We start from the raw sequence: 72089 nt of genomic DNA, 5'->3' as shown, positions 1-72089 counted from the left end.
TTTTACCTCTTATGTAGAAGCTAGGAGTATATAGACAACATGACCTATATCTCTAGTTCATCATGTTTATAAAACACATAGCACTATTCCTAATGTGTACACTCAAATAATGCTCCCTTTACTTCTATCTTTCTCTACTATGTGCAAAAACAGTATCTGCTGGGTATCAGATAGACTTTAACTTAGCAGTACAATGCACTTTAGACTGTCAGACAAAAATCTTAGCAAACATCAAAATTTGGCAAGTGATTTCATTCTTAACCACAGTAGAGTAAATGATAGAATGATCATTTACATTTGCCCAGAATGTCCAAGTTTGCAACTGTTACTTATTAAGATTATCAATAGCACTAAATTCCTGCTCAAAAGGGCATTCTAATTCGGAGGATAAATTTTATGGCAACCCTACATATAAACTAGATACCTGGTGCTGTTGACTGATTTGTTTTTTCCATAACCCCCTTTGTGATGGTATTTGGAGATGGTGCCTTGGGAGGTTATAGCTTTAGATGAGTTCATAACAGTGCGGTCCTTATAAGAGGAGACAGCAGAGAACTTGCTCTCTTCACCCTGTGTAAACACAGACAGAAGCTGTGAAAGCCAGGAGGGGGCTTCCACCAGAACCTAACTATCTTGGTGCCATGATCTCAGGCTTCCAGCCTCTAGAACTGTGAAAAAATAAGTTTCTGTTATTTAAGCTCAGTCTATGCTATTTTGTTATGGCAGCTTGCACTGACATACACATGGCATGAAAATATTGTTAAATACATTGTATTACAACGTAATAACTTACAAACTAAAGTATATGCATATAATGTCTAACTTGCTTTATAACAACTAGGAAAAAATATGTCTGGCCCTAAACTATACTTCCGAAACACTGATTTTAGTTTAAGTATAAATTTAAAATTTCAATCTAAAAACAACAGAAGATAAATTTATATTATATAATTTTTTAAATGTTGTGCTTCTATTATGGCAAAAATATTTAACTTGATTTTAATTGTCATTAGTATCAACCATCAAAATTTATTCCAAAACATTTCATAGTTAACTCCTAAGTAACTTATCAGTTATTATCTAATGGACAAAATAAGCAGATTAAATCACAGAGTTTTGTTCTAGACATATTGTATTTTTTATTATATTTCAATTGAATTCTTCAAATCTTTAAAAATGCTTATTTCCACAGTTTAATCGAGAACAAAGGATCCGTGTGATATGAATTGAAAGATTAGTTGACATCAATATACCAAATGCCCTAAATTCTACGGTAAATGTTAACCTGTACTCAAAATTCTTTGACATCCGGATTGGTGAGATACTTGTTTGCTTATATCGTGACCATTTGGGTCTGTTGAAGATTCAGCAAGTTCATTGCCATTGCCAAGTGTGTAAATCTGACTTTAGCTTGTTCAAGTCTCTGTGTCATCACTATTCATATATTGTTGACTTCACTGTTAAGTATCTTTCTTATTATACCATAATGTAGTGAATAGAGAATAATATACACATAAACATAACTCCTTTCATCTACAATGTAATAATTAGGAAAATGCGTAGGTGTGCTTGAAAGCCAACAGAAGTCTAAAGGCTATTAAGTTTTAACAAGAATCTTATTTCTTTAGGAAATAATAGAAGGGTTCATAAATATAATTTATATTGTCTATGGGTGTGCAAATGTGGCTGAATCTATGTATTTAAATGTATGGCTCCGTTGCTTCCTGGAAATTTCAAAAATAATTGTGAAGTTACCTTATACTTTGGTTAAGAATGTCATTCACATTTACAAAATATAAAGGATTCTTTTTCTTCTCTCATAAATATGTTAGTAATATTGTCCCATCAATGTCTTAGACAATATAATCAATGAGAATGTACTTGGATATAATTTCACTTTGTTAGTTCTGCCACATATGATATAATTCAATTAAGATATTGAAGGAATATATATACTCAATGTTATATCAAATTCATCGTTAATCCTAAGAATGAGGCATTAAGTTATCATCAGAGCCAAAAATGTCCAAACTTCTAAAATGCCTTATAAAATATTTCTGTTAATATTTATATACCCAATACATTGACTTTATATCACAAAATTTGATGTTCTACTCATCTGATAGGGATGTATGTGTCTTGTTGGGTTACAAAGAAGCATAAGAGGAAAAATAACAAAATGCATAGTTATCATGGCAATCAGATTTCACATTAAGAATTCTGTTGCTAGTATGAAAAGATAGACTGCCTGGTTAAAAACCAGGTAAAGTCAATAATAACTTTATCATAGAAACATATGGCATTGGACATATGATATTTATTTCATAGCTCTTTTTTATCATTTGTATCTTATTGCCATTTTTGGATAAAAGCAATTTTATTTGGATATATTTTTCTTTGTGTTAATCTGGTTTTTCTTTTTGTTGTTCTTAAATTTAGGAAGTAGCAGATAATAAAAATGAAAATGATTATATGTAACATTTAATAAGTGTTTTCTATGGACTAGTCACAGTACTAAGTATTTTATCCCTGATCTTATGTTTGCACATCACTGCCTCACTATAATTTCATCTTAATTCACATTAAAAAAAAATGCCACTAAAGTTTTGGTAATGGCAGTTTGTTATAGGAAGAAAAAAAGCCAAGCCACTACTAAACAAACTAACAGTTTATAATTATTAGACTGGCAGTCCTTCTATGGTCATTTGCATTACTACATACTGCATATTGTAATAGATATTTACATAATAACATTTTGAGGAATTTTTTTAAAAACTGACATTTAACCTAAACATATACATAACTTGGAAGATTTAGCCATCAGAATATGTTAAATTTTATTTAGGTGATTTATATACCTAGCATCAGTTAAATGCTGAGGTTTATTCATGAGTAGATTTATATAGGCCTGATAGTATTTTCAGTTTTAGAGAAGATTAATTTTCACACAGATTTTGAGTGAAATGAAACACACACAACAGTCATTAGTCTGTTCCTCCCTTTCTCCCCTCCCTCTCTGCTAGGGATCTGGTGTTATGGGTATAATTGTATAGATTCTAAAGATAGACACTTCAAAATGTTTTCGATTTTTTTCCTTTTGGTTTTTCCAATAAAGTGTTTTAAAATACCATGACTTCTCTTCCCTCCCCCATGCCTCTGAGAAGAATATAGTTTTCCTGATACTTAACCTTTAAGTAATTTGGGATCATTAAAATATATCTTGAATTTTTGATGGGAAGTGTCAGCTTTGTATATTAAAAGTCATGAAACAATAACAGATAAGACCAAGTCCTAAACATTATATAATCTTATGATGTCTCTCTCCCTGCTTCTTTGTTATGTATAAGGCAACCTGGGACAGTCCAGGGTTAAATCTGCCACAATAATACAGTAATGTTCCCTTTCATTCTTAAATGTGTCCCAGTTCAGAAGGTAAATTATATGGTCACTCTATTTATGTGGAACATAATATGGATGGGAATGGAAGCAACTGAGAAGAATCTGGAAAAAGTATTTAATATCAGACCATAGTAGCTCTTCCAAAATATACCTCTTAGAGTCAGGCTTCCAGAGGGCATTCTTTGATTTCCCATGCACAGTGAAGCACATATAGTCAATATTAACTGCCAGGCTATTATGAACAAAAAAGAAGCACAGTTTTTTATTATCTTAAGACTCTAGAGGGTCAACTAGTAACTTGACCTTGAAATAGAAAAGAATTTAAAATTTTTCTTTTGCACAATCAGGACACATTTATATTTGTATATTTAAATTAAAATGAATAATATTATTAGTGCACAGTTACTTTAAGACACCTGATGGAGAGCAATAATTCAGTAATACAAACAGTTAAATTGGTGTAACTAGAAAACATTAGAATCTATGGATGAAGATGTGTTCCTTCCAAAGCAGAGGGGACTAAGATTCTGATTTAGTAGGTATGGAAAGGAGCTTCAGGATCTGTGCTGAACAGGTCAAAAATAAAAAATAAATTCCTATAGATAATGATAATTTTCCCCAGGTTAAGAAACACCACTGTAGCTATAATTCACTTTGTAATACTGTTGATTAGAACCTTTCAGACATGAGATACTCGTATGGCACCAGGTAGATCAGTGGACACAAATACAAGTGCTGTCATTTTTAAGACTTCAAGATAGTTGGGAACGCAGGCAATATGAGGAAGCAAGTAGTTAAATAGTTATATACCCAGAAACTGGTAAATGTCATCAATAAAAAGAGCAGTAGGCTATTTGTAAAAGATAACAGAGAAGGAGTACTTTTGATTGGTAGTGGACAGCTCCAACTTGATGGGTGTGTCATTATTATAATGCAACCTTACCTTCCACATGAGTATACCTGTGACTTAGATTCCCCATTAAATTTCTATATTTTAACATGATTTTTTTTTTCCCAGCAATGGCACATGACCTAAGGATGAGAAATCATTACTTTGTCTGGGAAATTTACTGCTTATTGGGAAAGAGGAGCCACCTTTACTTTGACATCACTACTACAAGGATGACTAAGCCTAGACCAACCAGTGGGCATATTTTCTACCACAAAGGAAAAGTTTCCTGTGAAAGTTGCCAGCACGTAAGAGGGTAAAGGTCAGAGATGAAGAGACAGAGCTCTAATGGCAGAGTTGATGGTATGCTTGTTTTTCTCTACATGTAGCTTGGCTTCCTGAACTCAGCTTCATTCCTTGGATTGTCCAAGTATGTGACTCAGTGATTCTTTGTTTAGCTTACATTAGTTGGACAGTTGAGCTTCTGTCACTTTCAACTGAAAAATACTGACATTTGTCTGAGATATAAAAGAGCAGACTCAAGCTTCTTGCTTAATCTCAGTTCAACTTTTTTTAATTTTAAATAATCAGATGCTTTTATTTTAATATTCTTAGAAGTATAGGGAGAGATAGGTGCTTTCTTTTTTTAATTTTGGGGTCACTTCAAAACCTGAATTCCTTCTAAGAAAAACAACATGAATTGAATGTATTTTTTTTTAAGATTTTATTTATTCATTTGACACAGAGACGCACAGCAAGAGAGGGAACACAAGCAGGGGAGTGGGAGAGGGAGAAGCAGGCTTCCCGCTGAGTAGGGAGCCCAATGCCGGGCTAGATCCCAGGACCCTGTGATCATGACCTGAGCCAAAGGCAGCCACTTAACCGACTGAGCCACCCAGGCACCCCATGAATTGAATTTTAAAAATCTGTAGGTTTCCTTATCTGAGGAACTTGTAATGATTTCTGAAATTTCACCCAGCACCGAAATAAGTACTAAGCCAGAAATGAAAAAGTCTCATAATTCTCAAGGAGGCAGAATATGTCTTTGTATGCAGTACCTGAAACTTCCAGCGGATATGAAAGGACACTTGAATTGGTGGAAAGCTGGATCCCTAAATGGCCAGGTGGTGAAAATAGGTTAACTTCCAGTAAAACAAAATTCACAGAAGAGAAAGTTTCCAGAGGGCTGAGGAGGAGCCTCTTTGGAGTAAAAGGTATTAGTGGCTTAAGTGCTTATCAATTTAAAAGGAGATCCTTCTTCCTAAGTAAAACAGGAACTTCAAATAAATAATAATAATAATCAATCAATCAATCAAGAGGTCAGCCCACAAAAAAAAAAAAAAAAAAAAGCCAGCCCCCAATTTATCACTGGAGTTTTGGTGAGGGCATACCACTGGAGACTTATGGGGGTGGCCTATCCACATAGAATATTTCATCACTGACCTTGCTTAGCATTGTTGGGCATCATGGTAAACAAAGTTGGCCAATTTTCAGTATTTTTTATTGCTACTTTTAAAAATTCTCCTGAGACTATGCACTCCCTTTTTACCTGCCTTGGGGACAGCCTGCCCCAAGTGCCCCACGCCCTTGGTATGCCATCAGCTTAGGTAATGCTGGCATAACTGTAATCACTAAAATAACTTCAGTCTTCCTCACTAGCCCTAGGAGAGTGGTAACTTGGATGACTAGGAGAAGAGACAATTACCAAGCAAAAAACTGACCATCAGAGAGAAGGTATAACTACAAAATATCACTATAGACCCATGTGCAATTCCTCTCTGTTCATTAACATAACTACACAGGAGAAAAAACACAGTCTTTCCTACCACAGAAAAGTAATAGACTGAGGAGTATTTCCTGAGATACAAGAACTGGGGAGCATGATGGTATTTTTGCTGTTCGAGTCTGTGTATATAAACCCACAAATCTGCCTTCTTCATACTGCCCTCTCAAATTAGGTGATTACACATTACACATGGCAGGTGTTTCCTGAAGTTGTTTTCTCCAATACGTCTGGATGGGGAGCTTAGCTAAGATGAACAAGACAGTCTGCCAAAATAACCCGAGACCTTGATGCTGTAAGCAGTCCCCCCAAAGTCACCTCATGCGATAAAAATTACAGCCATCACTTTTTGAGGGCTTAGACTGTGCTAGATCCTATTCTTGAAGCTTAGAGTATTTTCTAATACTTATAAAATGTGATGACAAGATTACAATTAACCCCATCTAAAAATGATGACAATGAATCAGAGAGAGAATAAGAAATTTATTAGGTCACAAGTAGTATATTGTTTTCCTAAGGCTTTCATAACAAATTATCACAAATTGGCTAAAGAGCAAAAGAAATGTATTGTCTCATGGCTGTGGAAGTCCAAAGTCTGAAATCAATGTGTCACAGGGTTGGTTCCTTTGGGAAGCTCTATGGGAGAATCTATTTCATGTGTCTCTCCCAGCCTCTGATGCCTGTTGGCAATCTTTGGCATTCCTGGGCTAGCAGCTGCCCTCCAATATCTGCTTCATCTTCACATGGCCTTCCCCTTTGTGTCTCTGTATTTCTCTAGCTCCCCTCTTCCTCTCATAAGAACACCAGTCACTGGACTAAGTCCTATATGTGCCCATCTTGAGATCCTTACCTTAACTACATCTGCAAAGACCCTTATGCTCATTTTGGTCCTATGGCGAGGTTCCAGGTGGAAATGAGTATAGACAATCTAGCTCCTTTCAACTACAATGTTAATCTGTTGTTAAAAATCTTCTGGGGGGCTCTTGGGTGGCTCAGTGGGTTAAGCCTCTGCCTTCGGCTCAGGTCATGGTCTCAGGGTCCTGGCATCGAGCCCCACATTGGGCTCTCTGCTCAGGGGGGAGCCTGCTTCCCCCTCTCTCTCTGCCTACTTGTGATCTCTCTCTCTGTGTCAAATAAATAAATAAAATCTTTAAAAAAATCTTCTGTTGAAGCTTTTTGATAGTCTCTAATGGAATCCTACATTGGATTTCATGAATTTATCTTTTGCAGAGTACCTCAACAAACTAAAGATATGAAAGCAAAACCCTGGGAAGCAGTTTTGTGGGAGCAAGACAACAGGGCACAGGTACGCAGCTATAGGATCTCGACGTAATTAGAGGGAAAGTGATGGTAAATCTCAAGGAGTGGGTTGTTTATACGTTCTTCAATCTTTTATAATTATTACTTTTGTCACACAGAATAAAGTTGAAGAATATTTTTACTTCTCAGCTGTTTAGATTTTGTCTTTAGTGAAATGCTAATTGTGTGCTTTGTTTATTTTCTTTTCATGTTATACCACTTATTTCTCCTTCTTTTGTATGGCTTATTTAAATATTGTAGAAGTTAACTCTTTACAAAGTATGTCGAATCCTTTGCCTTTTCAATGTATTGTGATGATTTTCAACTGTCTTTTTCATTTGGATCTAGCTTCTTTTAAAATCTTTTTTATCAGGGTTGTAAATAAATAGATCTATATTTTCTTTCAGAATGTCTGTATTTTCTGGTGTTACATTTAAATATTTGTACAAAGTGTGTGAAAATCTAAATTTGTCTTTTCTATGTTGCCACAAATCATTAAGTGATTAATTGTTCTTTTCCAATGAATTTAATTTCTATAAAACATTAAACAGTAATTGAGCATACTAAAGATTTTATATAATACTATTAAATTGGGTTTAATTTATAAATCTGATTTTAGGCTCTTTGAGAGTAGGAAGTGTGTTTACACTCCTCAGGTTTATCAGTCCATTAAAAAAAGTGCTAAGGAAGGGCGCCTGGATGGCTCAGTGGGTTAAAGCCTCTGCCTTCAGCTCAGGTCATGGTCCCAGAGTCCTGGGATCTAGCCCCGCATCAGGCTCTCTGCTCTGCAGGGAGCCTCCTTCCTCTATCTCTGCCTCTCTGCCTTACTTGTGATCTCTGTCTGTCAAATAAATAAATAAAATCTTTAAAAAATAAAGTGCTAAGGATAGGGGTTCTTTGGTGGCTCATTTGGTTAAGTGTCTAACTCTTGATTTCGGATCAAGTCACAATCTCGGGGTTGTGAGACCAAGCTCCAAGTTGGGCTCCCTGCTGAACTGTTGGCCTGTTTCAGATTCTTTCTCTCCCTCTCCCTATGCCCTTTCCTCTAGGCCCATCCTCTAGGCCCCCTCTTTCTGCCACCCCCCATGAATGAGTGAATGCATGTGCTCTCTTTCTTTCCAAGAAAAAAAATTTTTTTTTCAAAAAAAAAGTACTAAGGATGTATTAAATTGAATGGAAAACACTTATCTGGACATTGCCACATGTTTATTTTTCTGGATGAAACTTAGAATATTTGTATTTAGATTCCAAGAACCCCAACCCAAAAGATGTAGGTTGGAATTAAAGTTTTGTCACATTTTTATTAGAACTGTGTTGAAATTATAACTTACAAGAGAGAAATGTGTATCCTCATATAGCAGATGCTATGTCATCTCATTTGCTTAGGTTTGTTTTGTTGTATTTCAGTACATATATAAAATTCAGTATGCAAATAAGTTATAATAATATAAATTCTATATGTTCCGGTGTTAATACTAGATAATTCATACTTTCTTTGTAATTGTGAATAGAACTTTCCATTCTACTGCACAATGCTTGTGGCTAAGAATACCACTAATATTTCTACAGTTAATTGGTAAGCAGAAAATTTTGCAATAAGTGTACCACTTACTCACATAGTGATAATTGTCTAATTGAATTGACCAGTGTTACAACAAATAATATTTAATAGTGATGACATTTAAGCATCCTTGTTTTTCTTCTGATTTTAAAGGAATCCCTTTTAATATTTACTCTTGAATATGATACTGGCCCTTGGTGAAATGTTTTACTGTGGCTTTAAATTTAGTTAATAAGGGGTGCCTGGGTGGCTCCGCGGGTTAAAGCCTCTGCCTTCAGCTCAGGTCATGATCCCAGTGTCATGGGATTGAGTCCCGCATCCGGCTCTCTGCTCAGCGGGGAGCCTGTTTCCTCCTCTCTCTCTGCCTTCCTCTCTGCCTACTTGTGATCTCTGTCTGTCAAATAAATAAAATCTTTAAAAAATAAATAAATAAATTTAGTTAATAAAACAACTAAATTATGTTAATAGGCAATTTTAAAATTCTGAAATACATTATTAATATTCACATTCATTTTCTCTTTCACTTACTAGTATGAAGGTTTATTTATGAGATCGCGTTGTTGAAATTCTATTTTTCCCTAAAATAAACCTTGTACAATTTGAAAAATAAACCCCGATTGCTATACTATGTCATTCTTATAAGGTACTTCAGATGTTAATTTACTAATTTCTGTTTTAAATGTTTGCATATTCATTCTGCAATAATATTAGAACACAAAGTGTTTTAGGTGCTTTGATAGTTGGGTTTTGGTGTAAAGTTTATATTAGTATTCTGAAATTAATGGGATATTTTTCTTCCTTATGCTTTGGAACCATTAGACTAATACAGATACTATTAATTTTTGAACGTTGAAAAACACTTCTTTGTGTAGATGACTAGAGCTAGTGTGCTTTAAAGGGGTTTCAAGTTTGACAAACTTCATACTATCACATGATTTCTCTTATTTAGATTTCCTACAACTTCTCATAAAGTATGTTTCCCTTCATAAATTTATACTGATTTCCAAATTGTTACCATATATTTTTATTTATTTTTTAATTTATTTATTTATTTTTTTTTAAGATTTTTATTTATTTATTTGACAGAGAGAGATCACAAGTAGACAGAGAGGCAGGCGGAAAGAGAGGGGAAAGCAGGCTCCCTGCTGAGCAGAGAGCCCGATGCGGGGCTCAATCCCAGGACCCTGAGATCATGACCTGAGCCGAAGGCAGAGGCTTTAATCCACTGAGCCACCCAGGCGCCCCAAGTTACCATATATTTTTAAAAGCTAATTATCTTTTAATTTCTTCAATTTTCTTCCTGTGATGATATATACTTTTCATGCATAATTTGTAATTTGATCTCCTTTTTTATTACTTTTTAGTAATTTCATTTTCCAAAAGATTAGTTTTTTTAAAAATACATTATATATATTTAAAATTAATAGCAAGACATTATATCAGTGCAATTATTCCATCTCTCTCTCTCTCTCTCTTTTTTTTTTTTTTTTTTTTTTTTTTTTTTTTGAGAGAGAGAGAGAATGTACGCATCCTGGGCAGGGGCAAGGATGGGCACAGAGAGAGGGAAGGACAGAATCCTAAGCAGTCTCCACACTGGGCTGGAAGTCCCGATGCAGGGCTCAATCTCACCACCCTACGGTCATGACCTGAGCTGAAATCAAGAGTCTTCCCTCAACAGACTGAGCCACCCAGATGTCCCTCCATATCTCTTTTTAAAGCTGGTCTGAATAGATTCTACTTTTAGCAAGTAAATTATTTCCAATACAAACTACTTAATGTATTAGTTTAGTAGATATTTGACCATCTTTCGTTTAAATTTACATTTATATTTTTTAGAAAACTTTATCATATATTTGAATTCAGTAATAATTTTTTAACTCAATATGGCATTTTTAAATAAGCATGCTTGTCTCATTTACAAGTATTTCTTAATTGCTTTATTCTCACATTTATAATCTTATTTAATATTTTTTTATTTAATGTTTTCTTTATCTTTATTTTTACTTTTGTAGCTATAGAAATTTTTGTTTCCCTCTATCATTTCAGTTGAAACAGAAGTTATTTTCAAGCAGTTATATAACATGAATGAACTTTAATTAAAAATCAAGGTGTAACTATGTATGGAAAATAGTTTGGGAAGCCATGTTAGAATTATATGACCTTTTAAGGAACGCTAGGACAGAGCCACCAAGATGCTCTTAGAAATTTGAAATGTTGGTAGTGATAAGCCACATTAATATGAGGTAGGGCTCTAAAAGCAATTTCTGTGAATCTCTACACATAAGATATGCATTGCCTTTGTTTCTGTTAAGATGCACAGCTCCCGATTGTATTTTAGGCCAGGCTCTCTATTTGTGCAATGTACCCATGACCTTCAAGTCACAGAAGGATGTCATTGCTGTTAATCCCTGCTCTGCATCATGCTTTTCACCCTGGTAACTGGCTTGTTGTCATCAGCATAACAACGTACTTTAATATCACTCATATTGAAAATTTTCCCAGACAAACCATCTTGTCACTATGGTCTTCTACAAGAACTGCATTTTTTTCTGTCCAGTTTCCAGGAAAAATAATCACCATTATACCCCAAGAATTTATACATTTATTTATTTTTTGATGTTATTTATTTATTTGAGATAGAGAGAGAGAATGAAAGAGAGTGAGCATGAGCTGGGAGTGGGGGATGTACAGAGGGAGAGAGAAAAGCAGACTCCCTGCTGAGCAGGGATTTTTTTTTTTCTTTTCCCTGATGCTGGGCTCAATCCCAGGACCCCAGAATCATGACCTGAGCCAAAGGCAGATGCTTAATTTACAGAGACACCCAGGCACCCCCATACCCCCAGAATTTAGAGCCGTTCCTGGCACACAATAGGAGTTTAACCTATTTTTAATGATTAAATAAATAAACTGAAGATGCTTGATTTCCTGGCAAGTGCTGAAATACTCAGAAATTATTCCAAAAATTGTGTTTTCCCTTCCTAGTCAGAATCACTTTCTGCATGTCAGCTTTGTTAATGAAGAAAGCAGCCAACTAACACTTTTTCCACCTCTCACCTATCTAGTTTTCTAATTGGGGCCAGTAGTTTGCTATTCATAATCACTGTTAAAGATAATAATGTAGGGACGCCTGGGTGGCTCAGTTGGTTGGACGACTGCCTTCGGCTCAGGTCATGATCCCGGAATCCCGGGATCGAGTCCCACATCAGGCTCCCAGCTCCATGGGGAGTCTGCTTCTCCCTCTGACCTTCTCCTAGCTCATGCTCTCTCTCACTGTCTCTCTCTCAAATAAATAAATAAAATCTTTAAAAAAAAAAAAAGATAATAATGTATATGTGTTTTCATGTTCTTAACATATGTATGTAACTTCATATTACTTTGAACTATCATATATTTTATATCAAAGCAAATTTAATACTAATTCACATACACATATTTAGGAATATATGCTTGTAATGACAACTTTTGTGGTTTTTGTTTTTTCATAAAGAGATTTGTGCAGAAATTTTCTTTTTCCTAATATCATTTAAAATTTTTCTGTTCTCTTTGTTTTATTTGTCTGTTAAGATACATAAATATCTCTGTAATACCCCCATTGTCCTAACTATAGGGATATCAACTTTGCTTTATTTCTAATATTTTTTCAATAGATCGTAAGATTTTCTTGAGATTACACTTACAGACCTCACTTGTTTTTTATTAAATATAATTTTATTATAACTTTATTATGATTCATTTGTATCCCAACAGTCTTTTCTCTGACAGTTTTCACCTAATTTTGTAGTGGCCTATGCACGAAATTAGTTGAACTTTTCATTTCTCACCTTCTTAGCCATACCCAAGGTAAATCACTTAACATTTTCCAAAATAATAGATTCTTTCTTTTTTTTTTCCTAGAGAAATTTTTTTGTACTAGTTACTTAAAAACTGTGGACTTCTCAGGTCATCTTCTGTTTTCCAACTCTTAATAGTAGACATGAATATAGTGTCCTTTAAAAGATATACATCAGTGAAAGAGTTGTCATAAATGATCAAAGATAATCCCTCATAGCACCAGGAGAGTAGTATGTAAACCAGAAATCTCAATAAGAGATACCTGATCTTCTCAAGAAAAGAACATAATTTATGTGTTTCTGTTAATTTTATAATTGTTTAGTATTAGTGCAATTTCTTTAATAAAAAGTCACAATGTAGAATTTGTCCATTGGGGCATCAATTTCTGAACATTCCATTAATACACAGGTAGAGAATTTCTTCATATACTTAAAGTCTCCTGAAAGGAGGAGCAGGGATTGAGATTTTATAACTCAAGATCTTTATTTTTCTTATGTAAAAAAGTGAGTACATCCACTTTAAGCACACCTACCACTTTTTTAAAAATTTGAGTATAGCTGAGCCATGATGTTACAATAGTTTCAGGTGTACAACACAGTGAGTCAATGAGTCTATATGTTACGCTACACTCACCACAAGTGTAGTTCCCATCTGTCACATTATAATGCCATTGACTATAGTCTCTATGCTACCTTCTTTATTAAGACCTATATGTCATCAATTGTGTCCAAGACATTAGCACTTAAAATCCCATTAAAATAATTACTTGGATTTAACTTAGTAACAGTCTTTGTTCTATAGACGAAAATGCTGGAGCACTTAATCACATGAAAACACCCAAGGACAAGAGTACTCTCTAAACATTCTATGTGTTTCTACTGTATGAATCATAGAATTTTTTATAAAAATTATTGAATGTAACTTTTAATAAGCAAATTTGAAATATACGTTTGACTATTTCCATAATATCTTACAAAATATAAGCAAAACATTTCACTAATTTATACCTCAATAATTTTGTCATGGCAAATATATGGGTAGATCTGCCTACAGCTCAGATATCATGATGACTAATAGGGTTGTAATTTTTAAAAGTTGGCATTCCTTAGAAAACATACTTAATAAATATATAATATCATTTTAACTAAGAGGAAATCAGTTTCCATGGTAGCTTTTCAGGAAATTTAATCTTTGTCTTCAAAGCATACTACTTACTGAGATGTTTCTAAATGTAGGTAATGTGAAATTGGTGATATTAGACCCATTATATCTACTTGTTTTTATAGAAGATTTATTTGAGGTATGGAATTCGCTCAGGTATGGGGACTATCTTGTGCATGGAATTTCTCAAAGCCTCCAGAAATGCCTTTGATTGTTAAAACCTACACGGTGAAATGTACACATCAGACTAAGACTTATAGTAGGTAGATTTATAATGAAGATGATAAATGTCCATTCTAAATAGCTTTTGAAATGACAAAGGCAATAAACTAACCATTAGATATGAGTTAGATAAGCTATGTTTTTCTTAACCTTTGGACCCAGTTTGAGTGGGTATGTGCATTCAGTTTTCATTTCCATACAACAGTCAGAGAAATGACACAGCAATAACCATAGTTTTCTCTGATTAAAAAGGAAAATCACGTCTTCTGTTTTGGCAACATAGCTGGTAACCACTACATACTGAAAATATATTAAAGGCCTCTACTTTTTCAAATTGGCAGTTATTTTACAACTATTAATGTAATGTTCTTACTTTCTTTTCTGTAATTAAAGGCAGAAAGCAATTGTGCAAGAAAATCTTTAAAGACACAAAATTGTTACTATTTAGCATAACATATTTACTCATTAAAAAAAAAAAAAGTTATTCAATACCAGTACCTATGTGACAGGTACCATGTTGGAGGATATGATGTAATCGCCCCCTAGATTAGGAGCACACAGTTGATGGATAAGAAGAACATTTTAAGAGAGACCAAAAGTGTCATTTTTGTAAAAATACTGAGTCTTTTAAAAACAATACAGGAAAATCGTATAGTTGAAACTTAAATAGATATTATCTGGGAATGCTTCCCTGATACAATTTGTGACTGACATAATTTAGCTACTAGAGGTATTACTAACTTGAATTAGGGGTGGAAAAAATTGGGAGAGACATATAGTTGTAGGTGGAAGAAAGGAGAAGTCATTCCAGGAAGAAGAAATAGCATCTGCACAGGCTAAATGGTAAGAGAAGTGAGATAAGAATGGCACATATAAGGGAGTGTTCGTGGTTCAGTTTAGCTAGTACAAGAATGTTCTCATTGGGAAAGGAAGTCAGAGGTCAGACTCTGAGGCAGGTATTGAACTTTTTTTTTTTCCTGGACAGCATCTTGATTTGAAATGTCTTTATTGATTCTGTGAATATTTTATTGTGGGTTTCTAAAAGATATGTTTTGATGACAGACATGATTCCATTGTTTCTGTTTATTCAACTCAATCTGACCAAAGTCCCCCAGGTGGTGATGGTGTTCCCAGATCTGACACTACACATTTTTATCATTCCATGTATTTTCTCACCCAGAAAGAGCTATTCTAGTTTCTTCCAGAAATCTGAAGAAGGCTTTTCTCCTATAGTAGGATGCTGTGGATAGCTTTCTTTAGTGTGTGTGTGTGTGTGTGTGTGTGTGTGTGTGTGTGTATGTGAGAGAGAGAGAGAGAGAGAGAGAGAGAGAGAAATACCTATTTGGATCATTGCAGTAAATAACAGATTGAAAGCAATATTGCCAGAAAGCAATGCCAAAGCAATTAGAAACAGGAATATTCAGCTCCTCTTTCCAAACCAAGGATTAGGAAAGGTAGAGAGAGAGAGAGAGACAGACAGAGAAATGGGGAATTAGTGGCTACCTATAAGAACGTCGAATATCAATAGGTCCCTAATGAAATCCCAAAACTGAAAATGCAACTATAACTTGCCTTTAGCCAGACATCTTGCATTTAACAGATCTTTAATAATTAGGCTCTGAAACTGAGACATCCAGATCAGCTTTATATTTATGATATTCAGAAGAAGGACCTGTTTTGCTGAGTGAAGTTATTATTTACAGAATGTTAGTATTAATTTTAAACATGTAAACAATTATCCCATTCTTTCCTTTCATACATTATCATGCTTACTGTACCTATAATTCAATGCTATGTTACCTTTTGTTTATTTTATTAACTTGATTGAAAAGGAAATGTGACAAGAATAAGCTTATACTTTGTCACTGAAGATGGTGTTGATTATATGACTTACTTTTTTTCCAAACTTGAGCAATTTTGAAAATTTGGTTGCCATTTCATGTAATCCTACTAATACTTTTGAATGTCTATAATTTCTGAATCAAGGGGATTTATGAATCTGATAAACAATTTTTAAACTATATTTTTCAGTGTTTTTTAAAATATCAAAACAACAATGTGCAAGTTGTATGAGTGATTATATGAAATAATATTTTATATATTTTATGGAATAGATGAAATAAAATTTCCACCATAAATAAATATTTTTCTAACCATAAAATATTGCCAGATAACCAACAGGGATTGAGCACCATGTTGGAACAAAAATAGTCCAGAACTACACTTTCAAAGTTGAGCACCTGCTGTAAAATAACCATCTGTGATTAACTGTAATTTAATTATGGATTCATTCCTTTTGTGTACACTGGAAAGATCTCATAGGTCTTCCCCAGTTGGTCGACAATCAACTTCTGGCATTTTGTTAAGGAAACTTGCATATTCTCTTAGTAGCACCTGCTAACTCTATCTCATTGCAAATTTTGTAAAGAGCTTCAGGGATTTTATGGTGGCATTGATAGGCGAATAAATTATTAAACTTGGAATCAAAAGCTGCATTAATTAATCATCTGCCTGAGAAAGCTGATGCCCTCAGCCTTAGGATAAGTTGGTGTTCACCTATAAGTCATAGGGTAACTTCAGATATTTAGTGGAATAATTTAGGTAGCTAAATATTTGTAACCCATTTTAATATCTTACAGAGAGGCTTTTCATTGTTTTATCCAGAACTATTGATCTAATTGTTGTCTCCCTTTATAAGAATTAGATTGTGATCAAATGAATGGTGTTACATATTTTATCTTTGCATTGATTATCTGATTGCTCTTTTTAATTAGATATTTTTAAAATATCATATTCTTTTTTATTGTGTTCAGTTAGCCATGCAATACCATATTCTTATAAAGATTCTTCATTAAAATATTACTGGTTCAAATTTTTCTACCTTCACAATAACCATGAAGTAGAACCAACTTTCCTCTGACCCAGATCACCTTCTGTAATGGCAGGGTGAAGAACTGTGTGAACTCCCTCTAAAACAAAAACAAAATATGGTAAAAGAACTACACTTACAATTTTGGAAATCTTTTATTTTTTCAAAAAGATTTTATTTATTTGACAGAGAGAGACACAGTGAGAAAGGAACACAAGCAGAGGTAGTGGGAGAGAGAGAAGCAGGCTTTCAGCTGAGCAGGGAGCCCAATGCGGGGCTCCATCCCAGGACCCTGGGATCATGACCTGAGCTGAAGGCAGCCACTTAACAGCTGAGCCACCCAGGTGCCCCAGAAATCTTGTATTTAGCTAAAGCCACAAAACAAAAGAAAAATCAGTTATCAAAGAGAAACTATTAATCTTCATTAAGATAGCAGTCTATAATGCTTTAATTTGGAGCAATTCAAACCCCCCCTTCTTTCTCTAAATAATCTGAATAGATCTATAAAAACCAAAGAGTTTCAACTAGAAAAAGAGAGAGAGAAAGAACCAAAGAGGAGAAGTAGAGAGAGAAAAAGAAGTCCAGGCCCAAATGACTTCACCAATAAATTCCTCCAAACATTTTTTGAAAGACTTAATAAGCATCCTTCACATACTCTTCCAAAAAATAGATTACACTTCTCAACTTATTCTATGTGGTCACTATTATTATGATATGAAAATCAGAAAAACATATTACAAGAAAAGTACAAGCATCATTTTGTGGCAGTGAGAGCACAAATATAGGAGAGTGCAGGGCTGTAGTAGTAGGAAGAAGAGGAGTGTTGGGAGGTGGTGGCTGCTCTGGAGGCCAGGTCAGTGATCCAGCTGCGTGGCCTTCGCCTATGGGAGTGGGTGGCTGCCTCCCTCTGAAAAGGTTTCAAAATGACCAAAGAGAAGTTTCTTCCCAAAAAGTTTCCATCAAGTAAGACAGACTTCAAAGTTATAGCACGTGATGAGTTTTTCAAAGATGGAAACAACGTGAAGCATATATCCAATTCAAATGAGGTGACTGGCTTAAAGGAGTCTGAAGAAAAACTAAAGCAACAAGATTCTGCTCAAAGGGAAAACATCCTTGTAATGCCACTAACAACCCAGGAGCAAGAGATGAAAGAATGTGTCACTCAAATTAAGTACCTCAAGTAAGTCCAGCAGCCTAGTGTTGCCCAACTGAGATCAACAATGGTAGACCCAGTGATCAACTTGGTTTTTTCCTAAAAATGAAAAATGAACTACAATAGGCTAAAGACAAACTGGAACAAGCTCCAAATGAATTGAGTGCCTGGATGTTTCCACCTGACAGGTAAACAAATCATACTCCCCATTTAAGACTTCCCTGATAGTTCCAGAAGGAGAAAGCTTGGAACAGCCACAGACTGGTTTCCACACCAAAACTCAGACTTTTTTTTTTTATTTTAATTTTTTTTTAAGATTTTTTATTTACTTCACAGAGAGAGAGAGATCACAAGCAAGCAGAGAAGCAGGCAGAGAGAGGAGGGAGCAGGCTCCCCGCTGAGCAGAGAGCCCGATGTGGGGCTGGATTCCAGGACCCTGAGACCATGACCTGAGCTGAAGGCAGAGGCTTAACCCACTGAGCCACACAGGCACCCCAGACTTTTTTTTTTTCTAAGATTTGTTTATTTATTTATTTGGCAGAGAGAGGGAGAGAGAGAGGAAACACACAAGCAGGAGGAGCAGTAGGCGGGGGTGGGGGGGGGGGAGTAGGCTCCCTGCAGAGCAGAGAGCCAGATGTGGGTGGGGCTCAGTCCCAAGAACCTAGGATCATGACCTTATCTGAAGGCAGAGACTTAACCTAGTGATCACCCAGGCACCCCAAACTCAGACTTTTTGAGCGAAAAAAAGCCACATTTTTATACTATCCAGCTTATAATGGTTAATGTAAAACTTACCAAATGAAACTTGTGTTTTAGCTTTTTTCTCTTCCCCCTGCCACCTTACTTCTGAGACCTGATGGCATGGGACTATTCCAAAGAAGTGGCCAACTCTGAAAAATTTCCGTTCTAAAACGTGTAGACTCTTGAGAAATGTTTCTGTTTGAGGAAAAGAGAGGGAGAAAGGGAAATGTCAAGTCTGTGGCACACTCTCTTCAGTTTGGAGGAATGAAAACCTAGAGATTTAACATCATGAACTGAACAGGTAAAATTCCAGTAAAATGTAAAAATGGGATCCGCATCACTCTTAACCTTGAGTGTAGTGACTTAGAGACACTGTATATCAGTGTTTCCCATGTGATTGTTGTTGAACTTCTCGGTCAAAACTCAAATGAGATGAATTTTGCCTTAGAAATGTTTATTTGCCAAGAACCAATTTAATAGTCATGAGTCAAATAATAGATGTTAGTGCAAGTACGTCAAATATTTAGCCATTTAGTTTGAGGCTTTATATAACTTTACTGAGCCTTAAATCCGTGTGGTTTTAATCAATGGTTTGTTCTTTGAATGATCTTATCAAGGCTGTAGATGGTCTTATCAAGGACATAAAGGTATGGTATCAAACCTTCAGGCTGAAACTTTTGGAAGCATTATAAACACTCATTTCACTACTAGACTATATAAGGATATTGGTTGTGATGAAACTTGCTGCATTTTTTTCAGTAGTGAAATTAAGTTCCCATTCCATTCAGTAGGCACATTTTGAAAGAGCATTGTTGTTGGTATTAACGGGAGAATGTGTTTCCTTCATTGTATTTGGGCCTTCTGTATTGCACTCTTCTTTTTTTTTTTTTTTTTAAGATTTTATTTATTTGAGAGAGAGAGAGAGAGTGAGAGAGAGCATGAGAGGGGAGAAGATCAGAGGGAGAAGCAGACACCCCGCGGAGCTGGGGGCCCATGCGGGACTCAATCCCAGAACTCAGGAATCATGATCTGAGCTGAAGGCAGTCACTTAACCAACTGAGCCACCCAGGCATCCTTGTATTGCACTCTTAAAATATATTTATTTATTTATTTATTTATTTATTTATTTATTTATTTGAGAGAGAGAGAGAGCATGAGCAGGGGGAGGGAGAGTGGGAGAAGCAGACTCCCCATTGAGCAGGGAGCCAAACCTCACAGGGATTAATCCCAGAACCTGAGCCAAAGGCAGATGCTTACCCAACCTGGCCACCCAGGCACTCCTGTATTGCACTCTTGATATTCAATTAAATATGCCTTGAAAAAATATTACAAGAAAACTACAGAGCAATAGTCCTTATGATTATAAATGCAGAATATCATCAGTAAAATGCTGACAGACTGAATCCAGCAAAGTATGAAAAGGATTGTACACCATCATTAAGTAGAGTGTATCCTAGAAATATAAGGTAGATTTAAGATTAAAAAAAAATCAATCAACATAATCCTGTATATGAATAGAATACCTGATAAAAGCTATATGTTCATCTCAACAGATAGGGGGAAAGCATTTGAAAAGTTACATCTTATCATGATAAAACTATTTAACAACTAGAAATACATGGGAATCCTCTAAGTTTGAGAGAATAACATCCACAACTAACAGGATATTTAATGAAGAAAAATGAATGTTCCTCTTAAAATCAGGAACAAAAAAATGGTATTCATTTTTACCACTTCAACTTAATATTTTACTGAAGATTCTAGCCATGATAATTAGGTAAGAAAGAAGTAAAATGCACCCAGATTATAAAGAAAGAAGTAAAGCTATTTTTATTGGTAAGTGACCCAATCCTGGATATAGAAAATCCAAAGGAATACACACACACACACACACACACACACACACACACACACACACACATTATCTGAACTATTAATGGTGTTCATCACTGTGGTAATATCCAAGATCAATTTACAAAAACCAACTGTGTTTTTATACACCAGCAATAAATGATCTGAACATCAAATAAGGAAACAATTTAATTCATAATGGCAACAAAAAATAAGTAGAATAATTTTAACAGAAGAAACACTAGATTTAAACACTGAAAATTTCAAAGCATACTGAGAGAAATTAAAGAAGATCAAAAACATCCCATGTTTCAAGACTTAACATTGTTAAAATGGCAATATTCCCCAAATGTATACATTCAATGCAATTTCCATGTAATTCCTGCTAGTGTTTTGCAGAAATTGGAAAGTTGATCTTAAAGTTTATGTGTAAATTCAAAGGATCCAGAATTACCAAAACTGTCTTAAGAAAAAAAAAACAAAGTTGGAGAACTCACATTTCAACTGACACTCTAAGGCTACTGTAAAGGTAGTGTTACACTGGCAAAGAACAGACACATGGATCATGAAGTAGAACCAAAAGTCAAGAAATATATACTATATTTATGGCCAATTGATTTTTGACAGAGATGCCAAGACAATTCAATGGGGAAAATAGTTTTTTCAACAAATGGTGCTAGATGATTAGATATCTACATGCAAAATAATGAATGTGGACTCATACTTCACACAATACACAAAAATGAACTCACAGTAGATCATAGACTACAGTGTAACAGTTAAATATGAAAAATTCTACAAGGAAGCATAAAGTAAACATCTGTGATCTTGTATTAGGCTATAGTTCCTAATGTATGCTACCAACTACAAAAGTGATACAAGAAAAATAGAGGTAAAGAATTCTTACCACTCAACAATAAAAAGACAAATGACCCAATTATAAAATGGACAAAGGATTTGAATCAACAGTTCTTCAAATAAAATATGTAAATGACTTATTTATTCAGCAAAATGTCTCCAAGGTCCAACCATGTAGCACATATAGGAATGTCTTTCATTATTGAGGCTGAATAATATTCCATTGTGTGTATATACCACATGTTGTTTATTCATTCATTTCTTGAATGGATAAGCCACATGGATTGTTTACATCTTTTGTATATTTTAAATAACACTGCTATGAATAAGAGTGTATTAATATCTGTCAAGATCCTGCTTTCAGTATCTGCCTTTGGCTCTGGTCATGACCCTGGGGTCTTGGGATCTAGGCCTGCATTGGGATCTCTGCTCAGTGGAGAGTCTGCTTCTCCCTTTCCCTCTGCCTGCTACTCTACTTGTGTTCTCTCTCTCTCTCTGTCAAATAAAAAAAATATATGTTACATATTTGTGGAACATAAGGAATAGCATGGGGGATATTAGGAGAAGGAAGGGAAAATGAAAGGGGAGAAATCGGAGTGGGAGAAGAACCATGAGAGACTGTGGACTCCAGGAAACAAACTGAGGGTTTTAGAAGGAAGGAGGGTGGAGGGATGGGAGAGCTGGGTGATGGGTATTAAGGAGGAATGTATTACATGTAGCACTGGTTGTTATAAAACTAATGAATCGTTGAACTCTACATCAAGAACTAATGATATACTGTATGGTGACTAACATGACATAATAAATAAAGAGTAAGAAAAACAAACAAAAAATAATTCTATGTTTAATTTTTGAGGAACTATCATACTGTTTTCCATAGTCTTTTCAGGAAGCTATAGCAAAACACCATAAACTGGGTGGACTTAAATAACAGACATGTATATTTCATGATTCTCAAGGCCAGGATCAAGGTGCTGGCCAATTTGGTGTGTAATGAGGGTCAGCTTTCTAGCTTGTTGATGGAATGTGTCATCATATGCCAGAAGGGAAGACACCTCCCTGAGACCTCTATCATATGGGCATTAGTCACATTAATGAGGGCTCAACAAACACTTATCATCAAGAAATCTTTGTTGCAAATAATCCTATACTGTAATAGTAGTAAAAACTGTTTCTCAAAAATATGTCTCCAAAAAACCATAAGAGTTGAATTATATGGAAGGGAAACTATTTAGAAAGTTCTTTCCATCTTGTAAGGGGACAAAAATCTTTCCATTTTAAGAGATAAAGTTGCCCACGTTAACTAAAAGCATGTTACTATCTTGAAATTTAAGGACAGATATTAAGATGGATTATCTTGGGTAGGATGAACTGGCAATAAGCATCTTTCTAGTAGTCTAGTAGACCTTTTTATAAAGAATAGAATGGAAAGTTGGAAACTAGTTTCCAGCTCCCTTTTCATTTGGGTTCATAATGTGGATTGTCCTCTGCCAATTAAATTGGCAGCCAGGATTTTGAAACTAGATTTTCATTGACTTCTCCATATTTCTGGTTTATGGGAGCCAAAGTCAGAATATTCAGTGGCATAAGGAAGGGAGAGCTAGTGCATTTCTCTTCTCTCTAGCAACTAACACAACTTCTCCACGGCTCCCACTCCAAAATGGAATGGGAGCCAAGGTTACTGGATAACTATGGTCTCTAAACTCTGGTGACATTTCCTCTTTATCTTTCCTTAATAAGAATAAGAGTGTTTCTTTGTCTTTAATCTTGGGAGTTGGGGAAGAGATCACTATTCACCTTTGGCTTCTGAGAAAACAAATTGTCTTCATTAAATTTCCTCTGTTTAAATTCTTAGCTTGGTTTTTGTGATCCTGGTAACTGATTGAAATACTGTGAACATTTCTTCTCTCAAACAAAGCCTTATAGTGAGAATTATTGCTAAAAGTTGCTACAGTAGACTCAGTGTGCATTGTCCAATCAAAGCTCCATTTATATCAAGAATCTGTGGAGAAAGCTGGCCTCAGCATTCTGGGTATCCAGTCACCATTTTGTTGATGTTGGCCTACAGTTGTGGCAGTGGCTTCTTGATTGCAATTTTCAGAGATACAGAGGTACAGCTAAGATAATATGTTCTCAAACTCCCTATTTCTAGAGGTGATCTCTGATTTCATAAACATTTCCATTTTCTGCTAACAAAACAAACAAACCTAAAGCTGTCTTCCTGTATAAAACCTTTACTGATAAACCTGAGAGTTTAAAAATATAAAATTCAGCTTCAGTTAAGATATTACATTTTTTACTACATTTTAAAACATTTTACATTTTTATCTGATCCATTTTGAACCATAATTTATCTAAAGAATTAGTGTTCACATTTTATTAAATTTATGAAAAGCATTTTTCTTACAATATGAAATAGTCTTTTCTTTTTTAAAAAGAGTTTTCTAGCTACTTATAGGACTTCTAGAGTTTCATAAACCTTGGATTGATTAAACAAATAAAAACTAAACCCTAACGTGAAAACCAATTTCAAGTGGTTATGCTGTCATGCATTTAAAATTATAGTGTTAAAACAACTTTTCTCAAGGGTATCCAATAACCTGAAATATATGACAACATGAGAGGTTTAAAGTTAAAAGAAATCCAATTTCTCTGGTAAGTTGGGGTTTTTTCCGTGTTGTGTGGGATCCCAGAATTAAAATGTTAATACATATTATTATATTTTAATTTCTATTTTAATCCAGCAAACATTTCTTTTAATCACAGTGGTGTTACCAGTAGTACAATGTGATCTGAAAAACTGAGCTGTCTTGTTGCTCTGAATTAATAAATTTTCTTAATGCTAATTATTACCCTTTACCAACAGATTGCCAACACCACACAGTATATATTACTAATCAGAAAATACTACAGAACAGGTTACAATGTGTAGAAAATAAAAATGAGACATGGCAACTTTGTAAGAGAAGGATTTAAACTCTTAAGATTTCTTTAAATCTCACACACACGCACACACACACAAACACACACATACACACAGAGTCAGGCACTACCTATTTATCTATATAAGGATTTATATCTATATATATGGAAATAGGTGGATATATAATATAAATACAAATATAGATCTATGGAGAAAGACATTTAAGTATCCTTGGAATGTGCATTTTTACATAAGCTTAATAATGCAAAGTATGTATTCACTCCATTGTAATAAGTCAGTTGGCATTTTCATAAAAATTGATAAATTTTAATTACTACAGCAATTAAGAGGATCTTAGAAAATTCTTATAATGAGCTGAAGTTGTATGTTTTTTTGTCACCCTGGAGCTTTTAGGCACCTGCCATATGTTGCCTTTAATAATTGCTACAGTGGCCTTCTCTATGCAACATAAGTACCTATTATGTTACAGTGGCTTACACAATACATTCAGTTGTAACCAATATATATTTGAAAATGTCTCTATCTTTCCTTTTACATTTTATTTGAAGATGCTTCTCCTCCTTGGGGGGGGGGGGGAGATCAAAGAGATAGTTAAAGAAAATCATTTGGGAAACAATGTAAACAAACAAAACAACCAAACTGAAGTAGTGATCAGAAAGCCTGCATGTTAAGAAGCCTTTATCTCTGTGGTTTGTGATTTGGGAAATAACATTTAACCTGTTTCAAACTGTTTCTCCTTTAGCTCTAGCAGATTAACAGAGGTGATTTCTTCTCATGTACATCGTAAGCCATGAATTATAGTGGAAAAATGACAGACGAAGAGAAGACTGCATGTAAAAAGTACATAAAGTACAAAATGAAATATAAATATAAAGCATTTTGTTACTCTTCTTTCCAAGATAGTTTTGAAAGCAAAGAGACATTAGCAATTTTCACTACACTTCTCATGGTCAAGGAAAATACCAAGAACTTCTTTTGCAATGGGAATTTCAGCAGCTGTGGAGAAAAAGGATGACACATCTTATTGTTTTTGCTCTCAAATTCTTCTGCCTAGGACATGAAGAGAAAACATCCATCCTCTGCCCTTGCTTCTGCACTTGCCTGAGACCCCCAAGCTTTTAGGAGATAGAAACCTGTGTTTATGCAGACATATAATAAAATTAGCTAGAGGAATATTATATTATATAACCCATCCCCGCACATGCGCGCAAAGACACACACACACACACACACACACTAAATTATAAGGCTTCTCTCATTTATCTTTGAATATACGAAATTTTAAAATATGGCTTAGTTTATAAAACATGCCAAATGGATGTTTTTCAAAGAGCCCAGCAACTGTGAGGTAAAACTTACATCTCAGAAATTCCAGTAGTTAGAATAATACTATTGATTTTATGTTCTCCACTTGTTTAATACTGTCCTAGTATATTTTCCTACAAGGGAAAGTGGTAGGTATAAGCATAAGAAAATTTCTAAGGATATGAACGTAGTTTTTCTCCATAAAACTTGTGTTTTATGTACTCTACAAAAGTGTCTATTTCCACAAACATTCTACATTCATTAACATGGGTTATCAGTATTGCTTTTTTTTAAAGATTTTTTTTATTTATTTGACAGCAAAAGACACAGCGAGAGAGTGAACACAAGCAGGGGGAGTGTGGGAGGGAGAAGCAGGTTTCCTGCCAAGCTAGGAGCCCTGTCTCGAGGCTCAACCCCAGATCCCTGGGATCATGACCTGAGTGGAAGGCAGATGCTTAATGACTGAGCCACCCATGTGCCCCTCAGTATTGATTTTTATTATAAAAATCTGCAGAGAACAAAACTGTTTGCTCGTTTGATTTGCAATTATTTTGTTATTGGAAAAGTTAAATATTTTGCTAGTACAAATAATGACTTTTTCTGTTTCTTATTTCATAAATTGCCTAATGACATTATATCATTATATTAAATCAATAATATTTTATATTGTAATTCATGTTGTCATCTTTACATATCTAAGATATAAAAACTTTTTGTCACCATTTTGATTGCAACCTGATGAGAGACTCCAAACCAGAACTCTAAGCCCTTCCTAAATTCTTGAAACCAAGAAAAGTGTGAGACAATAAATACAAGCAGTCCTCATTTCGTATGGTTCTTTTTTTTTAAATTTTTTAAAGATTTCATTTATTTATTTGAGAGAGAGTAAAAGCGAGAGAGATCACAGAAGGTGAGGGACAAGCAAACTCGTTGCTGAGCAGAAAGCCCCATGTGGGGCTTGATCCAGGAGCCTGGGATCATGACCTGAGCCGAAGGCAGTCACTTAACCGACAGAGCTACCCAGATGTCTCATTTTGCATAGTTCTAATATGCACAAATATAACTCACTGTTGTTTCGTTAAATAAAACTAGTCCCCCAACAACACCATTCAAATTACAGTTACCATATGCCATTAAATATGAGTAAATGCAAAATGTATACACTTTGCTGTTAGTTCTTTGGTCCATAAGTCTCCACGTAAACACAAAGGATGTTATCACTTTTAGTGATTAATCAACATTTTTTTTCTGTCCATTACTGACTGGTCACTGCATATCTATTACTCAGTTCTTTCACAGACAGCAAAGCAGATAGTTGTGTGGTTTCCTTGTGTCCTAGTGATAAACCCACATGTCATTTTACAAAAGTGGATACTCAAAAGAGGGACTTACCCAACAAAGATAAAACTAAAGCAAATTAAAAAAATTAAATATTTTACTGTGTTGTGCAAATAACTACAGGATTCAAACTAAATGTAAATAAAACTATGGAAAAGAAAAAAAGAAAGAAAGAAATCACAGAACAAGCAGAACATTTGCTTTAATGATCTTTGGTCACTGTTTTGAAATTCTGAATAAATTTTTTGAACTTTTGCTTTGTTTTTTTTTATTTTTTATTTTCTTAGAGAATTTATTTATTTGAGAGAGAGAATAAGAGAGAAGACAAGAGGGGGGAGTGTCAGAGGGGGGAGGGTCAGAGGGAGAAGAAGACTCCCCACTGAGCAGGGAACCCTACGCAGGACTGGATCCTGGAACTCCAGGATCATGACCTGAGCTGAAAGCAGTCGCTTAACCAACTGAGCCATCCAGGCAGCCCCAAACTTTAGCTTTTTTAATGAAGTCTCATGGGACAATCAAGTGTGCAGGTGACTATAGGACATTCACACAATATCTTTGCCTGCCATTTCTTGCTGTATCATTTGCACAGGGCCTGCACGACACCCCGTAAATAGAATATTATGGTGGATCCTCCCTGAGTGGGAGTCAGCAAGACTCAGGCAAATAAAAGTTGAGCATATATTTCTGGGATTGAGCAAGTGGGGGTGCTATTAGCCCAGAAAGGCCAAATATTTTTGTTTGAAATAGAACTTCTTTTGAATGCAGAGAGAAGACAATGGTGTTTTAAGATATTGAAACAACCAAGAAATTCTATGGTATCCTTTCTTACCATCATTAATTCCGTCTTCATTTATGCCAAAATGATGACATAGAAGGAAAGAGAAAGATAAAGCAACTCACATTTTTCTCCATTCAGTCCATTACTTACTCATCAATACACTAAGGACAATGCGTATTGGTACAATGAATGCATATCATCAAGAAGTGAAATAAAGAGCAGTTGAATTAGATTTTAGAAGTGTTTTCCCTCTTTTGGTTAGAGGAGATAAAATTTTAGTTTAAAAATGACATTCACTTTTACATTGGGTCATGAAAAAGAGTTAGGTCAATTCATCCTAAAAACTCATAGGCTCTCCACAAGAGTTTTCTTTTAATTTTCCCTGGAAATATAGAACATTAAAATGTAATAATTGAACAGATTGAGTAGTTCTAGTTCTAGAACATTTATCGCACTGCTATGCTAATAGAATTCACTTCCCCTTCCACAGGAAATGGAGGAGGAATCAGGCTATTGTAAACCTGTGTTTATAATACCAGAGGAAATGCAAGTGGTATGCAGAGGGTAGAATCCAGAGTTTCAGACATTTTATCCCGGTCCTGGAATTTTGTGCATTGGCCTTATAATGCAGAATTTCAGCAGCTGAGTCATTCATTCAGACAAAGTGTGCTAAAGACTGTTTTCTAATCCACATTCATGTACTCCATCCAAGCAAGTGCTAAAGTCAACCTAAATCAAGTGCCATGTTTTCTTTTCTCTTTTATTTCCTTAAAAAAAATCAGTGTTCACATATACAAAAATTCATAGCAACTTACTGAGTTTTTACTACCAGATGCTATTTTCTAGGTGTCTCTGTTTTTAAACAAAGTTGGTCTCAACTTAAAAAAAAAAAAGAAAGGAAAATAAATAAGAGGTCCAAAGAAATGAGTGTCTTCTATAAGTAATCACTTATACATGTGTGTACTAGGTACAGAAACTTCACGTTTATTGAAGAATGCAGAATTTTTGTCTTTTTTATACTGTGGTGTGATCTAAATTATTCTTTTAGCCTGATATTATAAGAGACATTCCAATTCCCAAAGCTTTGACATCTGTGCTCTTTGCAAACCTTTGCCCAATGTTTTTATTAACTCAATTTAATGGAACCTTTTTTATGGTGACCTTAAGAATTTAATAACTCCTCAATGCAAGGACAATACCACCTGCAGGCTCCGCTGGGATTAAACCGTGGTAGTTCAATATGTCTGCTGGAAGACATTAAAGAAAAGAAAGGGTGGTGGAGGGGGGTGAAGCCACAACACAAATCAGGCACTTCCCTCTAACTGACAAGTCCTGCTACTGTTTATGATGGTCTGTTCCCGACACGTGTAGAAAATTTCTGTGGTTGCTAAGGCGATATGCAGCTCACTTGCAACTCCTTAATAATATTAATCTAACTTTGATCATGTCAGATAGGCTAGCTATCTTCAATTCCAAAGTGTCTCTCTTCCTGACAGACATTCTGCATATCTTATAGATGCGATCAATATGTTATTAGTCAACAACCTGACGCTAGCCCATGAATTAATCCCTTTCTGTCAACCTAGCAGTTTCCAGTCTTTGTAACCTCATCCTCTCAGTATGGATGAGACCTGGCTTAATCCAATTAAGGTAAAATTAACTTTTTTTCCTTGTGGTACTTTCCATCTATGTTAATTCAAATCTCTGAGGACAGCTGCTCCAAGCAAATATTTTTACGCTTGACCTTTTATGTGCAAGATTAAAGTGGAATAGATGTATGCAAGGGGAGTCAATGAGCTGTCTCTCTATTTTCACCCTCCTTTAACTTCCTAGTAGTGCTAAAAAAAAAATTCACCCGAACACACAGGATTGCTAAATGACAGTGATATATTTATTTGGGTTGCAAAAAGGACTCTGTCACTTCAGGTCTATGCTTAGTATATGCGGTACCTTTGTCTTTTTGAAAGGTAAATTAATAAGTGGTGACAGTACTCTGGGCAGTATTGTAGATTTGACAAGCAAAGGATGTTAACAGTCTGTAATATGCAAAACTAATCATTTATATTCCTGGTACTTATGGGATACAATGACGCTACCTGCTAAGAAAAAAAAAAAATAGCACTGATGGGAAAGATTACTTCTTTCTAAGTCAAGGCATGAATGCTAGCCTTTTTCTATCATTTTACCAATATGAAGATTATATTAGGATAGTAGAGCAGGCTTTATTCTTAAGAACCTAGCATACTCAGTTTTGAGGCTCAGTGGCTACCATACTTTAAAAATCAAAGATCTAGTAATCCTCAGGCCAACATTTGAAAGGAATTTGTCTCCCGGGCAAAACTGTTTCCATTTTATATCCCTTCTGTCCTCTTTCTTGCCCATCCCCACCCTCACCTCTTATTTGGCTTTGGTCCCTATCTAACCTCCTTAGAGGCATTTAGGGAAATCTTGCTTTCCTCTGCAAATAAAATCTGTTCTGAGAAGATGATATATGACAAGTCATTTCCAATTCTGTGTGAATTTAAAGAAATATACTGTCTCCTTGCAGCTCTGTGAGAATAAGTCTTTGACCCTGCTATAGAGAAGTGAAATATTGATAAAGAAGAAATGGAAATATCTTTACTTCAGGAAACTCCAAATATTGGTTTTTGTTAGTAAGTGATTGTTGCTAGGAAGAACTGTAAGAAGCAAAGACTCTACAAATAGAGAGCAGGGAAAATGGTCATAGTTCAGACTAATAAAATATTAAATTTATTTTACATTTCTTATCAGCCACAGAATCCCAATGTATATATAACCTATATGATTATTATTTTTGAAATTGAAGTAAATTAACATATAGTGTTATATTAGTTTCAGGAATACAAAGTAATGAGTTAATAATTCTATACATTATACATTCTATGCTTTAATATAAAATGTTTTGATGAAATAGCAAACACCTCTAGATCTGGGCTCTCTACATTTTCATGAGGGACATTTGCTTTTATTTATTCTACCTTAGACCATTGGGATGTTCAAATACTAGACATTTTCTCATCAGTTCTGGAATGGTCTGCAATTTTCCCTATAAACAAAGATTCCCCATTCTCCTGCTCTTTTTGTCTGAAATTCCAAGTAGATGTGTTGAGTATTTGCACTCTGCCAAGACCTTTAATTTCTTTTGCACCTTTTTCTATCTCCTTTTTCCTCTAGACATGGTCTTTGTCATTTTTGAATTCTCATGAAGAATTTTTTTGTGGCATTTTGTTCCTTTCTCACGTTTTACCTTTAAACTAACAACTATATTTCATTTTCTTAAACAAAATAACCACATTTATTTTATATAGCATATCTGAGAAATTGTAATATCTTAAGTATTTGTGTATTTGCTGTGTATTGTTTCTGATGGCTCACATTCATTATTCTTCGTTTCCTTGTATGCTTTGTGATTTTAGGGCTCATGGGACCATGGGATCTATATTTTCGTTATTGTATTAAAGAATGGTTCTTGTATAAATAATTATTTTTGTTCCTCCAGAAATAAATTATTGTTTAGAGCACAAATTCAATGAAGGTCATAAAATTATGAATCCTCAGCAAAAAAATCCCCCCCTTCCAAATGCCTAGATTGAGACAGAGACATTTTTAGTATTTCTTTCTGTATGTCAGCTATATTTCTTTTTCATCCTTACAAAGAGAATGTAACATCTGGAGTCCAGCTACACACAGAAGGTTTCCCACTAGATTCCTCACTAACTTTGTCCAGCCCAAGAAATTACCTTTTCTGTCCCTGAATCCCATAGAGCCCTCAAAAACTGTAATTTGTGCAATCTCTGTGTAAATTGTGTAATTTGCTCAGGATCAATCTCAGAGAATCTGTTGCAAACTCATGCTTACTTCTGGGGGTGCTTGGAACTTGAGTATGACCCTTGGCCAAACAATAAATTGTTCTAAATAATGTTTAGTATAGTCCCATGGAAGGATTTGAGACAGACCCAGAGGAAACTAGCCCTGTTTATAGAAAATGACCAGATAGATAGTTTGTTCCTGGTTTCTGTTTTGTTTCTCTTGGTTTCCACTGTTGAGTATAGTAAGGCAGACTGGTTTTGACTACATTAACAAAGGAGTATAAAATTCCTTCCTTCTTTAATAGGACAAAGGTGCCCCCTGAGACTTAAGTATTCACCCCCCAACCCCATCCTGAACCCATTCCCCATTTGGAGATTAATAGTCTCAGGACAAAGTGTGACTTGCATACCAAGAAAGGACTCTGGGAGTTGTGGGTCTAAGTCTTGGGTTTGCCTGATGTTTGCCTGCGCTTTTCTTTCTCCTGCTGTACTGTATATTTTACCTCATGCATTATACCCTGTGGAGTATGGTGAGTCCTCTCAATTATCTGACCCCATGTAATTGCTCTTCAAGCATTTGACAGATACCCTCAGGGCAAAGCCCTTCAGAATGTGCTTTCCTCCTGCTCCAGTCCCAAGCTTCCTGCTCTCTTTGTTTTTAGCCTCTTAGAATTTCTTATTTTCTTGCCAGGTCAGCTTTCATTTTTAAAATATTTTCAAAATATTTTATTGAGCGGTTTTAGGTGCTTTCAGTGGGAAGGTCATTTAGGATGTCGACTGCGGCATACTGCCGGGGATGACAGCGAAAATTAATACAGAAAGATAGAAAGTGGAACTGAGGGAGACACCACTTATTGTATCCTTATTAGAATATCAAAGTAGTTTTTACTGAAATAAATTGCCAAATGCTCATCTTACATATCACTGCCACCATCATTACCATCCACATACACGCATCCAAGCGCAGAACTACTTAGCATTATGTATGTGTGTATATGATTTATATACAGAATAAACGAGTAATTCTTAAATGTTGGGGAATTTACACTTCCAAAATATCCTTCTCAACTCTGTGGCTGTTGTCATTAAATATGACTGACTCTGGCCTTATATATTATCTCATACAAAATGACAAATTATCATGAAGGACATTAAGCCTTATGCATAATTTCCATCCTGAAGTGAATAGATGAATGTATCACCTTTTTTTACTGACAACGGGTTGTAATGAGAAAGGAAGGGGAAAATGATGAGTGCCCTGGTAAACTGGAAGAAGTCTTATGGGAAGGGAGGTGTGTGCCAGCTCAGAAAGGCGTAAAGTAGGAAGAATACAGGGGACCGAAGGCAAAGTTGATCACGTGTGCTTAGCTCTGGCCCAATATCCCTTGATAACTTGTAAAGAAGCATCATAGTTTTGCCTAACATGCTTTCATTGGCCAGGTTGTGTCTATTTGGCAAATAAAAAGAGAGATACTTCATTGCCCATGTGGGGCCTACCTGCTTGGCTTCCTTTTAATTGGCACCTGCTCTCCTCCGGGTGTTTGGGTGGCAGAGTCTCAGTGAGTGTTCTGCTGCTGAGCGGCTATGATGAGCCAGCCTCCTTCAAAAAGATTCTAAGCTTTATTTCTGAGCTTAGCAGATTTAGCTGGTTTCATTTGTAGAAAACCTGCAAGTAAACCTTTCACCTGAATAAAGATGAAAGACATTTCCCATAGAGAAATCATCCAGGGACCCAAAAAGGAGACAGCTGGAGATAGACTATTTAAAAATCTTTTCCGCTCATTCTGATGATGTAAAAGAAGGATGAAAATTTCTGTATAGAGCTCAAAGAGGGTAAAATAAGTCTTGGTCCTGTGCCTTTCTCGTTAGCTGAAGAATCTATTTTCTTCCTTAAGAAGCGCATTGCAGGGAACCAAAATTTTTTAAAAAATAAATAATAATGTTTCAGTATTTAAAAAAATAACTCTTCATTACTAAAATAGGGAATGCCTTAATTGAATGTCTGTTGAAATAATAGATCTGCCAAAATATTTTTAAGGTTTAAACAAAACCAGATATATATATATATATATACATATATATATATATTTTTTTTAAGATTTTATTTATTTATTTGTCAGAGAGACAGAGAGAGAGAGAGAGAGAAAGCACAAGCAGGCAGAGTGGCAGGCAGAGGCAAAGGGAGAAGCAGGCTTCCCGCTGAGCAAGAACCCCGATGCGGAATTCGATCCCAAAACCCTGGGATCATGACCTGAGCTGAAGGCAGCGGCTTAATCAACTGAGCCACCCAGGTGTTCCAAAACCAGATATATTTTATTTTATAGTGGAAAACACACTTGTTTCCATTTTAAGTTAGTGGGAAACTGGGCAATGATTGCTGTCTATTTGTGGAAATTTACAAAAAAAAAAGCTATTTCTAGATTATTCTTATAATCTCAATAAAAATATCAATAGTCATAACAAATGAGAATAGCTCACCTTCAGACAAGACCTAAATTGATTAAATATTACCCAGAGTCATTCCAGTTTACTACAAACCAATAATTTCCTTGTAAGTTGAAAATTGTAAGCTCTCTTTTTTAAATGGATTTTGTGAAACAAAATGATTAAATGCATGTATGCCCTGATATAGAAATGAATTACTGAAAATTCTCCTAACTTCTCATTCCATGTTTTTGGACAGTGGGTAGCATAAGAGCATGAGAACATTTATTGTTCCACATCCACATATATTCCCACCCCATGTCCCCTATAGCAGTTCTACATCTCAATAAAATGCACATCTTCTGAAGGCAAAGTATTCAGATGATCCATTCTCTAGGTCTGCAATGACACTTAAAGCAAAATATTTAACTTTTATGAGTTTTATGCTTTCCATCTGCAAAATGGGGGCAGTCATTAACTGTATCTAAAACAGAGTTCTTGTGATAAATTAACTGAGTTTATATAAAACAATAAGAGTGGCTGGTACAAGTTAATCCTAATATCACTAAAAATATGAGCCATCATCATCATTGAAATATAGGGAAGTCTATTAATCTGGTGATCAATTGATAAAGAAACTCAGAAACATTAAACATCTGCTCTCCTAAACCTATGCCTTTGAGAAAAAGGAAATTTAACTTACTCTGATTATGGGGGAAAAAAGTATATCTCCTATTTTACTTCCATATGTACTCAAAGTATTTATTTTATTACTGACTCAAGTTAAGGAACACTGAAGAAAAATAATTTTTAAAGTACAACTTGGAACAATAGTACCTGGTGACTATATTGTAGGGATACAAATGTATAATAGTAAAAATGTATACAGTTGTTGCTGTTTGTTCCTACTGTGTGGGGTTTTTTATCATACAGGTCAAAAGTATAATTGTTCTTGTTTTAAAAGGGATAAATTATAATGATATAATCAAGTGATATTATACATACAGATCTTAGTAGAGTACCTACTGCATATAAAATATTCTTTAAAAGGATGTCATTATTATTACTATCATCTTTACCGTTACTACTATTAGTACAAGCAATATTTGAAAACTCAGTTCTTGTTTATTTTCTTTGAAACATTTCAATTAATAACCAAGATAATAAGAAATAAAACACCCAGTAATTGTCACCCATGTAATGCTGACATTCTGCAACACTTTTGTAGCCTTTTATTCAAAACATGCATGCAAATAGAGATAAAGTTCCTCTTTGCAAAATAAGGGTTGGGTGGTTCTCTTTTTTACTTTATTGCTAGTTTGTTTAAACAAATTTTGTGAAACATTCCCAGAAATTCTGTTTTCAAATGTCATCCTTAAAGGTAAGAAGAAGTCTATCTCTCAGTAAAGATTGCTCTCTCTCCTGTGCATATATTACCATACTTCCTGTGAATTGCTGGAAAAAATCATTGGCATATTGTTAGATAACATTATGATACATAAGATAGTCCATTTTGTTTGCACTAAACACAAAGTTGAAGATATGAAATTAAAGAGACAAGAAACTGCAAATGATGTGAGATAAACTACACATAAAATAGTATAAGATACTCCCCATCCCCCAAAACAGTTTAGAGTAATGAGAAACTATAAGCAGTGAGAAGGCATCAGCTATTGCAAAAGATGTCTTAGCATTAACCACTCTCTAGGTTGTAAACTTGTTTCAGATTACTTTCAATGTGAACTTTAAAACTTTAAAAATGTACTTCCTCAGTATATACTCAGATTGACTAAACTGCCATTTCTGACCTACTTACAATGAAATAAACTTTTATTGTAGATATTCTTATAATTCATTAACATCTAACTTGAAAATCTTACTTTTAGATTGACCACATTTGCCATAATTACATTCCTTTCAAAGCATGTACACTTGTTTCTGGTCTTCTCAGACCAATACTCTAGAGGTTAGTTAGCAGCTGGATGCTTTGCCAAAGATGGCACAGAATCTCTTTGTAAGTGCCATGACCCATTTCCTTTGAAGCAAGAATCTCAGTAACTTATGGTTGTGCTAATTCTTTCTATTTCAAGTTCTACACAGTTTTAGTTACTGATGGTTATTTGAAGTATTGAATGACTTGAACAAAGCAATAGTCAAAATAGTCAAAATGTGAAAACAACCTGACTGTCCATTGATGAATAAATGGATAAAGAAAATGTGTACATATAGCCAATGGAATAGTATTCAACCAGAAAAAGAAGAAAATTCTGCCATTTGTAGTATGGGTGAACTTTGAGAGTATTATGCTAAGTGAAATGAGTCAGGACACAAGGACAAATACTGTGTAATACCACTTCTATATGGAATAAAAAAAAAAATGAACTCATAGAATAAGAGATTGATTGTTACCAGGGACTGAAGGTAGGTGAAGGAAATGGGTAGTTGATGCGTAAATGGTACAAACTTTCCATTAAAGATGAGTAAGTTCTGAAGATCTAACATACAGCATGATAACAACAGTTCAATACAACATGATGAACATAGATATACTGTGTTATATACATGAAATTTGTTGAAAGAATAGATCTTAGGTATTCTTGCCACACATGCACGCTCACACACACACACACACACACACACAACTATGTGATGTTGTCTTTGATGTAATGGCTGTGTTAAATAACCTTATTACAGTAATCATTTCACAATGTAAATGTATATAAAATTGTCACAGCATATACCTAAATTTACACAAAGTTATTTTTCATGTCTCAATAAAGCTGGAAAAAATAAAGTGATAATCTTCACAAAAGGAAAAAATTTGACTAGGATTGAGATCACATATAACTAAAGAAGTCTAGCATCAAAGACTAATTAAGAAGGTTATCACAGTGCAGCTTTGATTTGGAAGCATATAGGGCCATTAACCTTAGATCATTCAGGTTTTAAATTGCTGAATATAAATTGAAGGTAGAATCTCATCCTTGTGAATTAGTCAAACAAGAAGTTAATTTTGGAGTAGATGAAGACCAGTGAACATTCAGATATCCGTAAGATTCTCCAAGTGCATAGATACTAGGCTTATACAAGTTAGACTAATTTGGGATTGCACTGGAAATCTAATATATCCTCATTGCTTTGTTCAAGTCATTCAATACTTCAAATAACCATCAGTAATTAAAAATGTGTAGAACTTGAAATAGAAAGAATTAGCACAACCATAAGTTATTGAGATTCATGAACAGAATTCTACATCCTAGAAGGACAGAGTGTAGAAATCAGGTCCCTAATGGTAAAAATCAAGTTATGAGCCCTCTGGGTCTGACTTTTAAGGGTTGACCTAAATTCAAATCACTTGCAATTGCTGGAGTTGTAGCAGGCAAATATCAGAAGGGGGCAGCAAAGAGCTATCTGGGCCGAAGAAAGTATAACAATTTGAAAAGTGGAGAAAGAAGAGGAAGTTAATTCAATGTGGGTTAAGTTACATAAAAAATGCTATTCCAGATGGGTGTCAAATCACATCAGAACTGTAGACCTAGGATGACCTGTGACCTCTGGGTGTTATTTTACCCTGGTTTTCTCCCTATCTCTGAACATTTCTACTCAATTTTCTTGCCTGGATCTTTTCTTCTATATGCATCCCTTAAATACTTATTTTCCAAAGTCCTGGTGCCTTAGCCTGCTTTCTTCCTACTTCCCATTATCTCTATTTTATTTGATCTCTTCTTTCATCCAGTCCCATGGTAATAATTAGCTATCAATATACTAACAGAAACTCCACAAGCATGTAGGACAGCCTTAGTGTCAATTAGAAAACCATGCCATTTCTTGGCAGATGGATTTCAAATAGCAGTTCCCACCAGGGTCAATAACATCTCAGGCAAACCAAAAGCTGTTTATACTCTTTCTTATCCCCCCAACCAAGCCACATGTTGCGAACCATGAAAACAATTCTTATGTGCTCAGAATTCACAGATTCCCTATCATTAACCATTCTTTCAAAAACCAGACTTCATTGCTATCTTCAAATGAGATATTTCCACCAGCACATGTGGTAGACATGTCAAAAACCAAACTCAATGTATTATACCAGGAATACATGTTTTCTTCTATATTTGTTCTCCTGGTTAATCATGACTCCTTATACCCCATCTGTCAAGGTAAAAGGCACTCATTCACTATTTCCTATTAACTTTATCTCATAAGTGACATCTCTACTTAGAAATTTACTAACCTCATTTCTCAAGACTTCATTAACACTGAACTTGGAAGATAAACATTAGTCATTAAAAATGGGTAGAACTAGGAAGAGAAGGTGTTTTCTTTTTGCTGATCTCCATAGAGTAGTTTACACTTTCTCACTCCATTCTTCATGCAACATTTAATCTCTCTTTATAGGAAACTACACTCTCTTCTCTTTGTAATGCCCAAATGCACACTTTCAGTTCTTACCTTCCTCAAAACTGTTCTACATCAGCTTTAGAGAAGTGTTCTGTCCTACTTATTTCTTTCATAACTTCTTTCCAGCTAGTGTGTGAGTGTGTGTGTGTGTGTGTGTGTGTGTGTGTGTGTGTATTCAGGAGAGGTCAGTCCTTCTCTCTCTGCATCTTCTACATAGATATTATGGTCACATCCACGGCTTCAATAGATATTATATGTCAAAGACTCCCCATACTTGTACTTATATCCACATATATGATATCTTCACTTAGAGGTCACTTGGGCACTGAAAAATAAACATAATTAAAATACAATGTAACTTCTTCCTTAACTATGATACTTCTTGGGTTGTATACATATCTGTTAGTTTAAAAAAAAAAAATCATTTACCCACGAGCACAAGCCTGACTATTGGAAGGCATCTGTGATTCCTTGTTCTACTTCTCTTTCATCCCTCACAAAACATCAATCCCTGTCTTGCATTTTTCTTCCAAAATGCCAATACTTCCTCTCAATATACTCTATTGCTGTTAGAATTATTGTTTCTCCCTTAGATTGCTATAATAAAACTCCTAATAATTAGTTTTACTCTATTTTTATCTATTCTATCACAGCTTTCTACAATGTAAATCAGACTGAATCACGACCTCCTGTACTTGTCTTTACATGCTCCACAGAATCTATACAAAAGTGTACACAATTCTTAAAGTCCATTATTTGCTTTTCAGCTATTACTCTAGCTGAAGTTGTCATCTCTCAGTTCCCCATATCCTCCTCTGCCACTACAGGAAAAAAGACAATTTCATTAAAAATTTAAAAAATAATAATGGTAAATATTTACTGAATATTTACTATATGCCAAGTATTGCAGTTGCCTAAGTGTATCAAATTCTCTCAGTTTCAGTTTTTCCACAGTCAACTGCAGTCCAGAAGCGAATGATAATCCTTCTGAGGGATTCTCAGAAGGTCAATGGCAGCCTAACACTATGTCACAACACTTATGTTATTCACTTCCATTCATCTCATTTTGGAGGCATTTTACCATCTCACATCATCACAAGAAGAGGGGTGAGTACAGTACAAGATAAGTATTGATAAGTATTATATTTTATTATAATTAGTTATTACCATTAGTCTCTTACCATATCTAATTTATAAATTAAACTTTATTATAGATGTGTATAAATAGGGGAAAATACAGTATATAGAGATTTCTATACTATCTTCGGTTTCAGGCATCCCCTGGGGGTCTTGGAACATGTCCTCTGCAGACAAGGGGGAGTACAGTACAAATAGCACCATTATTTAGCATTCAAAATGGGAGCAAAACTCAAGATTTAAAGTTAAATAGTCAACCTACCAATTTATTCAATGAAAGAATTGAATACACAGCATTTATATTTGCCATATACATGTATATAATGTAAGGGCCTGTAAATATAATTGAGACTTAAATATACATACAGTTAAGGAGGAACTGAGGTTTTTGGCCTTGGGAGACTGATCCTTGGTTATCTTTATGTTTCTTCTAGCAATGCAGTAATACATTCTACATTTAAAATTATGATAAAATTAGATATGTAGTCATTCTATATATTATCTATTGGGAGATTATTGACATCCTGGATGCAGGCATTATTGGAGTCAAGATACTAGTTTCATGAGTCGATAGCTGTCTTGACTACTACTTTCACTAAGGATTTTTAAAATGAAATGTAAATCCTAGGTTTCTCTCTGGTCAGCTTCATTTTAAATGTCAAATCATATTTAAAATAATAGGTTCAACTCTTAAGCATGTGATTCAGATATCATCCTAGCATGAGCCAGCAAAGGCAGATTTTCTCAGCTTCATATGGAAAGCAGATAACTGAGACCTCACCGTCTTCAATTTCTATAGCATTATAACACACAGTGGCCAAAGCAAAAACATTGTTATCAACTATATTCATTTTGAAAGCAAAACTTTGAATATGGAAGTGTCTTCACATTTTCTTTATATGATTTAGCTCAGCAGAGTCATGCAGCATTTGTCTCTTTATGACTGGCTGATTTCACTTTGCATGATGTCCTCAAGTTGCATTCGTGTTGCAGCATGCTGACTTGTCTTCAGTTTGCTGATTATCCTGCTTGATCAGTTCTGTAGATTTGTTTTAATGAACTTTTCAATTTAGTTACTGTATTCTTCAGCTCCAGAATTTTAGTTCCTTCTCCGGTTTCTATCTCTTTAATGATACTCTCATTTTGTACATTCATTGTTTTCCTGATTTCATTTAGTTGTCCATCTGTGTTGTAATACTTGTAAGTTCCCATTTCTTTTCCTGGTTTTATGTTTATGTATTTTTTTTTTTAACTAGATCCTGTCTTCAGTCATTTCCTGAATATATTTCTGAAGACAATTATTTGTCAGGCTTTTATTCATGTTTTCATTCAACATCTTGATAATATCTTTAAGTTCTACTCATTTACCATTTTGTGTCACAATTTCTAAAAGATCTTTTACTCACAATTCAGAAATTAAAGGAAATCTCCTTCGGATCACACTTTCAGAAGGCTGGAATATAGACATGAATGATGTCAACAAAATTTTTTAGGAATGTATCTTCATTTGTTTTATAAGACATAATATTGAAAATACTAAAATCATGCTAAAGGCATGAGCTGATCAAATCCATTTGTTCCAATAGCAAGAACTAATGAGTGACTTGAGAAAAGAATTTACATTGCAAATGTAAATTTAAAAAAGAGATTTGAATCAAGATGAGGAGAAAGTCAGCATGATCTGTGAGTGTCCACGTGCTCAGGGTACATGTGAGGAAACCCAAGCTGAGCAACGCAGATGCAGTAGTGACTACGCCCAAGCCATGAGGTGTGTTTGATATGAACTAGTGTAGGTCACATGTAATAATAATTAAAAATACAGAAACCCAATCATGGGGAAATGCTGAAGCAGTCAACTTTGGTTCAAAAAAGGATTTGAAAGCCCTTTATTCTTACTTCCAAAACATATTGTGCTTTTCATTTTCTTTTCTTTTTAATTTATTTTTATTTAGAGAGAGAAAGCACATGCATGTACACCTGTGCAGTGGAAGCGACAAAGGGAGAGGGAGACACTCTCAAGCAGACTCCATATTGAGCACAGAGTCCTTGAAGAGGTCAGTCTCACAACCCAGAGATCATGACCTGAGCCGAAACCAATAGTCAGAGTCAACTGACTGAGCCACCCAGGCACCCCTGTGCCTTTCATTTTCATTCATTTCAAATTTTATATTGAAATGACTGTATCATTTACTAGTTTACAGGCATGGGAAACAGGTTTTTGTTCTGTTTGTTTTTAATATTTGCATCATTAGCATCTAGTTTGTGGTTCAACATACAGTAGGTTGTGAAGACAGGTTAAAGAATGAATGGTAGAGAAGAGGCATTGAAAACATGTTTTGAGTCCAACTAAGGTCTACCTGTATTAGACAGAATCTGTCAGCCCAGCAAGGGATTCAGCAGAGATTTAGAGAATGAAGTTTATGTGATATTTAATAATCAATGTCTTGGTCCCATCTGACATTAACCTACATAAACAGTAACAAAGATAGTTCCTATTATTTTTTATTTGTGCCTTGAAAGATCTTATTTGGTTTGTACTAAATTAAAAAAAAAAGTTTTATTGTACCATCCTGCTAACATTGTAAATAAAACTTTTATGAAAACTCGATACCAAGATTGTTTTATGTATATGTTCTTTGATATACATATAAGATCATTAAAAGAAAGGAACAAGCAACAGAATTTTAAATCACCTAAGTATAAAAATAACACATTTCCCCATGAACACACTGAATTCATTTCATTTATGCATTTAGTATCTGTATAAAATAGTTGGTACTCCTTATACAGTTATTTAGTCATTAACTCCCTGATTCATTTATTCAATGAAACAATAATAAAATAGGACATTCAGAGAGGGTGAGATTGAGCGCTTAGTCCTAGGTCAACCCCTGAGGAATAGACACAGACTGGCTGTATCCTCCATCTATGTACTATCAGGTCCAGTTGCCTGCTTTCTCTCTGAAGTTCTGTCTCCAGAATACAGTAACTTTTCCCTCCTTTTTTTCCTCTACTTCCTGGGGAAGGTTTTGGTTGTTTGCTACTATCCCTAGTTTACTACACCAATCGTGCTGCTTTTCTTAAACACTTCTATCATTTAAGAACATTGGAAAAGATTATTAAGCAAAAAACCCAATTACTAGTTTAAATTTTCCAAAAAAAGGAATATGCTGGGTCTTCCCATCCTTTTTGTTCATCTTGTTTAGGATATTCTTCTTCAATCTATCCTTTTTCCATAATTTCCTCTAACCAAACTAATTTATGATTTCACCTTAGAAGTTACTTTCTTTAGAGGCACCTGGGTGGCACTGTTGGTTGAGACTCTGGCTCTCAGCTTTAGCTCAGGTCATAAACTTAGGGTGGTGAGACTGAGCCCCATCTCAGCCTCTGTGCTCAGTGTGGAGTCTGCATGAGAATCTCTCTTCCTCTCTCTCTACCCCTCCTGCTTGTGTTCCCTCTCTCTTTCTCGCTCTCTCTAAAGTAAATAAATAAATCTTTTAAAAATAAAAAAAGAAGGTAATTACTCTAAGAAGCCCACGCTTTTCCCCATAATTAGATGGTCTTCCTCATCTTTGTGGATTCACAATATATTGTACATCCACATCACAATATTTAACACACTACACATGTTCTTACTTTTGCTTTTTTTGTCTGAATAACTCATTAAAATGTGCCTCACTGAGAGAAAATATATGTTTGATATATTTATTATTTCTTCAATAAGTGATATCTGTGTCTAGAATATACAGGACACAAAATAAATATTTGCTCAATTGAATAGTTAACTAACAGGTAAATAAAATTGTATAAGACATTCATTTGAGCTTAATGTCCTCTGGTTTAAATATACTGGGAACACTTTGAAGAGCTGAAATATCAGGATGTCCTTTATTAGACACTGAGGATATACAAATTTGAGGCTATCATAATCCATGCTTTACACTACTTCAGCATAGACTTCAGCATACTTCAGCATAGACTAATGTGTTTGTCACATTTTATTATAATCTGTCTTTGAGTTTCGCCCAATAGTGGATCACCTCCATGACTTGAATTAGCTAGTTTCTACTGTTATGACCTTAACACTTAATACATTGCACCTTTGATATCCTTTTCCATGTGAAGGGAATTTCAGTTGAGCAATTTTTTGGTATCCTTCTTCCCAAAATAGGAGAAGGAATAACTTATATGATTGATAATTTGGGGAAAAAAGAAAACAACTGGGTTTGTACTGCTTCCTTCTCTTTGGATCTGTTTATTCAAAGAAGAAATATATTCTAATATCCTTTTAGCTATGTGATAGACTTATTAGGGCAGGTGATCATGGGGGAAGAACTATGAATTTCAAATACCATCAAAGAATGTGGGTCTATTTCTTTAATTCAATATTCAAATGATAATTGTAGCTGCACAGTTAGGTCATATCCTCAAATTTTGTTTTACCAATTAAAAAAAAAAAAAGGTCACCATCTAACTCTTACTTGAATTGGTTCTACATTTAGGCAGAAAATACAGCATTCATTTATTCAGACTCTTAAAAGCTCCAAGAATTTCCATAATTATATCACCAGCCCAAATCTATCCTCTGAGTTTCATACCCACAAATACAACTGAGAACTCAATCTTTCCTTTCAGAGATTTCAGAGACTTATCAAGCTCAACACTTAAAAACTTTTGTAGCTCTATACTTCATAGTGTATACAGAATCCATTAAAACTGGTTGTTTACACATGAAAAAGTGTTCCACATCACTCAGCATCAGGGAAATACAAATCAAAACCACAATGAGACACCACCTCATACCAGTCAGAATGATTAAAATTAACAAGTTAGGAAATGACAGATGCTGGCGAGGATGCGGAGAAAGGGGAACCCTCCTACACTGTTGGTGAGAATGCAAGCTGGTGCAACCACTCTGGAAAATAGCATGGAGGTTCCTCAAGAAGTTGAAAATAGAGCTACCCTACGACCCAGCAATGGCACTACTGGGTATTTTCCCTAAAGATACAAATGTAGTGATCTGAAGGGGCACCTGCACCCGAATGTTCATAGCAGGAATGTCTACAATAGCCAAACTATGGAAAGAACCTAGATGTCCATCAACAGGTGAATGGATAAAGAAGATGTGTTATGGAATGGAATACTGTGCAGCCATCAAAAAAAAAAATGAAATCTTGCCATTTGCAACGACGTGGATGGAACTAGAGGGTATTATGTTGAGCGAAATAAGTCAATCAGAGAAAGACAATTATCATATCATCTCCCTTATCTGAAGAATTTGAGAGGCAACGTGGGGGGTTTGGAAGGTAGGGAAGGAAAAAATGAAACAAGATGGGATCGGGAGGGAGACAAATCGTAAGAGACTCTTAATCTCATAAAACAAACTGAGGGGGAGGGAGGGAGGGATAGGGTGGTGGGGTTATGGACATTGGGTAGGGTATGTGCTATGGTGAGTGCTGTGAAGTGTGTAAACCTGGCAATTCACATACCTGTACCCCTGGAGCTAATAATACATTATATGTTAATAAAAAATAAAAAATGAATTTAAAAAATAAATAAAATCAATGTGACTTATTTTTTATCTAATGGCATATGTGTTAGCCATTAATTATAATAAAACCATAGTAAAATTTAAAAAAACGTTGTTTAACCAAATATTTGATATGTAAGAAAACAAATGACAACTGGTGACTAACTGAGTTATGGTCTTTCTGCCTTCTGATCCTTCTACACTGAGATATTCTGAATTGTAGGTGGCAGAGTTAACACAATGAGTCCAATTGGTCCTTCACAGTTTGTAATCTTAAGAGATAAAGACGACTTATGAATGATTTAAGGTATCTTTTATGGTTTGACTCTCTCTCTCCTACTTCATCTCTTAACCCTCCCACTTTACAGTCTCTGTGCCATCCTTTTAGATCTTTCTATTCCTGGAAAAACCATGAAATGTGTCATTCACAGGAATTTGCCTTTGATATTCCCTGTGCCCAAGATTCTCCTCCCCACTTCTATCCCTGACTATTTCCTTTTGACTTTTAGAATTATCATATTCGGTATATCCCTCTTGGAATATTCTTTTGTCTCTGCTTTGGATAGCAACTGCAATTCATCCCCAAACTTTTAATTCACTCTGTTTTAAAATTCTTGATGCATTAACTTTACCAATATGTAATTTCCCTATTTTTAAATCTGTATCCCACTTCAATATTAATGACAAGGACTTTGTCTTCATTAATATTATGTTCCTAGGTCTTAACATTACTTCTATTATATATAAGGGTCAATAGTGACTAAGGGGTGACCAAATAATTTTTTTTAAAGTCTCTTTTAAATTCCCCAACATAAAGCTAACTAAAAATTACCTTGAAAAGTTGGAATCAAGAAGTCTGAATTTTATCATTACTCTAATTAGCTTTTATTTTTATTTTGGCATGTTCTTTGTTTATCTTAAAAATGAAGATTGTGTGTCTGGTCTCAGAAAAAGCACTAAAGGGTAAACAAAATAAATAGCCACAGACAAGTTATAATTTGAGGAGTGACAAAAGTCTCTCTACAATCAATATTTTTTAAGGGCATATTGATATTAAGATTAATACAGAGAGGACCACATATCTTTGAAAAGTGAAGAAAACATTATTTAAAACTTAGCAAAGGGGCTATGATGTCATCTTATAAAAATGGTTATCGGGGCACCTGGGTGGCTCAGTGGGTTAAGCCGCTGCCTTCGGCTCAGGTCATGATCCCAGGTCCTGGGTTCAAGCCCCACATCGGGCTTTCTGCTCAGCAGGGAGCCTCCTTCCTCCTCTCTCTCTGCCTGCCTCTCTGCCTACTTGTGATTTCTCTCTGTCAAATAAATAAATTAAAAAAAATCTTTAAAAATGGTTATCAAGCTAAAATATAAATGGAAAAATAAAATAAGATGCAGTGAATTGTAAAATGGTTATCCAGAGGAAGTGTCAAATGATAGGAAATTTTTATCTTATTGACAAATAAAGGGCATTGTAAAAGTTTACTCAAATAATTTCTGAGCAGGTATCCAGAATAGGACAAGGAAAATAAACAATCCCTAAAAGAGGTAAGAGTGCCTGGTCACATGTTTTCTCATATAATGGGGATAATATAAAAGGATCTCCAATAAGGGCACCTGGGTGGCTTAGTTGGTTAAGTGACCAACTGTTGATTTCAGCTCAGGTCATGACACAGGATCTTGAGATCAAGCCCCCTGTCAGGCTCTGTGCTCAGCACGGAGTCTGCTTGAGATTCTCTCTCTTTCCCTCCTTCTGCCCTCCCTCTTCTCACATGAGTATGCTCATTCTAAATCAATCAATCAAACAATCAATCAATCAATCAATCTTTTTCTTTTTTTTAAAGCATCTATAATAACACAGAAAATTTCACAGGATCAGCCTCATTCCTTTGCATTAATCAAAATCTTGTGTTCACTGAATCCAGTCAATTACTCATTGGGTTTTTTTTTTTTTTTAATTTTATTTTTTATAAACATATATTTTTATCCCCAGGGGTACAGGTCTGTGAATCACCAGGTTTACACACTTCACAGCACTCACCATAGCACATACCCTCCCCAATATCCATAACCCCGCCCCCCCTCTCCCAACCCCCCCTCCCCCCATCAACCCTCAGTTTGTTTTGTGAGATTAAGAGTCACTTATGGTTTGTCTCCCTCCCAATCCCATCTTGTTTCATTTATTCTTCTCCTACCCCCTCAACCCCCCATGTTGCATCTCCTCTCCCTCATATCAGGGAGATCATATGATAGTTGTCTTTCTCCGATTGACTTATTTCGCTAAGCATGATACCCTCTAGTTCCATCCACGTCGTCGCAAATGGCAAGATTTCATTTCTTTTGATGGATGCATAGTATTCCATTGTGTATATATACCACATCTTCTTTATCCATTCATCTGTTGATGGACATCTAGGTTCTTTCCATACTTTGGCTATTGTAGACAATGCTGCTATAAACATTCGGGTGCACTGCCCCTTCGGATCACTACGTTTGTATCTTTAGGGCAAATACCCAGCAGTGCAATTGCTGGGTCATAGGGTAGTTCTATTTTCAACATTTTGAGGAACCTCCATGCTGTTTTCCAGAGTGGTTGCACCAGCTTGCATTCCCACCAACAGTGTAGGAGGGTTCCCCTTTCTCCGCATCCTCGCCAGCATCTGTCATTTCCTGACTTGTTCATTTTAGCCATTCTGACTGGTGTGAGGTGATATCTCATTGTGGTTTTGATTTGTATTTCCCTGATGCCGAGTGATATGGAGCACTTTTTCATGTGTCTGTTGGCCATCTGGATGTCTTCTTTGCAGAAATGTCTGTTCATGTCCTCTGCCCATTTCTTGATTGGATTCTTTGTTCTTTGGGTGTTGAGTTTGCTAAGTTCTTTATAGATTTTGGACACTAGCCCTTTATCTGATATGTCATTTGCAATATCTTCTCCCATTCTGTCAGTTGTCTTTTGGTTTTGTTCACTGTTTCCTTTGCTGTGCAAAAGCTTTTGATCTTGATAAAATCCCAATAGTTCATTTTTGCCCTTGCTTCCCTTGCCTTTGGTGATGTTCCTAGGAAGATGTTGCTGCGGCTAAGGTCGAAGAGGTTGCTGCCTGTGTTCTCCTCAAGGATTTTGATGGATTCCTTTCTCACATTGAGATCCTTCATCCATTTTGAGTCTATTTTCGTGTGTGGTGTAAGGAAATGATCCAATTTCATTTTTCTGCATGTGGCTATCCAATTTTCCCAACACCATTCATTGAAGAGGCTGTCTTTTTTCCATTGGACATTCTTTCCTGCTTTGTCGAAGATGAGTTGACCATAGAGTTGAGGGTCTATTTCTGGGCTCTCTATTCTGTTCCATTGATCTATGTGTCTGTTTTTGTGCCAGTACCAGGCTGTCCTGATGATGACAGCTTTGTAATAGAGCTTGAAGTCCAGAATTGTGATGCCACCAACTTTGGCTTTCTTTTTCAATATTGCTTTGGCTATTCGAGGTCTTTTCTTGTTCCATATGAATTTTAGGATTATTTGTTCCATTTCTTTGAAAAAAATGGATGGTACTTTGATAGGAATTGCATTAAATGTGTAGATTGCTTTAGGTAGCATAGACATTTTCACAATATTTATTCTTCCAATCCAGGAGCATGGAACATTTTTCCATTTCTTTGTGTCTTCCTCAATTTCTTTCATGAGTACTTTATAGTTTTCTGTGTATAGATTCTTAGTCTCTTTGGTTAGGTTTATTCCTAGGTATCTTATAGTTTTGGGTGCAATCGTAAATGGGATGGACTCCTTAATTTCTCTTTCTTCTGTCTTGTTGTTGGTGTAGAGAAATGCAACTGATTTCTGTGCATTGATTTTATATCCTGACACTTCACTGAATTCCTGTACAAGTTCTAGCAGTTTTGGAGTGGAGTCTTTTGGGTTTTCCACATAGAGTATCATATCATCTGCAAAGATTGATAGTTTGACTTCTTTGCCGATTTGGATGCCTTTAATTTCCTTTTGTTGTCTGATTGCTGAGGCTAGGACTTCTAGGACTATGTTGAATAGCAGTGGTGATAACGGACATCCCTGCCGTGTTCCTGACCTTAGCGGAAAAGCTTTCAGTTTTTCTCCATTGAGAATGATATTTGCGGTGGGTTTTTCATAGATGGCTTTGATAATATTGAGGTATGTGCCCTCTATCCCTACACTTTGAAGAGTTTTGATCAGGAAGGGATGCTATACTTTGTCAAATGCGTTTTCAGCATCTAAGGAGAGTATCATATGATTCTTGTTCTTTCTTTTATTAATGTGTTGTATCACATTGATTGATTTGCGGATGTTGAACCAACCTTGCAGCCCTGGAATAAATCCCACTTGGTCGTGGTGAATAATCCTTTTAATGTACTGTGGAATCCTATTGGCTAGTATTTTGGCGAGAATTTCTGCATCTGTGTTCATCAAGGATATTGGTCTGTAGTTCTCTTTTTTGATGGGATCCTTGTCTGGTTTTGGGATCAAGGTGATGCTGGCCTCATAAAATGAGTTTGGAAGTTTTCCTTCTATTTCTATATTTTGGAACAGTTTCAGGAGAATAGGAATTAGTTCTTCTTTAAATGTTTGGTAGAATTCCCCTGGGAAGCCATCTGGCCCTGGGCTTTTGTTTGTTTGGAGATTTTTGATGACTGTTTCAATCTCCTTACTGGTTATGGGTCTGTTCAGGCTTTCCATTTCTTCCTGGTAGTTTATATGTCTCTAGGAATGCATCCATTTCTTCCAGATTGTCAAATTTGTTGGTGTAGAGTTGCTCATAGTATGTTCTTATAATTGTCTGTATTTCTTTGGTGTTCGTTGTGATCTCTCCTCTTTCATTCATGATTTTATTTATTTGGGTCCTTTCTCTTTTCTTTTTGATAAGTCTGGCCAGGGGTTTATCAATCTTATTAATTCTTTCAAAGAACCAGCTCCTAGTTTCGTTGATTTGTTCTATTGGTTTTTTTTTTTTGTTTGTTTCTATTTCATTGATTTCTGCTCTGATCTTTATGATTTCTCTTCTCCTGCTGGGTTTAGGGTTTCTTTCTTGTTCTTTCTCCAGCTCCTTTAGGTGTAGGGTTAGGTTGTGTACCTGAGACCTTTCTTGTTTCTTGAGAAAGGCTTGTACCACTATATATTTTCCTCTCAGGACTGCCTTTGTTGTGTCCCACAGATTCTGAACCATTGTGTTTTCATTATCATTTCCATAATTTTTTTCAATTCTTCTTTAATTTCCTGGTTGACCCATTCATTCTTTAGAAGGATGCTGTTTAGTCTCCATGTATTTGGGTTCTTTCCAAATTTCCTCTTGTGATTGAGTTCTAGCTTTAGAGCATTGTGGTCTGAAAATATGCAGGGAATGATCCCAATCTTTTGATACTGGTTGAGACTTGATTTAGGTCCAAGAATGTGATCTATTCTGGAGAATGTTCCATGTGCACTAGAGAAGAATGTGTATTCTGTTGCTTTGGGATGAAATGTTCTGAATATATCTGTCATGTCCATCTGGTCCAGTGTGTCATTTAAGGCCTTGATTTCCTTGTTGATCTTTTGCTTGGATGATCTGTCCATTTCAGTGAGGGGAGTGTTAAAATCCCCTACTATTATTGTATTCTTGTCGATGTGTTTCTTTGATTTTGTTATTAATTGGTTTATATAGTTGGCTGCTCCCACGTTAGGGGCATAGATATTTAAAATTGTTACATCTTCTTGTTGGACAGTTCCTTTGAGTATGATATAGTGTCCTTCCTCATCTCTTATTATAGTCTTTGGCTTAAAATCTAATTGATCTGCTATAAGGATTGCCACTCCTGCTTTCTTCTGATGTCCATTAGCATGGTAAATTCTTTTCCACCCCCTCACTTTAAACCTGGAGGTGTCTTCGGGTTTAAGATGAGTTTCTTGTAGGCAACATATAGATGGGTTTTGTTTTTTTATCCATTCTGATACCCTGTGTCTTTTGATTGGGGCATTTAGCCCATTAACATTCAGGGTAAGTATTGAGAAATATGAATTTAGTGCCATTGTATTGCCTGTAAGGTGACTGTTATTGTATATTGTCTCTGTTTCTTTCTGATCTACTACTTTTAGGGTCTCTCTTTGCTTAGAGGACCCCTTTCAATATTTCTTGTAGAGCTGGTTTGGTGTTTGCAAATTCTTTCAGTTTTTGTTTGTCCTGGAAGCTTTTAATCTCTCCTTCTATTTTCAATGATAGCCTAGCGGGATATAGTATTCTTGGCTGCATGTTTTTCTCATTTAGTACTCTGAATATATCATGCCAGCTCTTTCTTGCCTGCCAGGTCTCTGGGGATAAGTCTGCCGCCAATCTAATATTTTTACCATTGTACGTTACAGACTTCTTTTCCCGGGCTGCTTTCAGGATCTTTTCTTTGTCACTAAGACTTGTAAATTTTACTATTAGGTGATGGGGTGTGGACCTATTCTTATTGATTTTGAGGGGGGTTCTCTGAACCTCCTGGATTTTGATGCTTGTTCCCTTTGCATATTGGGGAAATTCTCTCCAATAATTCTCTCCAATATACCTTCTGCTCCCCTCTCCGTTTCCTCTTCTTCTGGAATCCCAATTATTCTAATGTTGTTTCGTCTTATGGTGTCACTTATCTCTCGAATTCTCCCCTCGTGGTCCAGTAGCTATTTGTCCCTCTTTTGCTCAGCTTCTTTATTCTCTGTCATTTGGTCTTCTATATCGCTAATTCTTTCTTCTGCCTCATTTATCCTAGCAGTGAGAGCCTCCATTTTTGATTGCACCTCATTAATAGCTTTTTTTATTTCAACTTGGTTAGATTTTAGTTCTTTTATTTCTCCAGAAAGGGCTTTTATATCTCCCGAGAGTGTTGCTTTAATATCTTCCATGCCTTTTTCAAGCCCGGCTAGAACCTTGAGAATCATCATTCTGAACTCTATATCTACATATTACCAATATCTGTATTGATTAGGTCCCTAGCCTTTGGTACTGCTTCTTGTTTTTTTTTTTTGTTGTGAATTTTTCCGCCTTGTCATTTTGTCCAGATAAGAGTATATGAAGGAGCAAGTAAAATACTAAAAGGGTGGCAACAACCCCAGGAAAATATGCTTTTTCCAAATCAGAAGAGATCCCAAATCGTGAGGGGGGAGAAAGGGGATAAAAAGGGGTTCAGAAGAAAAAAAAAAAAAAGAAAAAAAAAGAAACTATTAAAAAGAGAAAGCCGATAAAATATATAAAAAGGAAAAAATATATATATATATTAGATAAACTATTTAAAGAACGTTAAAAAAAAGAAAACAGTAAAAGTTAAAAAAATTTAGCAGAAGAAGAGAAAAAAAAATTAAATTAACTCCAAGGCTAAAGAATCATGGGGAGAAAGCCATGAGTTCCATGCTTTGCTTTCTTCTCCTCTGGAATTCCGCCGCTCTCCTTGGTATTGAAACTGCACTCCTTGGTAGGTGAACTTGGTCCTGGCTGGGTTTCTCGTTGATCTTCTGGGGGAGGGGCCTGTTGTAGTGATTCTCAAGCGTCTTTGCCCCAGGCGGAGTTGCACCGCCCTTACCCGGGGCCGGGCTGAGTAATCCCCTCGGGTTTGCTGGGTTTGCTTTCGGGAGCTTTTGTTCCTTGAGCGCTTTCCGTAGAGTTCTGGAGGACGGGAGTGAAGATGGCGGCCTCCCGGTCTCCGGCCCGGAGGAGCCAAGAGCCCGGGGCCCCACTCCTCAGTGCGCCCTCAGAGAACAGCGCCCAATGACTCCCGTCACCCTGGCCTCCAGCCGCGCTCCAAGCTGACCGAGCCTGCGACCGGTTCAAGGTAACCCCGAGTTTAGAGCTCACTCCTCGGCTCTGTCTCTGTAGCCGGCTTCCCCGTTCTAATACCGGTAAGCTCTGCAACACTCAGACACCCCCGATCCTTCTGTGACCCTGTGGGACCTGAGGCCACGCTGACCCCGCCTGGGCTTCACCCCAGTTAAGCCTCTGGAGCGATATCCCTCAGCAGAACAGACTTTTAAAAGTCCTGATTTTGTGCTCCGTTGCTCCGCCGGGAGCCGGGAGCCGGCCCCTCTCCCCGCGGTCTATCTTCCCGTCGTTTTGGATTCACTTCTCCGCCAGTCCTACCTTGCAGAAAGTGGTTGATTTTCTGTTTCTGGAATTGCTGTTCTTCTTCTCTTCAATCTCCCGTTGGATTTATAGGTGTTTGCAATCTTTAGATAAGCTATTTAGTTGATCTGCCGCTACCTGAAGTAGTCTCAGCCTGCTACTTCTCCGCCATCTTGACTCCTCCTCACTCATTGGGTTCTTAAGCTGCTAAATAAGGGAGCAGATGTCTTCCAAGTAGAATCTATGGAAAGAAATTTATTTAACAAAATTAATCTAAGTACCCAAATACCCTTCTGGATTACAGATCAACTTGATTATTCCTGTGAACTATGAAACTTGAGTCCATGACCTCCCTCCTGCCTTCTTCCAAAGAATCTGTCTGAATGTCTGCTTTAACATGTCAATATTTTAACAACACTACATAGGAGCAGAAATAATATTATCTTACCTTATAATGTGTTTTGATCTGTAAGCTGATAGTCTTGTTCATACTTTAAATTCTCATAAAAAATAAAAATAGACAATTCATTGGAAATAATCTGTAATTTCACATTTCATATAAATATTTTCTAAATACCCAAAAGAAACAAATTTAGAAGACATAATGCACAAGTGCCACAAAGTAAAGTTGAAAGGATATAGCATTGTAGATTCATTATACCATTTACGTATTTTAGAACACAGCTATATCCATGAAAAGCATTTATTTTCTTTCCAGAATTCTTTAGTGCAAGATGTGTTGTGACCACTTGTAGTTTTATAACTAGAATGATTTCTCTATGAAGTAATATATATTTCTGCATCTGAATTCAAATAAAGTATTTTAAGACAGCTACAAAGTAAGATAACACATAATCAAAATTAATCATAGTAATGTTAGAAAGTAAATATGTTGGTGGCAGATGTTCATATAAAATAATTTTGGTGCTGGTTATCTTGCAGAATATTAAGCAAAATACAATGTTATGATAAGAAAAAAAGCTCCAGGATGTACTAAATTTTACAAAACAAAACGTATAGGTTCTTTTTAGTAGTTTTATATGTTTTTAATTTGAAACTTTTATAAGATAATATATCTGCTTATCCAAGTAAGAATTTTTGCCACATTCTCCTTAGTTTTATAGTCACAGTTCTTCTCATTAGACTTTTTCTTGCCCATCAGGAAAATAACCTATGGTTCCCTATGAACCACTAAAAATGGGGCTCTTGTTAGCAGCTTACAATTGCTCCATAAATAACTTTATGAGGTAAGAAGCCTATAAAAAGCTGTTGGTATCTCAGTGTGGAGACAAAAATGCATACTACAGTCAGTAAAGGAAGGAATCCTTCATGTGTTCCAAGGGACACACTTTGCCTATTTTTCTACAAGTCAAATTACCGAGATGTGGGATATAATACTACATGTTTTAAGAAAATTATAAACTTTTTCTATTCTTTCAAAATTATATTTATTTAAGTCATATAATTGTATCCTCACGGTGCAATTACAAATTATGAACTTGTAAGGCTACAATTATAATTTTGTAATGTAGATGCTGTAAAGTAGGTGATTGTGACTAATACTCATGTTTTAAATTTTTTTAGAACAATTTGTTCCCTAAATTATTCTGCCCTTATAATATCCACTATAGTTCTTTTCTTGCCTGCTGCTGTTCACAGAGTTTTGATGATGGCAATGAGAGATTTATTTTTTAAAGTCCTTTGACACATGCGGATGTAAAGGGAAAAGAAGAATGCCACTGTGCCTCACATGGGACACAAAAATGAAAGATTCAAACTATATTAATATTCATGAAGCAAACAACCAACTCTTATTTTTGAAATATTGACTGTAAGGATGTTTCATTTTCCATTTCAAAGAGATTACTATTAGCTAAGTGATTAATATACTAAGATAGTGTTCTGATTTTAAAAAATGGTCAGGAGAAGATTGTCATTTGAGTTAAGGAAAGACCTACTGGCACTTGAACATAGGATAGTATTGCTGGAAAAGTCCAGCTTCTTTGGATGTCTTCTCTTGAAGGGAATTGCAAAGCAGCAATTACAGACTTTTCTTTCTCTTTGGGAATTAATTTGATATGCATTTTTTAAATGGTAGATGTTTGTAGTGTAATGCTCAGATATTTTGCCAAAATTTTCATTTGTTTTAGTCCCCTGGTCCAATTTTCCCAGTGACACTCCAATGTCTACACACTGTCCTCCTCCACATTTCAGATCATGTACAAAATTGCATAATTCTACATCTGTCAAGCCAAATTCTTTGTGAAACCATCTCCTGTCTTGATTCTAGTCATTTTGGACTCATCAACTACATCTGCTCATCATATGCTTGTTTTCTCTGCCCATGTGCAATGCCATCCAACCCTCTTCCTTCTTGAAGTCTTCTCTGACCACCATCTGAATAACAACACAGCTTCCTGTTAACTCCAATAGTAGCTGAATATACTCTATGCATTTTAATCCCTGATCTACCTATACCTTTTTATCCCATATTATAAACTCCTTCACAACAAAATAGTAATCACTATTGCACTTTGATTTCCTCATAAATTAGCATGATGCCTAGTATATAGCATGTGCTCACAAAATGATTCACTGAAATGCATTTATCTTCCATCTGCTTCTTCAAGTCTTATTTGTCCTATAAGAACCACATAACCACCTACATGAATACTTTGCCAAGAAAAACCCTCGTCACAATTGTCTCTTTTAAGTCATTCAATTCCTGAATAGATTAACATACCAAACCATAAAAGAATACTAATATAAAATACTAACACTAACAAAAATATCCTCAAATAGACAATAGTATTAACATCAATATAATTTGGCATGTACTGAGTGCTTAATATGCATTATATAGTGTGCTAAGTGCTTTATAAGTTTTGCCAAATTCAAATCTCACTAATAACCCATAGTGTAAAGATTATTATCACAGCTATTTAATATGTGAGGAAATAAATGACTTGTTCAAGACAATACAGCTTGGGCTGTGGTACATCAGAGTTAATCTAAGGACTGATTGACTTGAAAGCCCATTATAATTTTTTGAATACTATATTATATAGCCTCTATAAAGCATTTTATATTTGAACAAAATAAATATTTCCATAAATATTAGTTATTATTTTATTGTCTATTTTATCTTATATTGTTTTCCAGTTGGATTATTTGTGCAAAACTTTGGTCTCAATTCCATGAAGTGGAGCACATGCTTTCTTTCATAAGCTTAACATATCTACATTAGAAGTGGTAACTTTACACCTATCAAATATGTACAGAATAGAACTGACCCTAAATTGCAACAATGCCGTACACACCAGACCAGGTGAAATGATAGGGAGGTTATCTACTATATTATTTTAAAATCATTATAAGCCTTGATTAGCTAATTGCTAAAAATATTAAAACACAAGGTTAGGCTGAATTTCTAAACAGATACAAAATCATGCATAGCCTATAATATAGTTTCCTATGACAGTTTTAAAAATTGAATCTTGTGTTTCAAAGACCTGCATTTCATAACTATTTTGGGTTTGCATTTCATTATATTTCTTTCCTAAAACTTTGAGTCTACATATTCTAAAGGTGACTTATGCAACCATCCCATTTGTAAAGTAAGAACAAAACTATGTTGAAATTGAAAGTTAGAATATGGCATTTGCTTTAAAATTCTTCAATAACAGTTGGAGGAAAGGCAGATAATGCAACAAAATTGGCAACATTTTCTTAATTACTAAGTGGGGTAACAGGTACATTAGGGTTCATCATGTCATTCTATTTTCATGTTTTAATATTTCTATAATAAAGATTATTTTTATTTATTTATTTTTTTAAAGATTTTATTTATTTATTTGACAGAGATTACAAGTAGGCAGAGAGGCAGTCAGAGAGAGGAGGAAGCAGGCTTCCTGCTGAGCAGAGAGCCCAATGCGGGACTCGATCCCAAGACCCTGGGATCATGACCTGAGCTGAAGGCAGAGGCCTTAACCCACTGAGCCACCCAGGCGCCCCTAAAGATTATTTTTAAAAGTAAAAGTAAATGAATATGGCAAGTGCATGTGCATTCATTTCAGTTAAGATCTGTATTTCCTCCATTTTCCCAATGCCTCAGAGTCTAGATATTCTTTCAGCCACACAACAGGAAATGAGGTCTTTGTTTTTGGTTTTTGGTTTTGGTTTTCCTAACATGACTCTAATGTTACCAGGGCTACCTCTTTAACATCTATTTAATCAAAATGCTTTAAAGAAACAAATGTGTCTAGTGTGTGTAAATTAAAGTTTAGGAGTCAAAAATTAAAACAGTGAACATGAAATTCACCAAATTTCTGGATCTACAAGCTGTCTTTCACTTTGAGCTAGACTGAAGGTGTTACTAATACCAACATATCAGACCATCCATTAACCCACAGGCCTAAAATATACCTGGCACTATATTTTAATTCATCCTTGCAACATATCACAAGGATAATGTGGTCTTCCAAGGGTCTCTCTCATTATTTTATCTCATAAGATAATGGAGAATCTATTATCTTATTCTTTAATGGTGCAAAATAGACAATGATTATGAAAAGTAGTGCTTAAAGTTCGGACACTTCTTTAAAATGAATTTCTCACTTCTTTGGGCATTAAGGTTTTTTTTTTAAATTAATAATTATCACACTTTAAAAATTGAAATAAAAAGCCCTAACAATTGGGTGATTGAAGGAAAAGCTTAACCTTACAAAATAAACACCTACCCCAAAATACACCTCTATTTATTCTATTTAACTCATTCTGTTTCATTCATGTTTCATAATATATTCTGTCACCTAGAAAATAAAAATGTAAGGCATTTTCATTGGTGCACAGGAAAAGAGACACAATGCAAAAGACAAAGTAATTTAAGTACAATTAGCCACTTGTTATCTATAGAAAAGTAAAAAAAAAAAACATAGATACTGTAGAAGTTCAAAAATAAAAGCAATTTCACAACAACCACAATGTGAAAACCATATCTTGACTAAATATTTCATGAAACACTTACAGAAGCTGTAATGATTAAATATAAATGGTAAAGTGTTAAAACAGTAATAAGTATCACCAGTTTAAAGGACTGTGTGTCACTAAACCACATCTTGAGATTATTACTTCGTCTGTAAGAAAATTGTGCTTGCGTTTCAGAGACCACTCACTTTGTTCCTTCTCTAATATTAAGGATGTCAAAGAAAATATCATTAGTTATTAACACTTGTATGTGTTATACATTGAAGAATCACAGAGGGTAGACTATGATAAGTTGAATAACGATTCACCAAAGATGTCCACATCCTAATCCCCAGAACCTACAAATATGACACATTACATGACAAAAAGAACTTTGTGGATATGATAAGGTTAAGAATTTTGAGATGGGAACATTGCTCTTGATTATATAGGTGGGACTGATTTGATCAGAAGACCCCTAATAAGAGGGCAGTTGGAGGGTCATAGATACAAATGGTACTGTGATGATAGAAATAGGGTACTAATTTGAAGAAGCCATGTTTCTAGCTTTGAAGATCAAGAAAAGTCCCGAGACAAGGAATATAGGAGGGCTTTATAAGCTACAAAATGAAGAAAACCAATTCTCCCCTAGAACCTCCAGAAGAAATATAGTCCTTTTGACCCACTTTTAGGACTTCTTATCTTGAAAACTGTAAAAGAATAAACTACTATGTTTGTGATAATTTGTTATAGCAGCAATAGAAAATTAGTACATTTTCCTTCTGCTAAAGACACCTTCCAACATCTAGCATCAACAACTGGATGCTAAAGGCTAAGGCTATTTTACGGGCTAAGTTATGCTCCTGATTCAAATTTCCTTCCCAAAATTAGTTTTCTAGAAAATCTGACCTAAATTAATAGTGGTCTGAGATGAAAGACATTTTAAATGTGCACAGTGATATATTTCCCATTGTTTACTCAATGGTAACTATGACCCTATATTTAGGTAACCATGCACTGGAGAAAGAATTATATTTAGATATTTCAAGGACACGGAATCCAACTGTACACTGATACCTGTAGACTCAAAGCATTTTCAAGTTCTCTAATATAGATGGGGGATGCATGGGGACCAGATAATTAATGGAAATTGGTTCAGTTACAACTCACAGTCAGTCCACTTGGGACACAAACTCTAAATGTATAATTGGAATAGACATATTTGATAATTATCATAACTCCCACACTGGTTCCTTGGCCAGGGAAGAAAGAGTTGGCACAGTAGAGATTGGCAAGTAAAAGCTTTTGCTACTGAGACTTTGGCCAAGATAATGCAATAAAACCAATATTATATTTAGTGGGAAACAATTCCCCACGAACATCAGCCTGATTAGAGTGAGAAAATGATCTTTTGAATGTTCAACTGAGTTGCCCTCTTGGAGATAATGCCATGCAGAAATGAAGTGCTGTCCTCCAGGACACAGTGTGCGCCCTTAATTAATGATCGTGATACGATGCAGTTTCCCCCAGGAAACAGGAAGCAAGGGATGGAGTAAGAATATCTCCATTTATCATCATACTCAGTGATTCATTTCAGGGAATTTGTGCTTTATATCGCAACACTGAACTCTGAAGATTTAGATTCCAGTCGCAGGTAGAGAATTCCTCCACCAGAGGCACAGCAAGTGTCCCCCTACACTTTAAGCTGCCATTTGATAAACTCAAGCAAAGTGGGGTGGGGATCACCATCCCAGCAGGCAGACTATAGTTACAGGCAGGTTACAATAGAGGCAGGAAAAAAATGATGATGTAATTATCAATCTCTTGGAATCCTTTGCCATATTTTTATGGTAAATTGGCAAGTGCCTCAGTTTTGGACTGAGAAAAGTCTAGGTATCAGAGGTTCAGACCACGCAGGGATAAGTTTCTCGGTCATGCCAGTAGGAAAGTCACCTAGACCAACAGAAATGCTAGCTGAGGGTAAAGAGATTATAGTGGACATTATGAGGCAAACAATAAATATCAGTTGTGTCCTTAAGAATAGGTTTAGAGACCTGTGTTATAGTTGGTCTCATTAACCCTCCCTCCGTAGGTTTTTTTGAAGAAATGAGACACCAGAATACTGGAGGAGCTGTTTCCAAAACTCCTTATACGAAGCAAATGAATCCATGAGTCACAAAAGGTGGGCTGAAGTCAATGAACCCAGAAACTCCCTTTCGGACTGAGATATTCATTCCCCCAGCTCTTGGTAGTGACTGTTGCTACCTCTTAGCTGAGTACTTGTTGAGATACTCAACAAGAAGAGAGCTGGTTCACCCAAAGTCATATTCCCACTTCAGGAGCCACATACACCCAAAGCCTAGTCCATGGAGAACAGGAAGCCTAGAATGATTCCTTCAGGGATGGCTAATTATGAAAAACCATACCAGCTCTAGAACTGCCTGTGTTATCAATGAAGTCTTTGCTGCAATGCATCACAGCTCCACTATCTACCCACGTCTCCCTCTTTGGTGCCTCCACATGTGTCGATCCCAAAGGGAACTTCCAATAGATTTTCTATCTATAAATCTTCATCTCTGGACTGAGACAAGTATGAAGCATGTGAAAACCATGGGATATTTTGTCAGAATATCAAATGAGATTTATTTCAAACTTCGGGTGTTTGTTCTCTATTTCACTTACTCCTAATAATGACATATAAATTAATGAATATATATGTGCATTTATACATGCCATCTGTATATATATATATACACATACATATGTATGAGACTCTTGTTTGAAGCATTTATGGTTTTCTGAATTAGCCATTAGTATGACAACTACTGCTACAGATTACACTGTTCCCCAGAGCAAATTACCTGTCCTTTTATAGCAGCGACCCACAGAATTGAAGTGTGAAACTGACAACCCAATTTTTCAAATGAATTTGCAGAGACTTCAGCCAAAAATAAGACAGAAGTAGAGAGAGAATGGTTCACACAAGAGAGAAATAGATTTTCTGCTTTGACTGCTTACAAGAACTTGAGATGATAAATGAACTGATAACAACAGTATCTCTTATTTTCAGGGAAAATGTCTTTATGTTTCATTTATCTGGTTATCAAAATACACAGAATATTTGAATAGTATTCAAGAATCTGCTTGTAAAAATATTGGTAATGTTTCCTCCATCCTATCTATATTCCACAGATAATACAGGATGTTATACAGATTGTCATAGATACATGTTTAGTGTTTAATTGCAGATACTGTTTTATCCTTTATTTTTGACATATTTATATTCATTTCCCCTATAAGGTTACTTATTTTTATTTTTATGATTTTCACTTGTCTTCATGTTAATTGTTTTGCATATGCACTTAGTTGTTTGCAGGTATAAGATTAGTAATATACTCTTTTTTTTTTTAATGGTCTTGTCTAAGGAATAAGTCTGAACCTCTTAAGGAGACCAGATTTTTTTAAGTTGGGCCCCGGCATTAGAATTAGTGGCCTGGATTATTTCCTGACTACTTCAAACATCTACACAGTATCGAAGTTCTGTGCTTTGGCTCACTTAACATCTTCTTTTTGAAATTTTTCTTCCCCTTGACCTTAAATTTATACCTGCTTTTCAAGTACAGCTTCTCTCCAACAACTTAGTGATGGATCAAAATTATATATTTTATAAAAAGAATAAATGTTCTTTTCTGCATCTTTGTGCCTACGTGTTTACAATTACATGTTCGCTCTAATAGGTTTTTTTTTTTATTTTGAAAAAGCATAAAGAGTAAAACAGATATTAAAGGAGGTATGTCCAAATTGTTTATATTTGCTTTATAATTTCTATCACTTACAGTTCTCAACACCTCTTCATCCAAACATCTGAGACATATAGCATTTATTTTAATTCTGTTTGCTTGTTTTTTTAAAATGTAACCTGTACATTTTATTTATTGAAATTTATTTTTGTTGAATGGTATTAGATAATCATTTGTTAATTCATCTTCCCAAATTTCAAATCAGTATTTCTAATATTATTTAGTAAATAATACCTTTCACTTTCATTAATCTGGGATTTCTATTTTTTTTACTTGTTATTTTATAACTTAAAATCTGTTTAGGGAGATTATCTGTTCAATTCCTGTTTGTCCATGTTATCAAGGAATTTTTTAAAATCATGTGCTTAAACCCCAAATCACTTCAAAGTTGAAACTCATTACTTTATCCAGCTAATTAGCATAACTAAGCTTTCTTTTTTTGTAAAGTGAGCCAACAAAATTTATGATTAAATCGTACTGTAAGGATGAAATAGAAGTTTATATTATGTCCATTACCAGAACCAAGAAATGATAATCCCTTACTATTTATGCATTCATGCATTTGTTTAGCACAATATGAGTTTATTTAATTCATCTTTTATTTCAAACACTCTGCTGGGCATTAGGATATATTACTGAAAGAAATTTTTGAAAAAAACATCTTCTGCTCTCCGAAATGTCAGAGTTTTTTGACACGGGAGATCAGACACATTACTGCTTGATCACATATGTGTGTATATTCATATGCTAAATTAATAGAAAGGAGTCCAAATAACCCAATTCGTGGATCTCAAGAGGATGTGTCCTAGAAGAGGAGAGGCTCACACTGAGACATGTATATTCGGATCAGTATTACATTGTTAACCCAGGGGGTCTATTTCTAAGGCATGCTGCCAACACTCTGATAGGAAATCCTAGGTGCATTCATGTGAAAAACAATTTTGAGATTATTTTTACAAGCATCCTAATTTTTAAATGAGTTTCACTTTTAAATGTAGAGCTTCACAATTGTTCCTAGACCTAGTAGTTAGCGGTGCCCTTTTTTACTACCTTCAGTTACTTTTCCAGACTACCATTTCTACTAGCTCTAAACACCATCTCTCCCTGGCCATTGCCCTGAAAATCTGCTAGACACTGCCAGATGACCAGTATCCCATCAGGTTTTGATAGTTTAGTAAAAAACAGTAAGAAATGCTTTTTAAAATAAAATTTTTTCTGATCTTCTTTTATTCTTGTTTCTATTTGCATTCACTAGTAGTTGTCTCAAGTTAAAATTAATATCCAACATGGAGTTTTACTGACGTTGCATCAATCTCTCAACAGTTTAGCATCAGGTGTTATCTTTATAATGTTCAATTTTCTCAATCTAGAAATCTCTTTACTGCTTTACTCAAGTCTTTTATATTTTCCAGGAACATTTGTGGTTTGATAATTTGAGAACCATATATTTTATATTAGTATCTTTTCCAAATATTAAGGGTTTTTTTATTGCTGATGGCTGCTGGTTATAAATAATATTTAGTGTGAGCTCATTCGTAGTTCTGTTTATATTTTTTTCAATGCCTTAAAATCTCTTTAATGAAGAAAACCTTCAAAAGTCTACAAATCTAGAAGTGTCATCAACTTCGTTCACTTTTTTCGTATTAATTGCTTGATTCAAGATCGCAGAACTGGGAAGATCATATATCTTGGAACTACATAGTCGTAGCCTCCATTACTGAGCTGTCAACAGAATTTTCCCGCAAATAATAATTATGGTCCTTCATCCTCTTGAAAATCTTGCCACTTCCACCGTCAAGATGTGGGTTCTGTATCTTCTCACCTTGAGCCTGGGTGAACTTCAGTGACTTCCTTAATAGACAAGAATATGGCTGATTCAGCACTTCCCAATTGTTGAGTCTAGGTCGCATTAGAAAAAGAAAAACTAAAGAACTTTCGCATGAAGCCAGGTAAGAGAAGCCTCTCGCATATACCACATGCTTTGGAAAACCTTAGCCAAGTTCTGTTGGAACTTGAAGTTCAACTAGAAAGTTCTGTTATCCTGAAGCCTCTCAGCAGTAAAGATCACATAGAGACTATAAGGAGTTAGTGACATTTATTCTAGACCCTAAGCTGGTCATGTCTTTTCTGCCCAGATATGAGATATGTAATAGCAGATACTTTGGACTGACCATCATTGCATATTTCTCCAAAGAAGAATTATTCATCTTGTATAAGTGAAACATTTTATCCTTTGAACAGCAACTACCCATTTCCCCCCACTCCCTCCAGCTTCTGCATTCTAATCTCTGACTCTGTGAGTTTGTCTATTTTAGATGCTGGATGGAGGATAAATGATATCATGTAGTAATTGTCTTTCTATGACTAGGTTATTTCACTTAGCATAATGTCTTCCAGTTTCATCCACGTTGTTACATATGGCAGTATTTCCTTCTTTTTAAAAGCTTAGTGGTATTCCATTGTATGTAATACATTTTCTTTATCCATCATCAATAGACATTTAAGTTGTTTCCATATCTCAGCTATTGTGAATAATGCCACAATGAACATAGGTGTGAAAATAGCTCTTCAAGATCCTATTTCAATTTTTTGGAGATATACTCAGAAATGGAATTGCAGATAATATGATAGTTCCATTTTTAATTTTTTGAGGAACCACACACTGTTTTCCATAGCAGCTACACCATTTTATATTCCTACTAACAGTGTACACCTTCCAATTTCTCTACATTCTTTACAACAGTTGCTATCTTTTGTTATTTGATAACAGCCACCCTAACAGGTATGAGATGATATCTCGTCATGGTTTTGACTTGCATTTCCCTGGTGATTAGTGCTGATGAGCATCTTTTTATTTACCTTATCTCTTTATCATTATAAATATTTCTAACACATTCTCTATTCTTAAAACTGAGTCTTTAATATAAACAACACTTAATCTTTATAGATCAACAATGATAGTGTACATCAATAAAAATCTCACCTTTTAGAATACATCTTATCACCCAGAGAACTAGTAAGTTGTTAGAGGAGGAATGATATAATTGATTTCATCATTGTTTCTGCCTTGTAATGTCAGCAACTTCACTTGCTTCAGCCCGAGTGCATCTTAATCATTATATTCAAAGACAATTGCTTGACTCTCCACCCCTAAAGCATTCTTGGCTTCCCTCCATTTTTTTAATAGTGTTAGATTTTTTTTCTATATCCTCTTGGGTAAAAACCTGTAGTTAATATGCAGAGCATCTCACTTTGTAATCAGTACTTTTGAAAGGTTGTTACCAATGTTCTCTAAGGACCCTACAAATCCTGAATCAGGAGGAAACACCATGCCAATCTAATTACTCTTTGCCCTCAACTTCACGTCAATGACAAAATTATACACATACTGTTAGTGTAATCAGAGTGTTTACTAAAAAAATTATTATTTTTTTAGGATGTTACAATGGCATATACACACATACATATACATGTATACCTTGCATATACATATTTTGATATATTATACTTAAAAATATTTATACTATATTCAGTTCTCTCAACTTGTTTAGCTATAGATGTTCCTCAAGGAGATGCTGTATTTCATTACATAACCCCTCTGGGGCAGTCTATCATTATGTTTGTCCTCAGAAGAGTTGTAAGCCTGATAGTTCTGTAATAAGTGCAAGATGCTTCATATTATTTAAAATACTATCACAGGGAAGTACAACCTGTTCAAAATCCTTTGTGCCCTATTTCAGTCATTAATGAGGTTCTTTTTACAAAGAAGTATTAAAACCGGAGGGAAAGAGTAGAAATGCATTGACGGAGGATATTTCTAAACTCTTAGGAATTTAGCGTTCCTTCTGTTTATACTAAAAGTCCATGAGTGTTGTAAAAGCATAGCGACCTTACAAAAAGTGTTTCATAATGGGCTATTTGCGGTTTAAGGACCATAAAATAAAAAACACAGTAGTTTTAAATGACTTATAAATTTGACTCAATATATAGTGTCATGTTGGCTAAATCTGAAAAGAAAGTAAGAAAATGTGCTTCTATGTTTGAATAAATTTGTAACATTCTCTGTCTCAAAAAGAATCTAGATTCTATACTATGGGTTATTTAATATGTTATTTACCCCCACTTGTGTTATAATGCTTTGTGGTATCTTGTGCTAGGGTTTAGTAGGTATGGGTAAAAGTGTTTTATAAGTTTTCTTATACAAGCTGATGACATTTGTATACTATATTTCATACTTTGCAAAATATAAGTACATAAATAAATAAGCACCATGGTAAATCCTAAGTACTATATACAGAGGAAAAACACACTTGAGAGGCAAAAGACAGATTATTAGCTACAAAAGGCCAAGAGGCTAACTCAGTTCATAACAGAAACAGTGCAAGTAACCAGTCATCATACCATAATTAAAGAAAATAGAGCACATTATCAAGCTAGAAGGGAAAAAGGGATTGAAAACCAATCATGTTTGGCATTAATGGTTTCCATGTTCTCAAAGAGTATAAATCTCACAAGCCAAAAATAAAAGATGCAATTTTAAGCAAATAAATATTTAGGTAGGAAGTTGGGATTTTTTAACTTTTTTCTTTTTTGTCAAACATTTAGCTTCTTATCACTTAACAAAACATACATTTTTAAATCCTTAAATGGAATTCTTGTGTCATTGAAATTATAAAAAGCTAATGGTATTCCAAGTGACAAAGTAGAAATCTGCTCTTGGGGCGCCTGGGGGGCTCAGTGGGTTAAGCCTCTGCCTTCGGCTCAGGTCATGATCCCAGGGTCCTGGGATCGAGCCTCACATCGGGTCCTCTGCTCAGCAGGGAGCCTGCTTCCTCCTCTCTCTCTGCCTGCCTCTCTGCCTACTTGTGATCTCTCTCTGTCAAATAAATAAATAAAATCTTTAAAAAAAAAAGAAAGAAATCTGCTCTTGGTATAATAAAATCATTAATTATGCTGGATTTTATAAAATATTTCTTTATGAACTGATTCTACTGGAAAATGAATTTGCTTAAGATTCAGAACTCTCGGTGTCAGTGATCACATCACCAAATCTATATCTTAAATTCGGATATTTCTCCTAGTAGCTCAGCTTTCTTCACTACATTTTCAACATGGAGACTGCTCACAGGAAATGCTCTAGAAACTTTTTCTACAACTGCTAATTTTGAAAGGAAAATTTAAAGATGTTTAAAAATAGGAGGTATTTAAAACCCATACTAAAAGTCAGATACCACATTCACGCTGAGTTATATTAATTTTTAAGATGCTTGCTTTGTGGTAGATGCAGTCCAACCAAACTACAGGAAAAACAGCAACAATTATTATTTTTCTGAGAATGTGTCTGAAAGTTTTATCAAAAAAATATTTAGAAGGTTTGGATAAATCAATGTAGTTATTAATTTCCAATATTTTTTTTTATTTATTTATTTTGTCAGAGAGAGAGAGGGAGAGCGAGCGAGCACAGGCAGACAGAGTGGCAGGCAGAGGCAGAGGGAGAAGCAGGCTCCCTGCTGAGCAAGGAGCCGGACGTGGGACTCGATCCCAGGACGCTGGGATCATGACCTGAGCCGAAGGCAGCTGCTTAACCAACTGAACCACCCAGGCGTCCCTAATTTCCAATATTTAATTTAATTAGATAATTCAGTATTTTTATTTTCTCAAGTACTCAGAATTGTGATACCGCAAATTATTTCAATAAAACATTCTTATTGAACTGAGGATTGCTGGAGGGTGGGCACTAGGGATAGGGTGGCTTGGTTATGAACACTAGAGAGGGTATGTGCTATGGTGAGTGCTATGAAATGTGTAAGCCTGATGATTCATAGACCTGTACCCCTGGGGCAAATAATACATTATATGTTAATAAAAATAATTTAAAAAAAGATAATTATGGGGTACTTGGGTGGCTTAGTGGGTTAAGCCTCTGCCTTTGGCTTAGGTCATGATCTCAGGGTCCTGGGATCAAGCCCCACATCAGGCTCTTTGCTCAGCAAGGAGCCTGCTTCCCTCTCTCTCTCCCCTGCCTCTCTGCCTACTTGTGATTTCCCTCTCTGCCAAATAAATGAAAACTTTTTTTAAAAAGACAATTTAAAAAAACCCTATTGAAATACACTATCTCAATAAATAGGTGACAAAATTCCATGTATGATTGAAACAATAGGGCACCTGGGTGGCTCAGATGGTTAAAGGTCTGCCTTAGGCTCAAGTCATGATCCCAGGGTCCTGGGATGGAGCCCAGCTGGGCTTCCTGCTAGGCAGAGAGCTTACTTCTCCCTCCCCCTCTCCCACTACAGCAACCCCTGCTTGGGCTCTCTTGCTTCTCTGTCACATAAGTAAATAAAATCTTTAAATATATAAATAAATAAATAAATAAATAAATACACTCAGTTAGTAGTTATAGTTCAAGAACTGACCATGTAGTCTAAAATCAGAGGTCTTTTCTGAATAAGACTTGTTAATCTATCATTGGAAACATAGTTTTGAATAACTTGGAATTTCAGAATGAAGATTATGTATAAAACATAGTAAAGTTTTCAAACCTCACAACTAAATTGCTTTTAAAAAAAAAAGATATTATTTATTTATTTATTTATTTAGACAGTGAGAGAGAGAGAGAGAACAAGAAGGCAGAGCTGCAGGCAAAGGGAGAGGGAAAAGCAGGCTCCCCACTGAGCAGTGAGCCTGACGTGGGTTCAATCCCAGGACCCTGGGATCATGAACTGAGCCCAACGCAGCTGCTTAACTGACTGAGCCACCTGGGTGCCCCTAAGTTGCTTCTTTATGTTGATACATTATAATGAAAGAAAGGTAATCTGGTTTATTTATACAGCAGGGGAAAAGTGTAATTGTCATGGATGCTAATGCTGGTTCTTTAAGATGTAGCCTTAGAAAAATGGTTTACAACTATATCATTTATCTACATATTAAAAAATGTGTTGCAGATATTTTTGAGTGTTTGTTATGGAAGTAGTAGGACCAAAAAAAATGGAACTGGGCTCAGATATAGTATTGTATGAATTCTGTATTACCGAATGAGCTGATAGATGTCTGCCAGTAAGCAATATACATCCACTAAAGCTAACATTTGTCTTAGTCACAAGGTTAAGAAGGATAGAAGCTTAACCATGGACTACAATGATCTATAACTCTTTCTAAGAAAGCATTGTTATGAAAGCATTAACAAAAAGGGAAAAAAAAAGGAACCACTGAAAGGCATTCATGGGTAAACTGGAATATATTGTCAAATATAGGGATCTTATCCTTGTTGATTTCATATTTTCAATGCCTATCCATAAACTATTTTGACTGATAGCTTAACTGATTTCTTCAGTCATCACAATATTCCTACCATATTTCCCTTATCTGAAGACTGTCTTTCACAGACATATTGCTGATGAGTTCAAGATGTTTCCATTATTATCCCATTCATCTTTTTTTGTTTGAAACCAAAGATTGATAATAAACTACAATTGGGATTCCATACAATGCACAACATTTTGTCCCACTGTTTTCTTTTACACCTCTGTAATTAATCTACAAATGTCTTTCAACAGAGGAAATGTCTTTTACACCATGATTACCTCACAGTGCCTACCAAAGTGCCTTGTATTATTAGAACAAAATGTATAAGTTAATAAAGATAACTAGTGATTAGCCCCCATTAAGATGAATACTTAGGGTGGAAAATTATTTCAGCTTTCTTCTTTATTTATAGTTGTTCACTTTAAACAAACTAGAATATTTTTTCCACATTAATTTTCCAAATAAGAATAAGTAGGCCCTTGATGTGTTAAGTAATCACCATTCCAAGAGGTTGTATTAGCTGAAATTATAAATATTTTCAAGTAATGTTAAACATTAGATAGCCTATTGAAAAAAGTTGTAATGTTTGCAAAATAATTATGTAATGTGTGAGTTTGCTATCAAGATACCAAACAAAATAGCCTATGCTAAATCCGTTGCAAACATTTAGATATTTGGTTTTGCCATAACTTGAATTTAGTAAATGGTATAGATTCTGATCTCAGAATTAATATAAGAATATTACTTTCTTTCTAAACTCTATAGTTAGTACTATTATGAAATTTACTGCTAAATTTCTATCACATTACTACAGTAGAAACAATGGCTATGACAGGCAACTAATGACATTGAAAGAGGACAGAACCTGGAGTTAGGTAATCTGAGTCCCCCTCCAGCTCTGTTGGTACTAGTTTGGTGTAACTGAAATTAACTCCTTTCCCTCTCTGTTTACTCATCTATAGAATGGCAATTGAAATAAACCATTCTCCTCTCATCCCATAGAATTCCGGTCAATTTTAAATAATTCATGTGAAAACATTTGTAATAATACATAACAAAAAATTACTAAATCTTGAATTATGATCATTTCTCTTTATTTTTCATTAGCACATACATATACGAGAAGTGGATATCCTGTTGGAATGTCACAAGGAAAGACTAACAATTCCCAAACCACAGCTGTATCTCTAAGTTCTAGACCTATATATTCAACTGGATACATCCTTGCCTCCTTACATTGCACAGGTTTTTCAAACTCAATACACCTGTATGGAATCCACCTTATATTATCCTCCTTCTACTGGACCTATAGTACATCCCCAAATCTGATCTTCCATTTGCAATCTGTCCTGTAAATGGTGTCACCATCTACTCATTTATTTAAGCCAGATAATTATCCTTGATTCATTCTTTTCCATTATCTCTCACATCTCTATTTGCTTGCTATTTTTTTAGTTAATTTGCTTTGATTATTGCAATACATCTTAACTACCTTGCCTCTATCTCTGCTTTTATAATTTCTACACATTACAACCAGAGTAATTTTTTTTTAAGATTTTATTGATGTATTTGACAGAGAGAAAGAGAAAGAGGGAGAGAGAGACAAGCAGTGGGAGTGGGAGGCAGAAGGAGAAGCAGACTCCCCACCGAGCAGAGAGCCAGGAATGCAGGGCTCCAACCCAGGACTCTGGGATCCTGACCTGAGCCTAAAGCAGATGCTTAGCTCACCTAACCAACCAGGTGTCCCAAGTAATCTTTCTGAGCTTTGCATCTGATTGTATATCTTTCCTGATCAACTTTTTTATGATTTCCGTTGTCTCCAATATAAAATATAAATGGCTCAGCACAATATAAAAGACACTTTCATGAATTTGAAGCTTTCCCATTGTTACAGCTTTGCCATATTATAGTCATGTAAATATTTTAAGTTCCTAGGATCATTTTAGTCTTCTAGGTCTGTCGTACATGTTTTTCTTTAAAAGAAATATTGTTTACCTTGCTTATTTTTTCCCATCTTTGAAGATTTTAAGACTCAACTCAAATATCATCTTTGAAAAACAAATGCTTATTCTCTCCAATTACTTCTCCCTTCCACTAACATTTGTTTGGTTAGGTATCTCTCCTATGTGTTCCCAAAGCACTTCAATAATATCCTTTAACTCTTATTTCTCTATATGCCAGTCATCGATCTCCAGCATTAATCAATGAATGTCTTTGATTGCAAGGAACAATATCTTTTTCATACTTGCTTGTATTGTTGAATGAATAGAATTAATACATAAATAAATGTGTCAAAGGGCTATGCTTTAAAAATCTGAACTCCATTCAGACCTATAAATTAACCAAGGGGTGAAGAGTCAGAGGACACTGCTAATTTCAACACAAAACATATAATAAGCACATTCTATTGAATCAATCAATGTGCATTTATACATGTAAACACCGAAGGGGTTTTCCTTTATGGAGTAAAAATAAAGAGCATTTTTTAAATATCTTTTCGCAGACAATTAAGAAATAGGTGCATAGATGGAAGAGTCAATCCTAAGAATAATCCAAACTGGATTTGCCTTTGAATTTCACCTCCACTTGCAATGCTAATAGGTAATTCATACTTAGCATGAATAGAAGA

General features: G+C 35.2%; 1 long non-coding RNA gene and 1 pseudogene across 1 annotated transcript; both read left to right on the top strand.

Moving 5' to 3' along the window:
- Window positions 1-17937: 17937 nt before the first annotated feature.
- Window positions 17938-18359, top strand: LOC125099235 (pre-mRNA-splicing regulator WTAP-like; annotated as a pseudogene).
- Window positions 18360-45111: 26752 nt separating this feature from the next.
- Window positions 45112-68022, top strand: LOC125099224 (uncharacterized). Its single transcript, XR_007127059.1, has 2 exons — window positions 45112-45206; window positions 67929-68022. It is a non-coding gene; the product is annotated as an uncharacterized LOC125099224 (long non-coding RNA).
- The last annotated feature ends 4067 nt before the right edge of the window (window positions 68023-72089 follow it).

The sequence above is a fragment of the Lutra lutra genome, chromosome 4 (assembly GCF_902655055.1).
Source record: "Lutra lutra chromosome 4, mLutLut1.2, whole genome shotgun sequence".
NCBI lineage: Eukaryota > Metazoa > Chordata > Mammalia > Carnivora > Mustelidae > Lutra > Lutra lutra.
Note: the sequence above shows the minus strand (reverse complement) of the source record. Positions and strands in the feature narration are given on the sequence as shown.